The following is a 72,089-nucleotide window of genomic DNA, read 5'->3' as shown; positions in this document are numbered from 1 at the left end:
TAGCCCTTACTAACTCGAAATAAAATGTTGTTGGTACTTGTATTCTTCCTTGTTTTGTTTCAACATGCTTCTGCAATACCTGCTTTATCATAACTGAACACAGTGCTCAAGGGTACAGTTTTTCTGATCTTGCATCCATAGACTGACAGGGTGGAATGTATCTGTGTGTGTGTGTGTGTGTGTGTGTGTGTGTGCAGGCGCGCACACACACACACACACACACACACTCACAAATTCTCTCTCAGTACTATCCTAATAAACATACACCTGTGATCTCCAAAATTGGGAAGTTAAATCTGGGCTCTTTAACAAAAATATTCTGAAAAACTTTTTTTTCAATCAGGATTATTTATAGATATAAGACCCTATTATCTCTGTCACAGAAAAACTCTTCACAAACTGGTACAACACAGACATTTTGTAATGCTATTTTAAGGTCTCCCTCTGAAAAGAATTAGACCTCCTAATTAACTGTATAAACCATTTCTGATGAGATTTAATGGGTTTAGGATTTGTTCCAGTGATCTAACCTCCACAAGGACTCTGAGTAACTGTTAAGAAACATTATTTGCTCTATTCCAACAAAGAGTAGCCTACCATGCTCTTTTCTATAAATGTCCCTTACTGAAGATGAATCTTTGAGTTGGTCTTCCAGAGGTCTTCCCCTTGCACCCTGCTCAAATTTACATCCTCTGAAAGCTTTGTCATTTTCAGTATCTCAAGCCATCTATTACGTTAGCAAGTTGTAGTTTACAGACAGAGAATTTATCCAGAAAAGACAGAAAAAGGAAGTCAATAAGTACAGTGGTCTGTGGCAAGTGCCACTTAATAAGGATGCCCAGTGCCCCAAGAAGATGGAGGTAAAGGGTTGAAAGCACATAGGGCACAGGTTAACACAAAAGAAATTGAAATTGGAAGAAATCTTGTAATATTATAAAAAGTAGTATTTAAGAACTACTTTTCAATCAATGTTTTGTTTTAATTATTAGTTTTGACATAGCTACAATTTCCCATAGGTTTTTGCTCAAAAGCACACTTTTTTATCCACATGAAAGCTCAAATAAGCTTTCTATGGCATTGCCTGAGAATTTCATCATCATGGAAACATTGTTCCTGCAGGGAAAAAAAAATACTACAAATTCTAAACAAAGGATCACAGGTTCACATTTGAAACACAGTTCATTGCTAAACTGAGATTTCCTGCTAAATCTATATGGAAAATACAAAAGGATGAAAATATTCCTTTTGTATTTTCCAAGATCATTTTCACCAATCAACTTTCTGATTATCAAATTGGAGTCTCGGATATTTAGATAATAGAATTCCAACTGGTCAACACAATGACAACATTGTGTTAATATTAACTTTCTGTTACAAGGCAATCCATTGGCATTTTGCCATATGAATCTGTCTTTTTAAAGTTTTTATTAGGGCATTGTAATTACACATAATAGTGGGGTTCATTTTGACATGATCATACAGGCATGGAAAACAATTTGCTCCATTTCAGTTCCCAGTGCTTCCTCTTTCCCTCTCTGCCTCCCTCCCCCATTTCCTTTCTTCTACTCTATTGGTCTCCTTTATATTTATTTATTTATTAGTTGTATATGGACATAGTACCTTATTTTGTTTATTTTTATGTGGTACTAAGGATTGAAACGTGCCTTATGCATGCTAGGCAAGCACTCTGCCACTGAGCTACAGCCCCAGCCCTCTATTTATTTTTTTAATTGGTGATTTATAAATATATAGACAGGTAGAATTCATTGTGGCATATCTTATGTACATAGCATTTTTTTCCATTTCATTCCACAGTTCCTCTCTTTTCCTGCCCCTCTTCCCTCCCCCTCAATCCCCTTATACTACACTGTTGTCACCTCTGTTTTCATGAGATCCACCTTCTCCTCTTCCTCCTCCATATTTTTCTTATTCTTCTCTTCCTCTTCTTTCATCATCTTTTTCTTACTTTGCTGATATTCCACATATGAAAGAAAACATCTAACCCCTGACATTCTGAGTCTGGCTTATTTTAGTTAGCATGATGTTCTCCGTTTCATCCATTTACTGGCAAATGTCATAATTTCATCCTTCTTTATGGCTAGGTAAAACTCCATCATATATATATATATATATATATATATATATATATATATATATATATATATATCACATCTTATTTATCCATTCATCTGTTAACAGGCACCTGAACTGCTTACATGTCTTAGCAATTGTGAATAATGCTGTTATAAACATTGATGCAACTATATTACTATAGTATGCTGGTTTTACTTTATTTTGGATAAATGTCAAGGAATTGGATAGCTGAAACATAAGGTGTTTCACTCTTATTTAGTATTTTGAGAAATCTCTATACTGCTTTCCAGAGTGCTTGTGCTAATTTGCAGTTCCACCAATAATGTATGAATGTACTTTTCTCCCCACATACTCACCAACATTTATTATTGTTTGTATTATTGATGATTGCCATTCTAACTGGAATGAGATGAAATCTCAATGTAGTTTCTATCTGCATTTCCCTGATTGCTAGTGATGTTGTACATTTTCTTATATTTGTTGGTCATTTGTATATCTCCTTTTATTCTTATTTTTTTAAGTGTTGGCCGTTCTTCGATTTTTTTTTTTTAAAGAGAGAGTGGGAGAGAGAGAGAGAGAGAATTTTTTTTTAATATTTTTTTTTTTTTAGTTCTCCGCGGACACAACATCTTTGTTTGTATGTGGTGCTGAGGATCGAACCTGGGTCACACGCACACCAGTCGAGAGCGCTACCGCTTGAGCCACATCCCCAGCCCATGTATATCTCCTTTTAAATGTCTTATTTTTTTCCTTGTCTATTGATTGGGTGGTGGTTGCTATTATTTTGGCATTAATTTTTTTGAGTTTTTTAAATATATTCTGGTTATTAACCCCACATCAGAGGTGTAGCTGTCAATGATACTCTCCCATTCTATAAGCTTCATGCTATAAATCATTTACTTTCCTGTGTGTAAGCTTTTTAATATGATTTCATCACACTTATTGAATCTTGGTTTTATTTCTTGAGTTTTAGGGGTCTTGTTAAGGAAATTAATGCTTGTGATAATATATTGGAGTGTTGACTCTATGTTTTCTTTTAACAGTTGCAGAGTTTCTGGTCTAATTCCTAGGTCTTTGATCCACTTTGATTTGACTTTTGTTCAGGGTATAAGATAGGGATCTAGTTTCATTCTTCTATATATGGGTGTCAAGTATTTTCAGCATCATTTGTTTAAAAGGCTATCTTTTCTCCAACATGTATTTTTGGTGCATTTGTCAAGAATCAGATGACTGTAACTATGAGTTTGTCTCCATGTCTTCTATTCTATTCCATTGATCTTCATGTCTATTTTGATGCAAAAACCACACTGTCCTTGTTATTAAAGCTCTATAGTATAATTTGAGATCAGGTATTATGATTCCTCCAGTGTCACTTTTTTTTGCTTGGCTTTGCTTTGGCTATTCTATGTCTTTTATTCTTGCAAATGAATTTTAGGGATGTTTTTTTCTAGTTCTGTGAAGAATGCCATTGGTATTTTCAAGAGGATTGCACTGAACCTGTATGACACGTTGGTGAATGGCCATTTTGACAATAGTAGTTCTACCTATACAAGAACCTGGGAGGTGTTTCCATTTAAGGTCTTCTTCAATTTTTTTTTTCTCCCATGTTCTATAGTTTTCATTGCAGTGGTCTGTCACCTGCTTAATTATATTTATTTCCAAGCATTTTTTTAAAGTTATTGTGAACAGGATAGTTTTACTGATTTCTTTCTCAGCAGGTTCACTATTGGAGTATAGGAAAGCTATTGACTTATGAATGTTGATCTTGTATCCTGCTACTTTGATGAAGTTATCAGCTCAAGAAGTCTTCTGATGACATTTATTGGGACTTCTATATATAAGATCATGTCATCAGCAGACATAATTTGGCTTCTTCTTTTCCTGCTTTAATTCATTTAATTTCCTTCTCTTGCCTGATTGCTCTGACTAGTTTTGAGAACTATATTGAATAGGAGTGGTGAGTATGGACATTCTTGTCCTTTTCCTGATTTTAGAGGAAATGTTTTCAGTTTTTCTCCATTCAATATGTTGGCTTTGGACTGTATTATGTAGCCTTTATAATGTTTGGGTAAATTTCTTCTATCTCTAGTTTCTCCAGCATTTTTAACATGGGTGAGTTCTAGATTTTGTTAAAGGCTTTTTCTTTTTTCTTTTACATCTATTAAAATGATCATGTGAGTCTTGTCCTTAATTCTATTTGTGTAATGAATTACCTATAATGATTTGCATATATTGAACCAACCTTGTATCCCTGGGATGAAACCCCACTTGGCTATGAGCTGGTTTTGAACTTGTGATCCTCCTGCCTCAGCCTCCCAAGCTGCTGGGATTACAGGCATGCACCATTATGACTGGAAGTACTATCTTCTTAATGTATTTTTAAATGCATTTAATAATTTTATTAAGAGTTTTTACATTTGTGTTCATCAGAGATATTGGTCTGTAATTTTCCATCCATTATGTGTCTTTGTCTGGTTTTGGTAACAAGGTGATAATGGCTTCACAGAATTTGGGAGTGTTCTCTCCCTTTCTATTTCATGGAATAATTTGAGGAAGACTGGCATTAACACTTCTTCACAGGTATGGTAGAACTCACTTGAAAATCAATCTGGTCCTGGGATTTTCTTTGTTGAAATGCTTTTAATTTATGCTTCAATCTCATTTCTTGATATTGGTCTACTTGTGTTTTCTATATCTTCATGATTCAATTTAGGCAGGTCATCGTGTCTAGAAATTTCTTAATTTCTTCTAGATTTTCTAGTTTATTGGAAGATAACTTTTCAAAATAGTTTCTAATGAGCCTCTGGATTTCAGAAGTGCCAGTGATACTACCTCCTTTTTCAAATTATTTTGTTAATTTGGGTCTTCCCTCTTTTTATTTTGTAATTTGGCTAATGGTTTGTCAATCTTGTTTTTCTTTACAAAGAATCAACTTTTTTATTGATTCTTTCCGTTTTTTATTCTTAATTTCATTAATTCTGGCTATGATCTTAATTATTTCCCATCTTCTATTGATTTTGAAATTAGTTTTTTCTTCCTTTTCTAGGGCCTTGAGGCATAGCATTAGATTATTTATTTGGGATCTTTCTGTTTTTTATTTTGTTTTATTTTTTATTTTGTTTTTTATTTTGTCTTTTGTTTTCATTTTTGTAATGTAGGCTCTCAATGTTATAAACCTTCCACTTAGAACTGTCTTCATACTGCCTAGAAAATTTTAATGTTATATCACTGTTCTCATTTGTTTCTAAGAATTTATTATTTCTTCTTTCATGTGTTCTATGTCCCATTCCTCATTTAAAAGAGTATTATTCAATCTCCATGTGTTTATGTGCTTTCTATAAGTTATTTGATTTCTGATTTTATTCTATTATGATCTAATAAGATGCACATGATTATATCATTTCTTTTAATTGTTAAGACAGACATTGTGTATTTTGACATGGTGTATTTTGGAAAAGGTTCCATGAACTGCTGATAAGAAAGTGAATTCTGCTCTTTTGGGGTGAAATATTCTGTAGATGTCTATTAGATCCATTTGATTTATAGCATTATTTAGGTTGGAAGTATTTTTGTTGAATTTTTATCTGGATGACCTGTCTGTTGATGAAAGGGGTATGTTGAACCACTCAGTATTATTTTTAATATTTTATTGGGGTCTGTCTGAGAATTAATGTCAAGAATTATTTGTTTCATATGATTGGGCCACACACTGACATTTGGGGCATAAATATTTACTATCATTATATTTTGTTGGATTAATCCTTTTACTAGTACTTCATAACTTTATTTTTTTAATTCTGATTAATTTTTGCTTGAAATTGGCTTTGTCAGACTTGAGGATAGCCATTCTTGTTTGTTTTCAGACTCCATTTGCATGGAATCATTTGCATGAAATATTTTTTCCATCCTTTTACTTTCAGCCTGTGGATGCCTTTGCCTATGAGATGAGTTTCTTACAAACAACATATAGTTGTATCTTGTTATTTAATCCATTCTGACAACCTATTCTTTATTGAGAACATTTAAATTCAGTGTTATTGTGGGTAGATGTTTTGTTATTTCTTGCCATTTTGGTTTGTTTCCTGAATTTGCTTGGATCTTAATTTTCATTTACTTCATTGCTCTTCCAGAGAACCTCTTCAACTTGGGAGCTTTACAATATTTGGGGCGGGGAGGGAGGGGTTAAGGGAATTTTTAATATATGACAAGTAATTTCAAAAGTATAAGTACATATGGACAAAGCTTAATAATTTAGGATTTACTTTTGTAAAAGCATGACAAATATTAAGTTTTATATTTTCATCTTGAACACTGCAACATAAATATAAAAACAAAAAACATCCAAAGTTAACACTGATATACCACACCCAACTTGGATTTAGATACTGAGCATTTTATATTTCATAGAAAGAAATTTTCAGTTTTGTCAATGCTTATAGTATATACCATTATTCTTACCAAAATCTTCATGAAATTTAAAAGGTTGGTATTAAAAGTAATTATTTCTTTTCTTGAATATTCCAAAACATGCCAGTATGGATTAACCTTCAGATTTTCATGTCTGTCTGACCAATTCCTGGCCTTTCCCCAGCTGATTGTATAAGTGGCCAGAGATAAAGGGAATTTGAGAGCCTCATTATTTTCTGCCTGGATCACCCTGGGTTCAGTCCTCTCTCTATCTATTGCATACATGCTAGCCTAGTCACACTCTTGGACCCCATGACAGGCATCTTCTGGGACAAGCTGGCAAAGCCCTATATGAACTCCCAATCTCCCACCACTGCAAGCTGCCCTGTGACCACTTGCAAATGGTTCCCCATGAAACTCTCTGCTCACCCACTGAGAGACTATGAGCCTTTTTAGTCATCAGCTTGTCCCACTGTCTCTGAGTCAGTTAAGATCAGCCACCCTCATTGTCCCACAGGTTCTCTTGTGACAAATTTATCTGTAATGCTTTTCTCTCTTTCTGTACATATTAAAAATCCCCTCTGGAGTGAACTGGAAGTGCTGACACTACTGCCACCAGCAAAGGTGGTGGGTCTCAAATGTCTTTCTTGTTCCATGTTCAAAGATTCTGGATTTCTGTCTCTATGATTATTTGACTGCCCAGTACTGAATTCCAGTGGATTCCCTCAGCAAAATGCCTGCTGCTTGAATCTTGAGCTGTGAAGCAACTTGAAAGTACATACTTCTTCTAATATACCATTTTCTCTTCAAATTAGTCTTTTTAAGTTAGAGAATTGTACTTTAATGCTAAAGTTAAGTACACAGCTACATAGAACCAGAATTAGTCCAGCTACTTTTTTTTTCCAGCTATTTTTGATTCTGTCTCTGGTGCTATCTAATTATTATTCCTTTTCTTTGTGTGTGTGTGTGTGTGTGTGTGTGTGTGTTATGTCTTTTTTCCTTTGATTAAAAAAAAATTAGAAAATGGCAGTTACTAAAGCACAAACAAACGGAAAACAGACAATATAAAAATAAAAATGTCACTGGCTTCTTCAATTGGTTAAGAACATAAAATTAACAGGCTGGTCTGTTTTAAGCAAATTCAAAAGCTGTATTTTTGTTTTCTGGCTGTTGTTGTTGTTTTTTTCCCCCAAGTCAGGTATATGCACACCCACACAAAAAAATGGTGTGTGAAGGAAGCTGTATAATACACAAGAAGTTGTACCCAGAATTCTTCAGGGAAACAATTATTGAAATAGGAATTAACACAAAGTCAGCATTAGGTTAACAATTTTTCAAAGTTATTAAAGTTAATTTTTCAAGGTTATGGAAGGACTGAAGTCTTCAAATGCTTCATGGCACAAAGCTATACTATAGAAAGAACTACTAGGTACAGAAGAAAAAGGTCTTGTAATAGTTTAAAAAAAAAAAAAACGCTTTTAGCAAGAATGCTTTTCCAAAGCAAGTAACGCAACATAATTAGTAACACAACACAATCAGCAGACCAAGGAAACTACAGCTAGACCTAGGAGCTACAGATTCTCATATCTGTGCTAGAAAATCCTATTTTTCCAGAAAGGACTAAAATTTCAGGACAAAAAAGGAAGATTTTGGACATTTCTTACTCATTTTAAGTTCTTTTCTTTCCCCACCCATCCAGTAATTCAGCATGGTCCAGCAGAAAGAGGTCTGCTTTTAGACTTCGCTATTTTATTTTTCTTTCTGTGGCAAGACTGTCAAGGACCCTGGATATTTCAGGCTCATGTGCATCCAGAACCAGTGTCCCTCTGTGGTCAAAAAACTTGGTGATGGACTTGGTGAATTCAGCTTCCCGCTGCTGCTTTATTCTCCCATTGATGAAGGTCAACTTCAGGGTATATTTGTCATTAAGCCTTTTGAGACTGGAGGACAGTTGAAATATCATCAGGATCCATTCCAGTAGAATCCTTCCTGTGAGCCACAAGAAAGATGGTCTTCTCTTTTGGGGCAGAATCATCCAGAGAGTTTTCACAGCTGATCCATCCCATTTGTCAATTTTTACAGGCTTATTGTCAATTTCCCACTTATCTAAGAAGCTACTTCGGATGCTACCTGTCCTGCAGCTGGGGCCACAACCAGTCCCACTAATGCTTCTGCCACCACCATTTCTCCTGCTCTGTGCTGCAACCATCTTGTCTGCCTTGCTTATTGTTAATGACTCGGATAAAACTATAGCCAAAAAATTTTCAGATGACAATGCTGACAAAATCAAAACTAAAAAGCCATAAGCCAAGAAGATAAGCCAAATATGCATCAAGAAGAAGTTAACTAAATATAAATGTAAGAAAAAATTTACAAATACAGGGTCGGTGTGACTTGGCAGTGCCAGGTAAAATTCGAGGGGCTTTGATTGATAGTAAGCTTAAAAATAGGCTAACACAGAAAAAAAAATTAATATGAACACATCCTATCTTCACATGCAATTAATATTCAGTGAGTGATTACTTTGTACTGGTTTGGGTCTTCCTTCATCCTTAAAGGCTTAGGATGAGAAAAGGGATCAATTAATTCTATTCTGTGCAAGTTAGACCCCCATTTGGGAAACAGTGCTCTATTTAAAAACAAAAGAGAACAGTTTTGTTTGGGCTTGCAATTCTCCACAGAAAATGTTTAATAGGGTACTCATTATAACAATTGTTTAATAGAAAATTTCATGTTTACTGTTTTTTTTGAATACTAAAATGTGAAGTTATTGCTATAAACAAAAGTGCTTATATGGAACACAGTACAATGTTTTCCATCTGACAAATACTCTTGAAAAATTACCTCATCATTTCATGTCACTTCAGCCTGACAGCATAATAACTAGATCAACTATCTGTGATGTGAGCTAATAACTAGTTCTTGCTTGCACCATCTCTTTGTTGAAAAAACATTCATTGAATCCCATAAAGACAACATCTCAAAGTAAAATAGAATGAGAATCAGTTAATTAAACCAATGAGCAAATTGCAATCTTTATCAAAATAAATCTTGGTCTAGCAGCAAAGGTTTTGGTCCTTTAGGGAAAAGAACTTTCATTCTGTCCTAAATTTAGTACAAACTCTGAAAAACTGGAGTTCTATGAACTATTAATTTAACAGGTAAGAACTAACTCCCAGATGTTTCATACCATTTAAAGTGAAAGATTCATTTGCCTCTGAGCTACACTCAGAATACCTCACATAGTAAAAGCTTCCCTGGCATAAATGAACTAAGAAAATTACATGAAAGTCAATTTGCTTTCCTACTTTAAAACTTTTGACTACTGGGATGAAGAAAATTACTATAATTTCCTGTAAATTTATGGATTCAACTATATGAATGCAAGCACTAATAATATATCTTAATGGAAACATTGGGAGTTATGGCTGGCATCCTCTACCTCCCCATTAGAAAACCAAAAGATTGCTCATGCTATCCCATATTTCACAAAGCAAACTACTTGTTCCATGGCCTGTATTTGGAACAAGTGATGATAGTAATAAATGCAGTCTGGAGTGAGTTGTAAAACCACACAAGAAGTGCTATATTGCATGATTGAAAAGTGATATTGGCTTTTTGATCTCATCTTTGGGCTTCAGGCAGAGTTGTTTTATTCCCAAGAGATCCTGATAGCATTTGGAAATATCTGTAGGAAGCAGCAGAGACCACTGGCAATTCAAATTCCCAAAAGCTATTTAGGTATTAAACGATAGTCAAGCCTGTGGGTTATAGAGTCAGACAGACCTCAATTAAAAGAGGGACTCTTCAACTTACTAGGAGACACTTAAACCTCCCAAAGTCTCCTCATTTGTAAAATGATAAAATGATACTAATATCAGAATAAATAATATAGTATACATATACATAATATTGTATTTCACTCTAGAAACTAAATAGTATCCATTTCCACTTTTATTTACTACTTGAAATTTTAAGTTCCACCACTTTCTAGTGATCTCAGGTAAGTTATGAAGCTTCTTGGCTTTCAGTTTTCTTGTGTGTAAATGGGGATAATGATAGCATTTGCCTCATAAGGTTTTATATGGTAGTTAAATTAATACATAAAGAGTGCTTAGAATAGTGCCTAACACATAAAAAGTACTATGTTAATGTCAACTGAAACTATAAGCAGTAATATTAAGTTAGAAAAATTCTAGATCAAATGCAACTTAATCCACGTACCTCTGAATCAAACAAGGAAAACTATCAAAGTACCATTTTGGGGAATTCATGGCTTGAAAGTAACTCAAAGGCTATTAATCCCAGCTACATACTGTAGTGTAAGCCATGAGGATGGGAACAAATTAATGGTTGAAGAAAGGAGCCTTCCACCACCCTATCCCCAATTTCACAATCACCATTCCCTCCCCAAAACACAGTTTCAACAAGCTTCCCCCTCCATTACACTGATTTCACCCAGGAGTTGAACTATTCGTATCTTCCTTTTCTGTTGCAAGGGACACTAATCATCACAGCTGTCACCACATATCCAGGCAAGAACATGAACCTATAACAAACACCTCCTCCTACCCCCTCCCACAACTGTTAAGCTCTGTTTTGGATAAATGGGAAAGAATCAAGGTTTCTCCCTTTCCTGTTTCCAAATAAACTTAAATTAAATTTACCTCTTAAAATGATATTAAGAGAAATTAAATTATATGTAATTGCCCAAGTCAGTCAGGTCAGATGGAACAGAGCATGTGACTTTTCCAGGACCACGTGAATAAAAACTTAGAGGGTAACCTCAAATCCATCCATCCATTTGCACTGGGTACAATCTTTTCAGTTCTTACCCACCTCTGTCTATCAGTCAACTCTATTCCCTTTTCTCATCTCTGTTCTCTCCACCCTAGTACCAAACCCATCACTTAAAGACTTCTAGACCATAGCATTTCTCCCCACTGCAGCCCAAATGTCTAAATGTTCTAAAATGATAACATCAGCAACATGCTTGGCTTCCTTCAATGATTTCTCATTGCTTTTAAGATAAAGTCGAAAATCCTTGACATGTTTTACAAGACTTTTCATGTTTGGGTGGTAGGGAGAGAAACGAATGAGTCTGGTTAGAAGGGAATTTATCTAACATACACAATTCAAATGCAGAAGTAAATTTAGAAATCAGAAAACCTGAGATATACTATATTTTTAATAAAATATGCCTACCATTGCATTATTGTGGTCATTTTTATCATAACGTTAAAAAATTTAAAGTTTTCCTAATTTCTGCAAACTAAATGGTTGGTTTACACTGTATGCTGTTGTATAACAAAACCACCCTAAAGTACAGTAGTTGCATGAAAAAAAAAAAAAAGGTCTTAGGCTCATACTTTTTTGTATGAGACATTGGGTTAGGGAAAAGTGAGAATAACTCACATCTACTCCACCAAATCTGAGGCCTCATATGGAGTGGTATAAATGGTGGAAGATTAATGAGGTGGCTAGATTGGAGCCATGTCTCAGCGGTCTTCACTCTTTTTCATATGGTGAGTGTTGGGGTTTGACTATGCAAGATGACTTCTTACTCACCTGGTTCCTCAATTGGAATGGCTAGAATGTCCATGGGCTTGTCCACTTCACTCTCCCTCTACATGGTCTTAATACATAGCTAGCAAGAGCTTTATTACATAATGGCAACTTCAGAGAAATTCCAAATGACCCAATAGTATCCTCAAAAGTTTGTTATGATCTTCCTTGAAATTTCCAGAACATCACTTTCACTGCACTCTTGGCCAGCCCAAATTCAAGGCAAGGGTAGAAATAGACTTACCTCTTGATCATGCAATGGTATGCATATATATAGATATAGATATGGAGAAATATATATTTGGAGAAATATATATATATATTTGTAGAAATATATAGAGAAATTATATATATATATGAGAGGGAGAGAGAAATAAATATATACATATGTGGAGAAATTGAATAATGGCCATTCTTGTAGACAAACTACATGCAAACTACATTTCCTCACTCCTTCTCTGGCCCTAACAGTCTCTTCCCTTCTATCATCTAGATATAAGGTATTTATACATCCACATTTCCAATAACTGCACTTTTCAGCCACATTACCGAATCAATAGATATAATCGATTATATCTATTATAGTAGATATAATCAATATATATAGAGAGAGGAGAGAGAAATAGCCAATATTAACAGAGCAAGAATTATGTACCAGGCACTATCCTAAGCTCTTTAAATGCATGAATTTATTTTATTCTTTCACAATCTTATGATGTTTTTTATTATAGCCATTTTTAGAAAATAGAGGGAAAAATGAAGTACACAGAAGTTAATTATCCTCCTACACTATTAAGTCCAATGTTACAGCCAGGATTCAAATCTAGACAATGCTACTTCAAAACCAGCTCTTTAAATCCTATATTATAAAGATAGTGTTCTTTCATTATTCTTTCTGTATTTATTGAGTGCTTCCTACTGTTCTAGGCCCTGAGGATATAGTAGTATACACATTTGCTAATGTGTATACAGAGGAAGGGTGAGAACAGACACTAAACATATAAACACAATGTGTCAGATGGTAATATAGCTACCCTAATTTTTTAAGTAAGGAAAATAAGTAGTATCTAAGAGGAAATAAGTTATTTTATTAAACACAGTGGTTATAAAAGTCTCTTTGAAAAGATGACATTTGAGTAAGACCTCAAGAGGGTGAGTAGGTGGGTCTTGAAGATGTCAGGAGGAAAAGCATCCCAAACAGATGGAACCGCAAGCCCAGAGAGACTGAGAGGAACAGCAAGAAGGCAAATTAACTAAGACAGGGACGATATTTCTGATGCTCTAGATCATTGCCAGGCCTGGCAGGGTAAGAGAGCTTTGTTCCTGAGCCAGTCTTTTGTATGGTTTTCTCCTCCACCGCCCTCTGCATTCCACTTGATTCTTAGACCTATGATTGTGATTACAAAATGATAATTTTTTCAAGATCACTTTGTCTCAGACAAAAACTGGTATTCTTAAAATATGTGTATCATTTATAAGAGTGGAGAATTTTATCAAAGAAAAATTTATGTAAGTTACTATTTCTTACAGAAATGATTTTTTCACATTTAACCTTCCTTTGAAAAAGGGGAGTATGTCATAATCAGCCTATTTATTTTATCTCCTCTTCAAGACATGTTCCAGTGATGAATGTGACAACTTAAAATCAAATTCTCTTCAGTTGCAATCACCATATAGTTTTTTTTTTTAATATTTATTATTTAGTTCTTGGTGGACACAACATCTTTGTTTGTATGTGGTGCTGAGGATCGAACCCGGGCAGCACGCATGCCAGGTGAGCGCGCTACCGCTTGAGCCACATCCCCAGGCCCACCATATAGTTTTTTTTTTTTAATTTTTTAATATTTATTTTTTAGTTACCGGCAGACACAACATCTTTGTTTGTACGTGGTGCTGAGAATCGAACCTGGGCCGCACCCATGCCAGGCGAGCGCGCTACCACTTGAGCCACATCCCCAGCCCCCCCACCATATAGTTTTAAAGATAAAGCTTGTTGTGAGAATTCTCCAAAAGTTAGAAATAAATTATATAACTCATTAATTCTACATAAAAAGTTACATTAAAGACATAATGTGTTTTTAATTTTTATAATAACAAAATCTTTCTTAAAAGAAAAAAAAACAATAAACCAGGTAGTGACATTGTTGGTAGCCAAATAATTATTTGAAAGTATGCTTAGTAGTTTTAAATATAGTGGTTTTGGTAGATGTGTCCTGGCATTTTAAGGATCATATATTAGTTTGAATTCTATCAGAATCTTTAATATCTTAGTTTAAAATCTATACACACTGTTTATATAGAAAACCAAACATTGGATTACTTAGGAAATTTCTACTTTGGAATAAGTGTAGATCTCTGCCAGAGAGCTCATTCCCTCAGTCTCTCTGCTCCAACCATGCTAGCCTCCTTACTGTTGCTTGGTCCTTCCAGGGAAACTCCTATCTCAGAACCTTCACATATTCTCTTCTGTCTTCCAGACACCCCTCCCCCAAATGCCCTAACAAATCTTCACATAAACATCACCTTTTAAGAGAGGCCATCTTGACCCATTCAAAACTCACTACTCTGCTATTTTTCTCCATTTTACTTACACCTTCAAATGTACTACATATTTTATGTATTTACTGTAGCAAGTATTCAGTAAACATGTATTGCATTAATTAGTAAATTAAAGGTATCTTTACCTCTCAGTGACATCCACTTTGCTGGAATGGAGTTGGCAGGCACAGTGTGGCCTATAATGCTGGTCAGCTTTTTACCACAGTCCACAGTTAATGTAGCTAGAACCAAGAGTTTGGAAAAGTACCTTCCTAATTACTTAGCTCCATGAAGGTTGCAGAGGGAGACCTTCCTTTAGTGGGCCAGTTCTTAGTTGATAGCCTCAATGTTGGAAACACAGTCAAGAGCTAGCTTTCTCCATGATCAACCAATTTCTTCTCAGATTATTCAAAAGTTTCCTCTTATCTATAAGTGGGCCCTCAGCTCCTAAAACAAAATATCAGCAACAGTAAATGACAATGGTATAGCAAGCCCAAGTTTACATGACCCACTAAACAAAATGAACTGTAGGATACAGATGAATAATCAGATGGAAGCTATCCTGGGGGCAAGATATATGGGAAGGAGCTCAGAGTTCCAATGTCCTCTCTCGATTGCCACCCTCCAATAACTTCCACATGTTCAACAATCCAGAAGTCCTTCTCAACACTGTGCATTGGGAGGGGTTTATGGAGGCTTCATTACGCTGGCATAATCAGTCAGTGGTGACCAACTTAACCTCTTAGCCTCTCTTTTCTTTTCGGGTCTTAGGGGTAGGACTGAAAATTCTAACCCAGTAATCATGCCTTCCTCTTTCAGGTGACCAGTCCTTGTTCTGAAGCTATCTACTGGACCTCAGCCACCAGTCATCTCATTAGCACAAAAAACAAACAAACACACAAAAAAACCATCACTTGGGAGATTCCAAGAATTTTAGGAGCTCTGTCAGGAAATGGGGACAAAGACCAAATTTATATTTCAAAACATTGCAGAACAATTCTAGATTCATCTTCCAAAACCTCAGAGTAGTTAAATCCTACTCAATCAAAGAAATTCCCTTCTAGTCCCTCAGAAGCATGGATTTCTGAAACTAATTAATAAATATGCCCAGTCTTCTTTCTGGAATATTTGCACCTGTTACCAATGCTTGTTAAGGGTGCTCCCAAAAGACAAGAAAATGTTGCATTTAAGTAGCGAAGTGTTTTGCATAATGTATCATGAATGATATTTAAGGAATTTTTCAAGAAATGTTGCACTGGGAAACTCAAATTAAGTCACAAAAATTGACTGTTTGATTATAAAACATTCATTGTGGGTTTACCATACATACTAAACACAAATCTTTCAACCAAAAAATGGCTTGTTTTCCTTTTTCAGATTACTCAGTTGATCACTTGTGTGATTTGGGACAATCAGAAGTTAAGAATTTGGCTGTTGCTTTCTGTCTTTTTTACATTCTGTTGAAGTAGCTAATCTCTTTTTTTCATGTTTAGTTATTTTTTGTGGATTTGTAGATTTTGCTTTTGAAACTGAAAACATTTTTTAGAGAAACACCATCTCAGGAAAACATAGTGAGAAATCTTTTCCGTTATTTAAATAACATTAAATTATAGACAAGCCAAAAACAAGCTCTCCTCCTGAAGTACAAGAAATTCTACAATAGAGAAAGCCAATAAGTTCAGAGGTTTTAAAGGATGAAGGACCAGCATATTTTTTTCCAGGAATATTTGAAAGTTAGAGGTACTGAGTTACCAAATAAATGGATTAATTACATTGTACTTTCATCACAGTATATTTTTATAATTTATGAGTTATTCCATAAGTTTTTAGGAATTGGTCCAAAAAAGTATGGATAGCTCTTCCAAAGTTCTAAGTTTCTTAGAAATTATTAAAATAAAAGAAATTCTCTTTGCAATCAAAGTCAACATTAAATTTCTCACTTTTCAAATGAAACCCAAACTCTAACAACACAGAGATGTCACTTTAAAAAGGCAGTTTCACATTATTTAACATAATAGTTTACTACAATTAAGGGAAAGGCAGAGAGAAAAAGAATAAAATCTTTGCTACCATCCATAGAAATTATATCTTAAAAGGGATTTTAGAACAGAGAATTTTAGCAAAAAAATACACTGTTAAATAAAATGTTATCCTAAATATATTATATAATAAGCATAAATAAAGAGGATAATTCCCAGAATTACCAGGAAGATCAAAGCAGAATTTTGAGTGTATGGGGATTGGAGAAAGCCCCTGCTCTGTGCAGTAAGGCATGTTATAAGGTAGAAACTTTAAAAAGTCTAATATTTGGATCTGCAGGATTTGCTGAAGAGCCCAGATTATACATTATTATTCACTATTAAATTACATGATATGACTCATTGCCTACACTTATTGGTGGTTTGATTCCAACAATATCCGCTAAATACAGGTGCACATGTCAACTCCTTTCTTTCTTCTTCTTGTCTAAATGGTAAAATGATGCCTAGAATAAGAAGTACCATCTTCTAAACATGACAAGCCAACATTCTAAGGAAAACAGAACAGAAAGATGCAAAAGACGTATTTGAAGTTATTAACAAGCTGCTTCCTCCAGATGTTTGGGTACATGAGATTATTAAATGTCTTTATCCTTTATTTCTGAAACTGCTGTTATTTAGGCCATTTATTCCTTGAAGCAAAAAGCACTCTTAATTCACATACCTCTAAAAGAAGAATTTCTATTTTTTCAAGATCCTCAAAAATAGGCCATGTCTGGTTTGAAAGTTCCTCCTCCGCAGCACACTCAGACAAAACAAGCAAACCAAGCACCTGCTTCAGGCATCTTCATGTAATAGAACACTTATCCAGAGCAGGTGTATCCACTCATACTGGGCTACACAGCACCTACTTGTGGCGTTGTCCTTGGGTCTGCTCCAAGATATAACTTCCTATTATGGGAATTTGGGATACACACTTTATGATTTAGACATTAGGTATCCCCCAAAAGCTCATGCATGAGATAATGTAAGAACATTGAGAGGTGAAAGCCCTAACTCAGTGAATTAATTCCCTGTTAGGGATTAACTAAATGGTAACTGAGGGCAGGTAGGGTGTAGATGGAAGAGGTAGGTCACTGAGGCCTTGCCTTTGGGATATATATCTGGTGAGTGTAGTCTCTACTTTCTGATCATCATGTGAGCGGCTTCCCTCTGTTACACTCTTGTGCCATGATCTTCTGCCTCACCTGAGTACTGAGGAATGGAGTCGGCTGTCTACGGACTAAGATCTCTGAAACCATCAAACCCAAAATAAACTTTTTCTCCTTAAAATTATTATCAAATTTAAGGTCACAGCAGCAAAAAAGCAAATTTCTTCATTCAATCATTTATAAGCTTTTGTCATCAAAGAAAGCAACACCACTATCCTATATTGCATAAATAACCACTTCTGAATATTTTCTTAAAATATAATATTTTCTCTGGATTCTTCCCCCAAATAGTCACAAATGATCATTTGTGCCGGTTACCAATATTATTTGCTCTCAGTTCCAAATCCACTTTTATCTTGCCTTGTGAGGCCCAAACTGGACTATGTGAACATTAACCTTTTGTTGGCAAATGCAATGTTAGCTTTATTAGCAGTGGGTGAAGAGGGACATGTCAGGAGGAAGGGGCTTCTCTTCCTCATTTCTATGTGTCATTTTGCTCCCTCAGCTCTTGACAACAAGCAGCAAGTGGGACACCCAGGGGCATTCATGCTCCTGCAAGTTTTGCCAGCACCACTGCACAGTCTATGAGCACCTCAGACAGCAGCTTCCAGCAAGTTTTACCAGCATCCCAGAGGGTTGATTTCCAACTTTGTTCCTAGTGTCCCTACAAATTTCCAGCCATTTGGGACCTGTGGTGCCTCAGCAGATTTTTCTGAGTAGATCATGGCCACACCCTGTCCAAGGGTATTGTGATGTCAATGTTGGACCCCTTCTGAGTTTTTTTTTTTTCATTCATGACAACTTAGCCTCAGTTATAGAAATAGTAGGTGATCATTATATCTGCTCTTCTTGCATTCCACAGAGTTCTTAAGTAAATTCCTGTTATTAGTGAATTATTAATAACTATTTGTTCTTTAGTAGTTAATCCTTATTTTAGTTATTGATTAGCTTACTATAAAATGGTTTTTCATATTAAAATGTTCCGTTCAAATTACTGAGTAGTTCTGTCTCCTGAGTAGACCCTGACTGACAGTTTCTAGGTGGTTCACAGGAATTCTGCATGATTATTAACCTTTATTTACTTTTATTTGTGTTGCTAAGGATCAAACCCAAAGCCTTATTCATGCTAGCCAAAGCCTTATTCATTGAGCTATACCCCACCAGCCCATAACATTTATATTTGGTTCCAAGATAAGATTATAATGTCAATCTAAGAACTAAATTACACATCTAAAATTTCTATGTTTAGGGAAGTGTTCAAGGATTAGAAATGGACTCAGTGATTGCCTATAACTAAGGAATTTGGGATATTTTTTACTTCTACTAATAGTAAATTCATAGGAAAACTAGTTTTTTAAACTATACTTTCAACCCACCTAAATTAATATCAGAATATTTTAGATTTTTAAGATTCATGCTCTTCTTTCTCATGGTTATCTGCAAATAATATATTTGATAAGGGTCCAGGATGCAGAATACAGTAAGAACTCATACAATACAATAATAAAAAGAACTCAATTTAAACTGACCAAAGAGCTAGATGTGATGGTGTACATCTGTAATCCCAATGGCTTAGGAGGCTGAGGCAGAAGGATTCCAAGTTCAAATTAGGAACTTAGCAAGACCCTGTCTCAAAATTAAAATATAAAAAAGGGCTGAGAATGTGGCTCAATGGTTAAGCATTCCTGAAATCAATCCCTAGTACTAAAATAATAAAAAGAAAAAGAAAATAGCCGAAGGACTTCAATGGACATTTTTCCTATAAGTTTCTAGGAATTGATCCAAAAAAGTATACAAGGAATGAACAGCTCTTCCAAAATAGACAAATGGGCAAAAAAATATGAAAAAGATGCAAATTATTGTTTAGTCATTCAGAAAATGCAAATTAAAATCACAATATCATTTCATACCCACTAAGATGGATAGAATAAAAAAAACAGAAAAATAAAAAATGTCAGTAGGATTTGGAAAATTAGAACCATGATACATTGCTGGTGGGAATGTATAATGTTACAGCTGCAATGGATACAAGCTAGGCTGTTTCTCAGCAAGAATTACCAGATGACCCAAAAACTGCATTCCTAGGTATACATCTCAAACAACTAAAAACAAATATTCAAATAAAAACCTGCACACAAATGTTCATAGCAACACTATGCATAATAGCCAAAATGTGTAAACAACTGAATGAATAGCAACTAATGAATGGATAAACAAAATGTGGTAGATTGATACAAAGGAATATTAATTATAAAAAATGGAATAATACATAGGTATGTATTACAATATGGATGAACCTGAAAAATACTATGCTAAGTGAAAGAACCCAGACACAAAAAGCCACATATTACCTAGGTGCAGTGGCTCATGCCTGTAATCCCAGCAACTCGGGAGGCTAAGAGAGGAGGATCTCATCTTCAAGGCCAGACTGACTAGTAATTTAGTGAGACCCTAAGCAACTTAGTAAGATCCTGCCTCAAATTAAAAAAAAAAAAAAAAAGAGCTGGGGTAAAGCACCCTTGGGTTCAATTTCTAGTACCAAAAAAAAAAAGAGCCACATATTGTATGAATTCATATGAAATATACAAAATAGGAAAATCTATAGAGAAGGGGTTGTCCTGTGCAGCCAGAAGTGGGCAATAGGAAAGACTGTTAACAGGTAGAGGGTTTCCTTTGGGGATAATGAAAATGTTCTGGAACTAGACAATGGTGACTATTACATCATACAACATTATGTATTAAATGCTACTAAATAATGCAATTTTAAATTATGTGGTAAAATTGTCTTATGTTTACTACAATAACAAGATGTATCATAGGGGAGAAGAATTAAAGATGGAAATCATGAACAATTCTTTCAAGAAGCCAATTTTTTCAAGAGAAGTGGAGACATGGGGTAGTGGATGTGGAATGAAAGAAAAATTTTAAAATAATGAAAATGGTGCTATTGTCTAATAATTTTAAATAAATGCTTGAGAATAGATGTATAGATCCACAAGACATAAGAGTGTCTGAGTTCACCTCAGGATGAATAGATGAAGATTGCCACTGAATTGGTTACTTCTCTAACCAATAATAATATCATGATCCACCTCTTCCATTGACACTCATGTTCTTACTGTGACAAAGGATAAATGATGGCAAAGGACAGCAATATAAAATAGACTAGATAATACTAAGAAAAAGAAAAAACAGACTAGATAATACTAGCTTAAAAACTCAGATTTGTCTTCTTCTAGTGAGATAGTGCACCTCTTCCTCCTCTTGCTTCTTGGAGATTATTTTGAAGTAAATCCAGACAGTATACCATTTTACCTGCAAATAATTTAGTATGTGTCTCTAAGAGATAAGTCTATTCTTTACAGCTACAATATCATTTTCACATGAAAAATAAGTAATAATTCTTAAATATAATTCTATTTAAACTGATCTTCCACTATCAAATCTACAAAAAATTTGGCCAGTGTAAAATAATTTATTCTGCAACTTAAAATTTGATCAGTGATTGAAGTAAAATCCTAACATGACTTGAACCCAATTACTTCCAGACAAGAAGCACACAGTACACGAGAAAAGAATCTTATAGAAGACAAAACTTTGGCAATGAAGAGTAGGTTGATTTTGAATCATCCAAAGCAGCAACTCTATTACCTCTGCTCAACAGTATGCTAAAGAGAAAAAGGTAATCACTAGAAACAATTTTACTGGGCTGTGTAGAGACCTCCTTATATCAACTTGACATAACTAAAGAGACAAGCTATTTGGGATCAAAGGTAGTATCTTAGAGAAAAGCATAATACAGAGCCTTCCGGGACTCATAAAATCCATTAAATACTGTTACAGATGATGTGAAATGCTGCCTTCAAGGTAAGACTATAGACTATTATCAGGGAGACTGAAGTCTAGAATGGGGAACTGCAAATTTGGGGATTAAACTTGCAAATTTAATTCTTCACTGTGAATGTAGTGACTCTGGAAGTAAAAGAAACTGGATAAGTTGGCTATATAAGTATTGTTTTACAGGTCTTGATTTTCCCATTCTGGTTTAAAATGTTATATTTTTAAAGAATAAAAACTTGGAAGAATACATTTGGCAGGAGACTTACCAACATGACCAAAAATAGAGGGATCCTTGAAAGTGAAATTGATAGAAGAGAAAATCCCCCTAACTAAATTATAAAAACAGTACTCTATGGAAGACAACTGATAAAGATATGGATAATTGAACTACTTGAATCTAGAGATCAGCTGGGCTTGGTGACACAAGTAATCCCAGAAGCTTTGGAGGCTGAGGCAGGAGAATTGTGAGTTTGAAGCTAGCCTCAGCAACTTAGTGAGGCCCTAAGCCACTCAGTAAGACTCTGTCTCAAATTAAAATATACAAAAGGGCTGGGGAAGCTGCACGTGTTGGCTCATGCCTGTAATCCTAGAGGCTCAGGAGGCTGAGGCAAGAGGATCATAACTTCAAAGCTAGCCTCAGCAACAGCAAGGAGCTCAGCAACTCAATGAGACTCTGTTTCTACATACAAAATACAAAGTAGGGCTGGGGATGTGGCTCAATGGTTGAGTGTCCCTGGGTTCAATACCCAGTACCCCCAAACGGGGGAAGGGCCCTGGGGATGTGTTTCTCGGTGGTTACGCCCTCTGGGTTTAATCCTCAATACAAAAAAAATTAGAGATCGGACATTAATTTTTGTATCCCCTGTATCTTGTAAAGTACTTGCACCATTAAGTGCAACAAAAATAATATCAAGACAGGACTTTCTCATTTATTAAAAAATAAGTCTGAAAGTAAGCAATTGAAGGCTTAAATGACAACTGGACAAAGTTTTCATGGACTTAGGCGTATCCATCTGACTGCTTTTGTATCCATGGTTTAACCTTTATTTTGATTGTCCCAAGATAACTGCTGGAGAACAAGCTATCACATCTATGTTCCAAACAGGAAGAGAGAATGAGCTGCTCTTTTCATAAATCTTTTAGAAATGTGCAAATAAAATGTATCTGCTTGACCACACTTAGATGCACAGGAAGTTGAGCAACACCATCTTTAAGCCAGGTGCCACATGACAAACAAAAGAAAAAGGCAAAGATGTTTCAAGGCAATTCTCACCTTTTACCATAGAACTTAAGATAAAATTAAAAAAATGAAGGAAAATAAGTAGATGTCCAAACACCAATAACAGTAACCACGATAATATTAAAATAACAACTATTATTAACTGAGCTCAAACAATGTGCCACACACTAAGCTAGATGTTTTGTATACATTATCATATGTAATGAGCATTGCAGCACTAATAGGTAAAATTAGCCTGATTTTATAGATGAGAAAACACAGCAATTTGGACAACTTGCAAAAGGTCATGCAGCTAATAAATGGAAGAGCCAAAATGCAAACCGAGGTTTAGACGGTGCCAATTTTTTTTTTTTTTTTTTTTTTTTTTTTTTTTTTTTTTGGTGGTGGTGGTGGTGCTGGAGATTGAACTCAGGGTCTTGTGCATGAGAGGCAAGCAAGCACTCTACCAACTGAGTACTACCCCCAACCCCCTCAATGTCTATTTTCAAAAAATGTGGTCCACATGCCAGAAGCTTTAGAATTAATTACACAGAAGCTGCTTTAGAAAAGCAGATTCTCAGACCCCACCCAAATACTGGATTCAAACTCACTTAAAACAAGATCCTAACATAAGTAGAAAAAACCCATTAAAATTGGGAAAGTATCACTGTTTCAGACACCTGCCATGAATATATCAGACCGCACTGATAATATAGCAACTTTAGTCTTAGGGAAAGAATTTCAATCTGTTATGTTACAGTGAAAGTTTTTGTAATAATGCTAATTCCTCATACAGAATCAGGAAATAGAGGAATGATCTTCAAGTAACATAGAAATTACACTGATTCAAGTGTGATTTTTTTTTTCCACAGGATGTGAACTTTTTGCTTCCATCAAGCCACAGAACCAAGTACTGTACTGTGTGTGATGCTCGTTCACTTTTCAAGTCAGCTCCTGGCTCAGTTTAGCCCTCTTCTGTGTTTTTTGAAGTGCTCACTATAAAAATTTCTAGCACCTCTATATTTTTTTTTGTTTTTACAATTTGGCAGCTTCTACATTTCCTTACACCCCTACCATCAAACACCTCACTTTCTTTGTAATTAAAGTACTATATTTGCTATATTATTTCCTCGATTGGGGATTGTTTAAAACTTTTGTTAAACTTTGCAATGATTTTTGTTAGGATCATTAGTATTTTGTTAGTTGCACTGGTTGTAAGAGCTATACACCAACCCTATTTTCCCTCACTTTGCAAAATGAAAGGAATAATGTATATACTATATTAAAACAATAAAAAACCAGAATTCTGGAATAAATGCCTAGAGGGTTTCAGGGCAACACCATCCATTTGCTTTTATTAAGCACCCATTATTCTTAAAGGTTCAGTACTATTATATAAGAGTGATGGGCATGAAAATAGAGGAAATAATCAAAACAGTCACTGAAAAAAAAATGTCCAATAAAAGTGTTAAAAATGCTCCCAGTACTAAAATACTGTTAGCATAATGAAATTTTCTGAGAAAAATCCAAGTGATTAACATAAACTGTGATCCAGCTTCTGCATCAGGTTTTCCCTAGTCTCCATATCTCAGCCCTTGAAAAGCCCACATTCACAGCTGGCCCAGAAACCAGCCCTCAATCATTCCTGGGCCCTGGTAATTGTTCTTTGCTGATACCTACCTACCTGAATATACTCTTAGCCCAGCCTTTACAGATTGTGCAGCACCTCTCTGGAAACCACTCAGAACTCACAACTCTTGCCTGAAGCTGAAGACGTAACTGTGAATTAATTCTAGCACTTCTAAGGCTTACAACCCCTCCACAAGTGTGAGTATACACATTATCACTAACTTAATATCTAGTACATTAAAAATTAATATTTCAAATAACTTTTGTTCTCAATTCCTCTGCTTCTCCTATAATTTCTGTACCTGGTAAGAGTAATTTTACTATGAATTTCATCATAGAATACATTCCCTTTTTGATCTTTTAGGATAAACAAGATATTGAGTTTTTTTCCCCAGTCATTTTCAGAAAAATTTCTGAATTTTTCTTCAATCAACTTTAGAATTCTCAAACAAATATTTCATTCTTTTTTCTTCATTTAAATACAAAATTTTAAAGTTCTGGTACAACATATCTAATGCCCACTCATTACTAACATTGATGTGCTGAAATCTTTTTGCCTTATTCCTCTCTTAATCTAACCCCTTCTGCTATAATTTTTCAATATTATAATAGCAAATCCTGATTTAAAAGTTTTGTTAGTTCAGAGTAAAAGCCTACAAAGTTGTTTGTAATTCAACTCTGGTACTGAAAGACTTATCCTCTCTATAACAATTTTTATCTCACTTATAGTCTGTTTCCTATTATTTCTATGGCAGTCTTTATCTTACACACACAAAAAAATCTTGGCTGTGCATGTGTCATCATGGAAAATAGTAAGACATAGAACACAGCTATTTTCCTAGGCACACTCAAGACATTGGCAACATAGTTTCTCAGACAGTGATTATCCCAAACCATACGCGTCATCAACTGAGTCATCACAAAAGGAAAAAATCATTTTCGAATGAAGACTAAATCTGCAATTAAAATCTGCCCTCTCATGATTTCAAACAAATTTACAATTACTAAAATTGACAAATCCCCATTTGTCAATAATTATTTCTAGGCAGAGGAGATACTCTTCACAGCTAACTCCTGCAAAAAGAAATTTAACTTGACATTTTAGTTCAAGATGAATGTGTTAATACAGCGGCACCCTGAACAGAACAGAACCTTTACCTTGATCAAAACAATCAAACCCAGCAAGTTTAGGGGACTAGGGTTGTACAATATGTGAAGAAATTATGAAAATTCATGAAGGGGAAGGTGGGCTAGTGGTTGAGAGTTGAGTGTAAAATGAATACACCCTAAAATTGGAACAAAAGTAAATTATTCCTCCATCTGTATTTGTTCTTCATGATACAAAAAAGTATTTGTAAAAAGTTTAATAATAGTCCTCACTAGCTATACCACGGGCTTCACTTGGGCAGATAGATACTAGCTCGGAGGTTTTCGTTATTTTCATATCCCAGAGCCAAGCTAGCACTCTTTGACAAACCTATAAATGTAGGTTGAATGAATGAATGAGCCCTTATATTTTACAGAGCTAGTTCAAAATTTTCATGTTACCCTTGCTGCTATAAGACCATTAAAATATATTCTGGGGTAGGGCGCACACAAAACTGCACACCCTTTCTTTAAAACAAGCGCAAGAATCAACCTGATTTCAAACATTCAACTTACTGGGCAGCCCTGCGCGTGCGCAGTTTGCCAACTCAATGGCGACGCCGTCGCTAGAGAATCACCTTTGCGCCTGCTCAGTTCCGGGCTCCACAGCCAGGGGGCGGGTTCCAAAGAAAAGGAAATGGTTGCTGCGCCTGCGTCGCTCTTTCAGAGTCGCAGGCTGGTTGCGCAGGCGCACTGGGACCATTTTGACCGTAAACATCCTGCCGATTTGAACCGAGAATTTGGGCGGCAGGAAGAGCCGCGGTGTAACGGCAGCCATCTTGTTTGTTTGAGTGAATCGGAAAGGAGGCGGCGGCTGTGGCTGCGGGCGGGAGCTGCTCCGAAGCTACACCTCGCTAGGGCTCCCCCCTTCCCCCGCCCCCTCCCCCAACCCTTTTCCCCTCCCCAGGCCACCCAGACCGCCCAGCTCCCAGCGGAGAGCAAAGGTAAGAGGCTTGGCCGACTCTTGTCCTTCGGCTCCCTCCCCCCCACCCCTTCCCCTCGGTGCTGCCTTCGGGAGCGGGACTCGGGTGGGCGGGAGAGTTAGGCACCAGGCAGCGCCTGCGGTGCCCCTGCGTGCTGGCCCCGCCGTGCCCCCGACCCCCCGCCCGCCCAGGCATCTCAGCTCCGGGCTTGCTCTTGGCCGGGACCCGCACAGCCCCCGCCCGCATCATCGCCTGTTCGGTAACAAATGATTTGGTTCCATTCTGAAACTACAAAAGCCGTTATTCCGCGCGTCCCTGGTGGGGCCGGCCCCTCTCTTCTAGCTGAGTAGCAGAGGAAGCCTGGGCCGCGGAGGAAGGGCAGGAGGTTTGAACCAGCGCGCTCTCGGACCGGGCCGCCTACTCCTCGGTGAAAATGGCTGTCTGGGCAGACGCGGGATTGGGGCGTGAGCAGGCGTGGCAGGCCCGGGTCCAGGCTGCCAGCTCGGAGGGGCAACGCGGTCCGCCGAGCTGCGATGTGGATCGGGGACGTGCGGGCCCTGCCGTTGCTGCACGGTGGACTTCAGGGCGGTGGGGCCCTCGCCAGCCACTGCCTCCCCCTTTAGGTTTCCCCCCCGTCGGGGATGTTAAAAACTGGACCGACCAGTAGAAAGCGCGACGAAGGGAAGTTGCTTCCGATTGTTGGGACGTGAGCGTAATTGGTTTCCCCCTTAACTTTTCTGAACACTTTCTTAAAATGTTTGATTATATCGGGTGATTGGGAGACGCTTTGATGCCTTCTTCGTCTCGCTGAGAGGCTTTGCGAATGATCTGTGATGTTCTGGAGTGACACTCTCAGGTTGTACTGCCAGACTTAGGCGGCCTTCTTCAAATTTGTAAGAAGGAAACCCTGGAGGGTTTGTTTGGCCACTCTGATTTGTTAGGCTGTCTTAAGCGTTCTAAAGCACGTCGGTGTTTGAAGGGTTTCTGGTAAAGGTTTGCTCATCATCTCTCTACGAGCGAAAGTTAATGTTTGCTCTCATTAGATTGGGTAGAATTTGTTTTCAAAAGCATCCCAGTTTCTTAATATGAGAATAATTGCCAACTGTGTGAATCTAAAGAATTTTGGAAACCGACTGAGCTTTCATAAGTTGGATTCATTAAAAATACCACTAATATTGGAAACATCTAATTATTTTGGAGAAAGCATTGATGAGAACGTATGCCATATCCAATGATTAAATTAGTAAGAGCTTGCATAGTGAGGTGACAGCAATGCATAACTAATAGTGCGTTGTATATACAAGTCAGAATTTTAGTGGAGCATAACCTTTACCTTTCTGTGTTTATAAAGGCAGTACATTAGCATTCTCTAGAATTAAACTTTCCCTTTACAGTGGTGTATGATTACTCATACGGTTGAGAATATCTTTTCTCATGAATTCCTATTTAGCAGAACAGATTCTGATAAATCTTATAATTTAGTAAATTGGGAAATTTTCCAGTTTTTGAGGAGTAAAAATTATAATATTTTAATTGTCATAGTTAGGCATAATCATGCCAACTGGTTAATCTTTTGCTACAAGATGGTTTTTAAAAGTCACTCTTTGAATCTACTGTGGTGCGTTGTGTTAGGTATGCTGATGTGTAATGGTTTTGGTGAATATTATCCTCACCGTATAGTTGGGAAAACTAAAACTTACATGTTAAATAACTTTTTCGCTGTTTCAAAACAACTAAGTAAGAAGGGAGTTGAATTTGAATTTAGGACTATTAGTTGAATTTGAATTGAGGACTATTCTTACTGTAAAACCCTAGGTCAATGTTAGAATCAAAAGGGACAGAGCTCTAGTGTGCAAGGTTGGATGGAAATGCCTTCCTCCACCCTCCACTTCCCAAGGAGATAGTTGCATTCTTATAGTAACTAAACAGAGCTACATAGAGGTTAACTTAACTTACTGGTTAATGGCAAAGCTGGATTATGTCTGAACTCCCAGTGTGGTAGTTTCTACTTTAAATAGGCAATGTTTATGTATAAATAAGTTAATGCATATACGTGTGTATGTATGGACAAACACATATACAAAAGCATACGACTTTCCTTTCAAATCTTCTTTCCAGAGGTAACTGTTGTCACCAGTTTCATGTATATCCCACATACTTTTTGCTTACTCAGGTGCTTGGAAATGTATACAGTTGGCCTCTGCATCCTTGGATTCCACATAAATAGATTCTGTCAATCACAGGTCAAAGAGTTAGCCATACATCATTTTATTGCACTTCATAGTACTGCTTTTTTTTTTTTTTTTTTTAATCCTGTTGAAGATTTGTGACAACCCTGTGTTGAGCAGGTCAATAGGCACTATTTTCCAGAGCTCAGATTATCATTAGCATTTTTTAACAAAACATTTTTTAAATTAAGACACCTAATTGTTTTATTAGACTTTATGCTAGTGCACACTTAGTAGACTACAGTGTTTTGTAAACATAATATTCCTGTATACCTTGAAACCAAAAAACTTGTTGACTCTATTGCAGTAGTCTAGAATCAACCCCACAATATCTATATATGTGTGTTTAAATAAAAATTGGGAGGGCCCATCATTTTTTGATATCCAAAAGATTGGTTCCAGGCCCCACCTCCAGGATACTCAAATCTGTGGATGTTCAAGTCCTTTATTTAACAGTATGCTATTTGCATGTAATCTACTCACAACCTCCATATACAGTGTCATTTCTGGATTACTTGTGATACATAGTACAATGTAAATAATATGTAAAGAGTCATCCTGTGTTGTTAAGGGAATAATGACAAGGGGGGAAAAGTTTGTATATGTTCAATACAGTCATTTTTATGCATTTATTAGTATGTTATACATATGTATGTTATGCATAATAGTTGGTTCCATTTGTATATGATTATACTGTATGAAATTTAATTTGCTCCGTTTCAGTTCCCAGTGACCCCTTTTCCCCTCCCAATCTACTGGACAGACACATTTTGTTAAAAAATATTTTTGATCTGCAGTTGGTTGAATCTGAGGATGTGGATCTGAAAATATAAATGGTTATAAACACACATGCGCACACACATAAACACACACATCACAGAGTTCTCTTGCCCCCTCCACCAAGTATCCTGAGCTTATTTTGGAGATTTTCCTTGTTAATACAAATTATATATTATTGCTTAAAGTTGCACTGTATTCTGTTATATAGTTGTATTAATTTTCAAGATACTTATTGATGGCTAGGTAGGTTACTTCTATTACTATGTTATTGAAAGTTATGCTGCAAGGTAATAGTGTTGTAGTTAGATGTGTGGACTCTGAAGTTCAGATTCCACTTACATGAAATACTAGTGACATTTATTCTCTTCCCTTTGCTCTATTTTCTCATATGTAAAATGGGCTAATATTGCATATTAGTTATTAGAAGTTGGTTACATAAAATACCTGGGGCATAGTAATTTTTTAAATGTGTTTTTGTGTGTGTGGTTGATAGTATACGTTTCTAGATACATCTTTTACCTAGATTACTGGAGGTGTTGTCAAATTGTCCTTAAAAGGCGTGGTACTGTTTACACTGCCACTATCCTAATAGATGAGTGAAGTGTTGGTGATCACTGACAGAAGAATCATGAGCTTCAGATATAAGTTGGTAGCAGCTCTACCACTGTTCCTTTTGCTTCCTTTAGTTAATAGGGTGATTTCCTCTTGCTAATTGTTTTCCAGATTAATTTTAGTATGGCTCCTCCCCTGTCCCATGCCAAGAAGGCATCTATTTAGGAATCACTGCCTCTGCATAGCTGGGATAGTTTAGAGATGGTGCTCTGACCAGCAGCTGAAATGTTGGCTATAAACTACTGACACCTGTTGAAAAGTGCCAGTAGTTCTAATTTCTAAAAGCTCCATGACTTTTATATATGACAACTATGAGATCACTTGGTGTACCTCATTTACTTATTCATTAAATATGTATTTAGTAATTGTCACATGTCAAGACAGCATTTTAGAAGTTTTTTGTTCTTGTTGTTACACAGTGTTTTGCTTCCATAGTGGAACTTGGGGCTTCATGACAGTGACTACATTTCTAAAAACATTGCTGCCATATTGGATACTATAAATTTCTCTAGGTTTTATTTATAATAGTTGTATGGAAGGCTTACGTTTTACTCTGAGAAACGTTTTAGAGCATTTGCTCTGAATTCTTCCTGATATAGTATTCCTTAGTTCTTAACTTCAAATTTGAGAGAAAGAGATTACACTATTAGGAATTGATAAAGCCTGTTTATTTCCTTTAGAGAAAATTTGCCTACAGTGATTAATGATCCTCTGGGAGCATTAGGCTCAGAGAATGAGAATTTCAGGACTCTTTGTTATTAAAGATAGAAAATGGGAGATGAGGTAAAACTGACTATGTTACTCTTTGACCACCATGCCCAATCCTCTCAGGTATTTTTGACATATGTGAAATCTCTTCCTGTGATGTGTTTCACTGTAAGATTTTCTTTATAAGGAAAGAATGGGCACATTTTTAATTCAAAAATATAATAAGTTACTTTTCATTTTAAAATTTATAAGGTCTTCTCTGAATCCTTTTTTTTTTTTTTTTAAGGCAGCATAAGAGAGATCCTGCTGCTTCTTTGCACTCTCCCAACATTCAGAGTTAACTTCTGTTTTTTATTTTAGCTTAAGTGTATGATGCTAACTCACTGGGCTCTAATTTGCATTTGCCTAATGGCTAGTAATATTTTCATGTTTTTATATCCTTTTCTGTGAATTTTTTCATTTCTTTTGTTCTTTTTGATTGGTTTTTCTTTTTGTTCTTGAGCTTTGAGAACTCTACATGATCCAAGTTCTAGTCAAATACAGTCTGTAGCTTGTCTTTGCATACCCTTATATGGAGTCTTTTGTAGAGCAAAAGTTTATAACTTGATGAAAAACAGTTTATTGAATACTTTTCCATCATGGATTTTGATATGCTTTTTATCTAAAATATTCTTGCCAGGCTTTAGGTACCAGAGGTAGTTTTGTTTTGTTTCCCCCTAAATGTTTCCTAATTTTAAGTCTGTGATCTAATTCAAATTAATTTTGATGATATTTGAGGTTTGGGTGTTTGTGTTTGTTTTACTATAGATGACATTCAGTCATTTCAACACCATTTGTTGAATCTATCCTTTGTTCCTTTGAGTTGCTTTTGTATCTTTGTAAAATATCAGGCTTATTTTACAAAGATAAAAACTTTGTTTCTGAGTTCGATATTCTGTTCCATTGATCTGTGAGTTTGTTTCTACCAGCATCACAATGTTGACTGTTGTAGCGATAAATCTTAAAATCATGTGGACTAATTTTTTCCATTTTATTCTTCATCTTTGAAATAGTTTTATCTTTCTAGTTTCTTTGTCTCGTGATATAAATTTTAGAATAATATTGTCTATAGTTGTAAGAAGAAAATATCACAATAACTTTGGTAGTTGCATTAAAATTTCACTAAAACTAAACATATACTTGTCATAGTCCCTAGCTCTTATATTTTAGGACATTTATTGTAGAGAAAACTTAGGGTCTACACACAATATTTATTGTAGCTTTATGAGTAATAGCCCACAACTAAATAGCTAATAGCCTCCTTCAGGAGGGTGAACAGCTAAGAAAGTTGTATATTATTTATCCCACAGAATGATACTCAGCAATAAAAGGAAATATACTATTGGTAAATGCAACAAGTAACATATTCAAAATGACAGAAATGTAGAGAACAGTATAGTTGTAGGGCTTAGGAATGGTGGGGAGCAAGGGATGGGTGTGAAGAGTTTTGTGGTGATGGAATGATCCTGTATCTTATTTACAGTGGTGATTGCACAAATCTGCATGTGGTACATGGCATAGAGCTACACATAACACTTTGAACCAATATCATTGTCTTGGTTTTGATACTGTATTATAGTTATATGAGATAGTGCCACTGGGGGCACATAGGATAAAGGGTATTGGGTCATCTCTACTATTTTTATAACTATCTGTGAATCTATATTTCAAAATTAAAGTTAAAATTGGTAAGTACTTTTTATGTATTATTGGTGTGCTTGCCATTATGGAAAAAGGAAGGCATCTAATCATGAATATTTGGACATTTTAGACCAAGACAGATTTTTTTGGGTCAAAATAGATTTTTTTTTTTTTTGGTAATCTATGAAAGAGGGAAAATAAATAAGGGAAATATCACTTTGCACAGTACTCCACCAGACCCAAGTTTGGGGGCTGCTTTTCTTATATATTAATACATTAGCTTGCTGAAGAAAATTATCAATGACATGCTTTTAGTTTTGAGCGGACAAGTATTTTTCAAAGTCCTGAATTAAGAAAACTATATAAATAATACTTTTTTGAGCCTCAATTTTTCTAAAATACCCACCTATAAAATGAGAGCACCCACCTACTTAGTTTTGCTTGGCCGACTATGGAAATTCAAAAGGCACAATGCTGTGTGATGAAGTAATAATGATTACACAGAACATTTGCTGAGAATCTCAAGTTTTTAATGGGGTTCTAAAAATGGACATTTCCACATTAGTATCTGTGCCTGAATATCTCTTAGACATTTTTTTTTTTTTTTTTTTTTTTTGCCATGAAAAATAAAGTTTGTAGTTTTGGTGCAATAAGCACACTATTGCCACTGTTAATAATCAAGTTAGAAATTGATAGAACTTTTGAAAAGAGTTTTCTGGTGACCATTTTTAAGATAACAAAGTATAAAAGCAATTTGATTCATTTGTCCCTTTTCATTTTAGCTCTTAATATTTTGGGATCTTTTTTACCTTCTGAATTAAAACAATAAGATGTTTTGTGAAATGCATGTTATGCTTTCAAACCTTTTGTATCTCATATTAAAAATAAGAAACTTGGATGGGGTGGTTTTTTATTATTAAATATTTCAATTCTTTTATGGTACTTACATTAAATTTTTTTCTTCTCAGATTTTCTCGCAGTTCATAGGCAACCAGAACAATGTTCTACGCACATTTTGTTCTCAGTAAAAGAGGGCCTCTGGCCAAAATTTGGCTAGCGGCCCATTGGGATAAGAAGCTAACCAAAGCCCATGTGTTTGAGTGTAATTTAGAGAGCAGCGTGGAGAGTATCATCTCACCGAAGGTATGTTTGATGTTGATATTTTTATCCACTTTGTTTATTGATATGTGAAATAGAACTTTAAAAAGAACTTATTAGGTAATCATCTATGTATATCAGAGACAAGGAAATTCCATAGATTTTCCAGTATTCCTTTATCATTTTGTCTTTTATCTGATTTAGTATGATCACAGTTCAATATTGTCTTTAAAAGTTTTGTAAGTACAGTGATATTTCATTTGCTTATTCTACTGATATATAAGCATAAGATGAAGGCATTATCCAAATATTTTATATTTAACTTTCTAGATATATAAATAAGTATGTAAATGTTCCTGATTTTTATCTACCCAGTAAATACTGTATACACAACTTACTTTACCTCAGCCTCACAGACCTACTTGGTGTTTCTTAAAGATACTAACTAAGCTTTTTCTTCATCATAGGATATTTATACCTGCTGTGCCCTTTTCAAGTGACACAATTCCATGAACTATTTGCTCTCTTCCTTAATTACTTTCTGTCTCTCACTAGGATGGAAGCCTTGTGAATGTTCTTTACTTTCTTTGTCTTGTTTATTGATCTGTTCCTTGAGGAGCTCTTATTAACATCCTCTAAAAGTGCCTGAAGCAGTAATACCCACATTTCTATTTCACAAACAGTACAACTTAAAGTAATATGGAATTGGTACTATATCAAGAAAGGAACTTTAAAGCACAAGAGGTGCACTTACCATCACCTATCATAATTATTTCAATGAAGAACAGATATGTGGACTTAAAAAACATCAAGAGTTCTAAGTAATTTTTGTATAATATATCTATTTATATTTGTGTGTTAGAGGTCCTGTTTTGTACCTCATATTTATATGTACATATGGACAAAATGTATGCACCAACTTTCCTGTGTAGTAAAAACCTTCTGTATCATAGCAGTATAGACAAGCATTCTGAAATATTGTTTTTAGGAATGACAGTTGAGACAGTGTTGGCATAATGTATTAAGTAAAGAGTAGTTCTTTATTGCCAGAAGAGCAAATCTTAGGAAAAAAAGCCAAGGGTGTAGCAGAGACTTACTCTGAAAAGTTGTGAAAAATGCATATTTTTATTTTTTTAACTTTCATACATTAACTACTTATTTCTGGTATGAGAATACAGAATGCCAGAAACTGTAAACTCCTCAGAAAGGAGAGGACACAGCTCCATTCTCAAGTTGTTCATGGTCTGGTGAGGGAAACTAATCTTTATTGTTGTCCTTTATAGTTATATATGAGAGTAGATTGTCATATATAATTGAATGAATATGTAAATGTCATGTCATACACACATGGAGTATAACTTTCCATTTTTGAGGTTATACATGATATGTAGACTTATACTGGTCACATATTTATATTTCTATTTCCATCCCTCCCTCCTTTCCCCCCACTACCCACCCTTCAATTCCATGAACCTTCCTCTGCTAACCCAATGTGAGTTAGAATCCATATATCCAAGAAAAACAGTCGACCTTTGGGTTTTGGGGATTGGCTTATTTCACTTAACATGATAGTAACATCCATATACTAGCAAATACCATAATTTCATTCTTTATGGCTGAGTATATGTACCACATTTTCTTTATCCGTTCATCTGTTGAAGGGTACCTAGGTTGGTTCCATAACTTAACTATTGTGCATTGAGCTGCTACAAACATTGATATGGCTGTGTCACTATTGTATGCTGATACTCCTGTGGATATAGACGAAGGAGTGGGGTAACTGGATCAAATGGTAGTTCCAATTCAAGTTTTCTTAGAAATCTATTACTCTCCAGAGTGGTTACACCATTTTTCAGTCCCACCAACAATATATGAGTATACCTTTTCCCCACATTCTTCCCAACATTTATAGTTACTTGTATTTTTGGTAATTGCCATTCTAACTGAAGTGAGGTGAAATCTCATTGTAGTTTTAATTTTTCATTTCTCTAATTGCTAGGGTGCTAGACATGTTGAACATCTTTTCTATATATTTGTTGACTGATCATATTTCTTCTGTGAAGTGTCTCTTCAGTTCCTTTGCTCATTTATTGATTGGGTTATTTGGGTTTTTTGTTTTTGTTTTGATTTTTGGTGTTTTTTTTATTTCTTTATATATCTTAGAGATAAAGGCTGTATCTGAGGTGTAGGTTGCAAAGAAAAAAATACATATTTTTAGGTGGGAGAAGTGAAAGTTTGCGCTTAGAATTAAAGTGTCTGTATATGGACTTACTCTGAAAAGTTGTGAAAAATACATATTTTTTGTATATGGAATTTTATCTGGCTTTAAAGTTGTAGCTGTGGGATTTATTAGTGTTAAAGACATTCCTATGTTTCAAGACAGTATTAATTTGAAAATTTTAGTGAAATGAAAACCTTACAAACAAACTGAATCATGTTGTTTTGTATTGTTCTGTAATTATACTGCATTCAGGAACAGATATGTTCATAGTTCTACCTCATTTAATGCTTGTGATTTATAGTGTCTTAGTCTTACATCCAAAGAACTTAAATGCAGAATTTGAAACAGACTTGTTTCAAAGGTGAAGTAACTTAAGTATTTATAAGTTCACTGTAGAAAGAACTACTATTTGTGATCATGGGGGCTGTTCTAGACCCTCCTGGGAATTTTGTAATAATGGCATATATACTGTATTGCCTTTAATATTCTGAATCCTAAAACACACTTGGCCCCTGGGGCTTTAGATAAGGAATTATGGACCCATAAATTATTATTTTGTTTGTACATGATTTATTTAACCTTTTTTCTTTTTGTTTTGGGTAGTTTACATTATTTTTAATTTTTGAAATTTATTTCTGGTCCTATGCAGTGCAACCATTAAAGAATGAAATGGTGAAGAAAAAAGTTTTTTCAAAGAATAGGAACAACTGAGCATCAACATGCAAAAGAAATGAACCTAGACATAGGGCCTTACTCCTTTCCCCCAAAAAAAGCTCAAAGTGGGGCATAGACTTAAATGTAAAATACTAAATATAATACTCCTAGAAATGAACATAGTAGAAAATCTAAATGATCTTGAATTTGATGATAGCTTTTAAGATACAGCACTGAAGGCATGATCCATCAAAGAAAGAATTTATTCTACACTTCATTAACATTCAAATTTCTGGGATCTGGGTGTGAAGCTCAGATAAAGCATTGTGCTTATCTATGTGAGTTGCTGGGTCCAATTCCTAACCAAAAAAAAACCTGCTGTTTTCAAAGACACTGTCAAGAGAATGAAATCCTGATAGAGAATCTTTGTAAAGCCAGCTGGGTGGTTCACACCTGTAATCCCAGTGACCCAGGAGACTGAGGCAGGAGGATCAAGACCAGCCACAGCAATTTAGTGAGGCCCTAAGGACTTAGTCAGACCCTGTCTCAAAATAAAAAGGGTTGGGGCTATGGCTCATTGGTTAAGTGCCTTGGGTTCAGTTCCTTGAACAAAAAAAAAAAAAAAAAAGAAGAAGAAGAAGAAAGAAAGAAAGAAAGAAAGAAAGAAAGAAAGAAAATCTTTGTAAAAATATATGTTAAAGGACTATTATTCAAAATGTACAAAGAACTCCTAAAATTCAACAATAGGGGAAAAAAATATTTCAGAAAGGGTTGAAAACTTTTAACAGCTTACCAAAGAAAATGCACAGAAAACCAGTATATTTGCCATATCATGTTATCAAGAAAATGCACATTAAAACAAGATACCACTATTAGAATAGCCAAATTCAAAACCCTGATAGGAGCAACAAAAAAATCTCATTCATTTTCCTTGGGATTTGATGTTGTACAGATGCTTAGAAAGACAGTTTGATAGCTAGGGCACATTTGTAATCCCAGCAGCTCTAGCGGTTGAGGCAGCCTCAGTAACTTAGCAAGGCTCTAAGCAACTTAGCAAGATGCTGTCTCTAAATAAAATATAAAAAATGGGACTGGAGATGTGGTTCAGTGATTAAGTGCCCCTGGTTTCAGTCCCCCGTACCAGTAAGATAAAATAAGACAGTTTGATAGTTTCATATGAAACTGTACAACAGTCAGGCTTCTTGGTATTTAAGCAGTCCAAAACTTGCATTTGTACAAAAACTTATGAATAGGTTTCTAGCAGCTCTATTCGTAATTGCCAAAACTGTGCTAATGACATAGTCTGTGGAATGATATGGTTTCTGTTTCATAACTATCTTCATGTCTATGTTAAATTATAAATTACTACTATTCATCTGTCTAATCTAACTTTGGGGTACATTGAAGAAATTTATAGGTCAAGACAATAAAAAATAAAATCGGGTGATTTTGAGGCAACTTTAAATGATAAAAGGTATAAAGAGAAAGTAAAAATTCCCTTAACAAAGTACAAACTTCAAAGCATAGTTATCTCTAAAACTATAGAATTAACTATAAATTAGATTAATAGTAATGTTTCATTTGAAGGTGAAGATGGCACTGCGAACATCGGGACATCTCTTGCTGGGAGTAGTTCGAATCTATCACAGGAAAGCCAAATATCTGCTTGCAGACTGTAATGAAGCATTCATTAAGATAAAGATGGCTTTTCGGCCAGGTATTATTGCTTTTTTTAAACTTTGGAATTTACCATGTTTTGTGCAGAAAACTGCTAAACATTCTAGGTCAGCATGTTTTATTTTTATTGCAATACAGGAACCTTTCAAAGATAGCACAAGGTTCGGGGAGGCACTGCTTCAAAGGAAACTTATTTTATTTCATCTGTCTTGTCTGTAGAGTAATTCTTTTATCCTTTTTTTCAACAGTATACATAAAACTGTCATCAGAGGTTGAAATTTGAAAATTAATTATTATGTGATGCTTTGCTTCTTAAAGATAACTGAGAAAAGATAATTTTAAGGTTTAAAATTTTTCCCAAATAATCTTAATACATAATTACCATGGTATTTCTGTGAATAAATAATTCTGTAACATTTTGAGCATTGATGAAATTTTTATTCTATTTGAAATAATCCAAATGTAAAAAACAGGTGATTTATACAATAGTTTCTACTGAGGTTATATTCTAGTATATCATTTTACTACATTAACAATAAATGTTTGAGATTTTAGATTTTATTTAAAGTATTTAAGCAAATACTGTGATGCTTGAGTTTCTAACATGTGGCCACTGTATGCATTTTGTTGAAACAACATGTTTTTTAGTTTTGTCTTTCGTTTGTTTGTTTTTGGTGCTGGGCTTGAACCCAGGGATGTCTAACCACTGAGCACCCCCCAACACCCGCATGTTGTTGTTTTGTTTTGTTTTGTTTGTCTTGTTTTTAATTTTGAGACAGGGTCTCACTAAATTGCTGAGGCTGGCTTTGAACTTGCAATCCTCCTGCCTCAGCCTCCCAAGCCACTGGGATTACAAGTGTGTGCCACTATGCCCAGCAGTTTTGTTTTTCTTTTAAAGTAGTGTGTGTTTATTGTAGGTAACTTTTGTTTTTTTCTCTGCTTATGCCTGTCATTTTATTTGAATTTTTTTATCATGAAAATTTTTAAGCATAGCTAAAATTATTTATTCTTATTGTCCCAAAAAGAACCAAAACTCCTTTTAAACGTTTATTGTATTCTTTTGTAATCATTTCTGTAGGCCTATCAGCTTAATGTATAATTGGTGCTTTAACCTTTTTTTGTAATAGTACTATGTTTATGATAATATAAAAACTTACTTGTTCTTCAAATTGCTTTGCATGTTATCAACCTTTTCGGAATATAACCTCAGGAAATTATTTCCACTTTCTTTAATCCATACTCTGTGATATAGCTAGGCCTTGAAACTTAGTATTTCTTTTCTAGGTGTTGTTGACCTGCCTGAAGAAAATCGGGAGGCAGCCTATAATGCCATTACTTTACCTGAAGAATTTCATGACTTTGATCAACCGCTGCCAGACTTAGAGTATGTACTACCCCCTGTTTTTCTTTTTCTTTCCTTTTTTTTTTTTTTAATTGTTAGCTTGGCCTATAAGAAGCATGCTAATGGCTTCCACATGCATAGTTTTCCTTGGAATATTTCAGCATTGAGTTAACATCTAGGTAAAATGAATATGCTTCATTTAGGATTGTGTATACATATGAAATATATAAACTAGAAAGTGCTTCTTCTATGAGAATTTCGTGGACATGAACTTTTACACAACCAAGACATGAGAATTCTGATGTACTTGTACAAGGCCAAAACTTGTTTAAACAGTTGTCCAGGGGTGTACTTTTATAAAATGATATCAATTTTTTCAGAGGTATAAAAGTCACCTACTGATCATCTTCTTGGCCAAACTATTCTCAGATCCACTTTTTTTAAAAAATAAACATAATTTTCTATGAAGAGCAAAAAAATTGCTCTTACACACTTAACAGGAAAGTTACATAGAGGTGGCTGTTATAGCAGAGGCCTGTGGTATAATGTTTCCCTTTTCTCAAGTCCTTAAAATGCAGTTATTTTACCTTGGAGTATGTGACTGGTTTTCTAATCAAGAAACCCCTCCATACCACTTATTTTATAACAGATTTATCTGGTGTTTGAAATGATCTGTGACTCCTAATTTGAGTACATTTTTTTATCTGTTTTCATTTTGTATGTGTGTTTGTTATGCTGAACACTTATTCTGCCTCCCCCCACTCCTTATACCTTTATTTTAAAAAAAAAATTATCTTTGTGCAATTTTTTGAACAACTAAGAAATTACTATTACATACCTCATGTATAGCTTCTTTATCAATATTTTGCCAGTTTTATTTTTTTCATCTATATTTTTCAAGTTCACCTCCCACTCCCACTAGATTATTTTAAATTAAATAAGATAATCTAGCTTCATTGCTAATATTTCAATATTTCTCAGTTTAAAGATAAGGGATGTTTAAAACATACCTGTGACTTCACACCTCATAAACACTAGTAATTCTGAAATGAACTATCCAGTCAGAATTTAATGTCCTCAGTTGACACATAGACTTTTTCTTATCCTTCTCCTCTTTGGGTGTGTTTGTTTATTTTTCTTTTCAGTTTGAGACTACACAAAGTCTACAGACTGCATTTGGTTAATATGTCCCATAAGTCTTAAGATTCTAAGGAATTTTGCATCCTTTTTATGTTTGCATCCTGTTTATTTACTAAGCAAACAGTCATTTGTGTAAAGTGTTTATGATCTAGATTTGGCCAGAACTATCTCAGATTGGTGAACATTACATACTTTCATATTTTTGAACTACATGAGGTGGTTTTTTTTGATAGAGAAATTGAGTCTCAGAAAAGCCAAAGAACTTCAAAGTAAGTTGTGGGGCCTTGATGAAAACCCATCCTATGTAGCCCATCGTTTCTAATTTTCTTATCTAAGAGTATATGCATATTGCCTTAGATAGTGATTTCAGCATATTTTGCTTCCTGGTCATCAGTAATTTAAAATCTTTAAATACAACTTAGATCTCGTCATGCATGAATTATTTTGAAATAATACTGAGTTTTAAATATCAGGCTTCTAAAATAGTTTGTATTTATAGGGAGAATTGGGGTATGTATTTCCCTTATAAATACATTATTATGAGACTTGAATCTAACATGTATTTGAACTTCTTTTAAAGTGACATTGATGTAGCCCAGCAGTTCAGCCTGAACCAGAGTAGAGTGGAAGAGATAACCATGAGAGAAGAAGTTGGGAACATCAGTATACTACAAGAAAATGATTTTGGTAAAAGAAAAAAATTGCTATTAGTTATAATATTATAATTATGTTGTGATACTGCTAGCAATTTTAAAAATGTACTTAATATTACATTCATGCTGACAAAGACTTGAAGTTTCATCTAATTCATTTTCATCAAGAAAAGAATTTGCCTTCCTGTTGGCATATTAAGCTTCATTCCATTAACGCATCAGTTTATTAAAGAGTTCACTCTTTGCCTGCTCCTGCTCCGCATACACAAAAGAAGCTATGTTTTGATTTGTGTGAAAAGACCCAGTGTTGAACTAATGCTCACTTTTAAACTAATCATTTTGGAACAATTAATTGTATTTGTAACCACTGTCCAAAACTTAGGCGTCCAAAACTTAGGTATTCAAAACTGATAACAAGCCACATTTTCTTGATGAAAAAACATTGTAAAGTTTAAGTCTGAATGTTAATGAACCCTAACATATAATATATATTTGGTTTTACCTGACATATTTAGGGTAACCTAAATTTGGATGTAAGTCTGATTTTGTTATAGTCATGTCCCCTAGGGTTAGTTTCTTAAAAAAGAAAAATTATGTTTTAATATTCAAAGATTTCAGTAAGCAAGTGTAACATAATTCTAATAAATCAGTTGTTGTCTTTTTAACAGTGGTGTTTCCAACCTTTCTCATTTAATGCTTTACCAAAATTTGTTTAGGTGACTTTGGAATGGATGATCGTGAGATAATGAGAGAAGGCAGTGCATTTGAGGATGATGACATGTTAGTAAGCACGAGTGCTTCCAACCTACTCCTAGAACCTGAACAGAGCACCAGCAATCTGAATGAGAAAATTAACCATTTAGAATATGAAGACCAATATAAAGATGATAATTTTGGAGAAGGAAATGATGGTGGAATATTAGGTAGGTCACTGAAAGTTGGCTATTCTAATTTCTGTATTCACTGATGTTTTGAAGCAGTTGAAAATTCTGCTTGAGCAGCTAGGTACATATGTTAATTTGATCAATGGATTCAGTAAAAGTTCTGTACAATGAGCCTAAAATGTTAAAAATAACTCAACTTTAAAAGATGTTTATCTAAAAATTCTAAATTTCGCTATTTCTTTAAACTGCTCTATTTATATTGATACATATGTTAAGTGAACATTTTTAAATACTTAATTTAAAAAATAAATGACAAATTCTTGGTATACTGAACATTGTATATGCTTACAAAGAACCTTGAGAAACACATATAAATTTATTTCAGGTTTAATACCCCAAATTTCATCTACTTTAACATAATTTTTATTTTTCCAGTGATTGACTATTCTTGTAGCATTTCCTTTTCAAATTTTAGCTAAATTACATTCCCTATTTCAGATGACAAACTTATTAGTAATAATGATGGCGGTATCTTTGATGATCCCCCCGCCCTCTCTGAGGCAGGGGTGATGTTGCCAGAGCAGCCTGCACACGATGATATGGATGAAGACGATAATGTATCAAGTAAGCATTTCATGTTCAGCGGTGATTCTTGGGGTGATTATATGACATCCAAAAGATAATTTAACATAGAAGACCACACCAAAAGATTTAGTTTTCAGTGAACCATAAATGTCTTTGAATATAGTACTTATGGTTGATGACTAGTTCTAATTCTCATGTGTTTAACCCTGTGTCCCTCCCCTTTGTTGTCCACTGCAGTTCAGCTCTGGAGGAACTGCCTCATAAATGAAAAAGTATTTTAGTACTAGTGGGGTTTCTTTTAGTTTCAAAGAGACATTTCTTTTTCTGTTTGTAGGGATATATATTATTATACCCAAGCCTATTGTAACCATATTTGTTTTTGTAGTGGGTGGGCCTGACAGTCCTGATTCAGTGGATCCTGTTGAACCAATGCCAACTATGACTGATCAGACAACACTTGTTCCAAATGAGGAAGAAGCATTTGCTTTGGAACCCATTGATATAACTGGTGAGCAAACCTTCAGATATTTACGGTCATGTAGAATGTGTAAGATCTTATTTCTGGCTCTTGTCTGCCTGCTGATCATCTGCTGCCTGTGTTGAAGATAACTAAGCTTCTTTCTTCTTTGGCATAGTCAGTATCACAGTCTTTATTCTGTCCAATTATAGTTTGAGTATTTTGTAGAATTACCTATACAGGTTACCGGAAGTATGAAAATATAGATCAAGGTTTCGGCTATTGTGTATATTTTGGTGTCATAGAATTCCCAAGATATTAGCTTTCTAATTGTGTGTAACAATTAGAAAACATTGCAGGACATTTTGCAATAAAATACAAGATGGACGATTTATCTTTCAAAGTTCTAGATTCTGTACATTTGGGCTACGATCTAGAACAACCTGAAAGTACTCTTTAAAAAAATAGTGAAAATAACAGCTACTCTGTAAAATCAGAGTTTTCTAAATTTAGTGCTCATTGAGAAACATTGGGCAACAATATTTTCTTGGAGAACCGCTCCTGAGTAACAGAGGCAATTTGAGATGCATAGTTCGGATGTGAAACTTATTGATGACTTATGGAGATGGTAGGGCAAGTATACTTAAAATCATTTCCAGATCTTTTAGGACATTTCACTTAGTTCTATTTAAGAACTAAGGCTATAAAGGTGAAAAATCTTTATTTTCATGGGACTCTAATGCTAATTAGGGAAACATGGATAATTATAAGATCTTGAACTTTTACTTTTAAGAAGGGGAATTCAGTACCTGAAGGACAGGTAACAGACTATCACTTATATTTACATTTTTTTATTTGAACCTCATAAATGTTCTGTATATAAAAAGTTATGGAGTATAATATCTGGCAGGGTAAAATCTTGAGAAATTTAATCCCACGAGCTTCTTAAGTATAGATAATTTTGCCTGTTTTGCATAGTTGTAAGAAATAGACACACAAGAAAAAGTATTTAAGATGGAGTTTCAGGTCCATGTCACTTGGCTTGGACTTGGTTCACTTTATCAAGCAGCTTATACAATTGCCATGTATATAAATTAGAACTTTTCCAATAAAAATAATATTTATAACCATTTGTGCAATACTATTTTACAACTTCTGTAAATGGTTGGCCTTATTTCGGATTTTTAGAAAAAGAAGACAACTTAAGCAAGCTGAAGTTAATCATTTTTCCAGGTTCAGAAACTAAGAAATTTCAGAACTTAAGACTTGAGCCCAACTTTGAATCCAGTGTAATACATTCAGTGTTTATAGCATAAAGCTATATGGGTTAAAGTGTATTATCCCTTGCATTATTTTACTGTTTATGCTAAAACTTAGTACATATTATTTTCATTCAGCAGGATTTTATTGAACACCTAGTATATGCCATCCTTTGTTCTAAATAGTGCTTAGAGAATCTTAGTTAAAACATTTGCCTTCATGAGACTTAACTTTCCTACGAGGGCCCTGTGCATAGAAAAGAAGGATATAGTCATGCCAAGTCTAGTTGCGGTGTATTCTATCCTTGCCTCTGAAGAAAATGACTATATTTTATTTTATTTTATTCTAGTCAAAGAAACAAAAGCCAAGAGGAAGAGGAAGCTAATTGTTGACAGTGTCAAAGAGTTGGATAGCAAGACAATTAGAGCCCAACTTAGTGATTATTCTGATATTGTTACTACTTTGGATCTGGCACCACCTACCAAGAAATTGATGATGTGGAAAGAAACAGGAGGAGTGGAAAAACTTTTCTCTTTACCTGCTCAGCCTTTATGGAATAACAGACTACTGAAGGTAATATGGAATTTTTAATATATATATATATATATATATATATATATTTTTTTTTTTTTTTTTTTCTGCTGGGGTTTGGTTTTTTTTGGGGGGGGGGAATATTTTAGAGCTAGGGATGTGGCTCAAGTGGTAGCGTGCTTGCCTAGCATGCGTGAGGCACTGGGTTTGAATTTGATTCTCAGCACCACATAAAAATAAAATAAAGTTATTGTGTCCACCTAAAACTAGAAAATAAATATTTTTTTAAAAATGTTTTAAACCTCTGAATCATTTTTGATCAAATATTTTTCAACAACATGGCATCTTTCTTGATTTTCATCCATAAATCACAATATACTGACCATGACCTCATCTGAAATAGTGATGAGTGACACCAGCATTTCTAAAAGATAGATATAGAATGTTTCTGATATGAAAAAGCCACTGACATTTTTAATAATAGTTCTTTTTTCAGCTTCCTAAAAGAAACTGTTAGCTATAATGCCTTAATTTGTATTGTGCTTAAGTCTGCATTCTTTATTTTCTGAGTAAACCGTGAGATAGTTCTAATTTTTGCTACAGTAGAAAGTTTTGACTTTAAGAGAATTTTTTTTTTTTTCCTAACCAATAGAACATTCTCTGCCTCTGCTGATTTCAAGCTCTTTCCAAAATAAAGTTTTTGTTTTTTAATGATTCTGGGCCTTGAACCCAGAGGTGCTTTACCACTGAGCTATATCCATAGTCCTTAGATTGCTGTTCTTACCAAGTTTCTGAGACTGACCTTGAACTTGTGATCCTACTGCTTCAGTTTCCCAAGTCACTGGGATTGAGTCTATAAAATACTTCAGTGTAGGAAATTTATGGTAAAACCTTTTTTGGTACCAGGAACTGAACCCCAGGGGTGCTTAATCATTGAACCACATCCCCAGCCCTTATTTATATTTTATTTAGAGACAGGTTCTCACTGAGTTACTTAAGGCCTTGCTAAGTTGCTGAGGCTGGCTTTGAACTTGGAATTCTCCTGCCTCAGCCTCCCAGTCTGCTGGGATTATAGGTGTTCTTCAACCTAAAATATTAATACAGTAAATATGAAATAGTATTCTTCAGGTAGAAACATCCTCTCTCACACAAACACAGGAATATTATAACCATAAAAATAGTTAAATGATAATTAAGATTATTCTATATGTTAAGTGAAAAGCATAATGGAAAACTATTATGGTAAAAGTTGGATTGAATTTTCAGTTTATGAATGTAAAAATAAACTATAGACAAATATTTAAATTTAAAACCTCAAGGGTTGGGAGCGGATAAATTTCTTTTAGTTTTTCTGAAGATTGCTTTAGTTGACAATTTGAGAACTGACATTGGAGTCATTTTAAGGTGGACTAGAGTGTGAATATAATGCTAGGTAAAAAAAATGGTATGGTATACTGATTACAACTATTAAAGCATTAATGAATATTAGAAATGTCAGTCTGTTTTCATTGGTGTGATTTATTTTATATTTACTTTTTCTTTCTTTTATAGCTCTTTACACGCTGTCTTACACCACTTGTACCGGAAGATCTTAGAAAAAGGAGGAAAGGAGGAGAGGCAGATAATTTGGATGAGTTCCTCAAAGAATTTGAAAATCCAGAGGTTCCTAGAGACGACCAGCAACAGCAGCATCAACAACGAGATGTTATTGGTCTGTTCTTTTGGGATAGTTCTCAGAAATTTAAATGCCAGAATTTACCTTAATTTTTTGAACAGGAAGTGCATTGGATCTCATTTACCTTATTAAATATGAAGCTTTGGGTTCAGAAAGGTGTAAGGGTTATGACTTGTCTGAATTGGCTTGATTGTCTGCTAAAGGATTGTCCTCAGGATTGAGATTTGGATTTTTAAGACCTTTTCCCCACTTACATATATGTTATAAACTAAGTAGTCTTAAGCAGAGAAAAGTTTACCTCTGCTGTCTTAATTTGAGAGTAACTATGCCTGTGCCTAAGTGTACCAATTTTGAAAGTAAATTACTCAGAATGCTATTCAGAACTATATGGCTTAAGTCTTTTCATATGATTAATTGCAGATGAGCCTATTTTGGAGGAGCCCAGCCGCCTCCAAGAGTCAGTGATGGAGGCCAGCAGAACAAACCTGGATGAGTCGGCCATGCCCCCACCACCACCTCAGGGGGTTAAGCGAAAAGCTGGACAAGTTGATCCAGAGCCTGTTATACCTGTAAGTAAGCACATCATTAGAAGATGTTCATAGTCCATAGCAAGTGGTATTTAAGGAATCCTTTTGAATTATCTTGGGTTAGGCAGAAAATGGAAAGGGATGGGAGCTGAAGATGTGAATGTAGTCTACTTAAGTGGGAGAAGATGTTCTGGGAGTCTACAAAATCTGCCTGACTCCTTTTGAATAGGCTTGCTTCAAAGAGATCCAAAGTGAGCAAAACCTTGGCCAGTGTAGAATCCTTGACTCTGAACTTTGATTCTGGTTTATTCTTCAGCAAACATTTCCTGGCAGTCTCCAATACTGGGCAGTTACTACTTTGTTAGTAACATATAGTTTTCCAAAAAAAGTAAAGCAACTGGCAACTTCATTCATACTTAACTACCATTAAGTTCAGTTAGGACAGGAAAACAAAGTATAGAGGGAATAGTAGGGTCTGATTTAGGCTTCTCAAGTTATAGGATAAATTGAGTAAAAGAGTCCTTTTTTGGTAACCTTGGATTTCTAGTTCAGCCTCCATTAAGAGGTATTGGTAGTAGAAACTGCCAGTTTTATGAGCTCAGAATTGGAAGAGAGGTAGTGGGTTTGTGACTCTAGTATCACTGTCCTTCTGATAGTTCTTTGGTTTCTTAAAGACTTTGTTTTCAATGTTTCTTAGCTTTTACAGTAAGCCTAAAGGGAAGGAAATACAAGAAACAGACCCAGAAAAGGTCTTCTTATTGCTGTCTGCTACCATTAAGGATTTCATGCAGTAACCTTTGATAGTACTGGGATAATTAACATTTTTATTTTGCCATGGAGTTCATATGTGGTTTTTTAGAAAATGGGTTTTGCTTTATTTCATTGTTAACGCCTATGATTTTAAATTTCTCATATAGACTTTTTAATCATGACTCCTAAAAAGTACAAAAAACAAACACTTGCATTTTAGGGTAATGGCTAATTTCTTTTTAAAGCTAATTTAATGTTGTCACTTTGTAATTTTAAAAAAGCAGATCAATTTTTGATGATAGTCGGAAAGTGGGGAGATATAATCTTTCCATCTGGAAAACCTTAACTATATTTGCATGTTTTAAAATGTGTATCTTAAAATGCCTTAATTTTTATTGCTTTAAGCCACAGCAGGTAGAACAGATGGAAATACCACCTGTAGAGCTGCCCCCAGAAGAACCTCCAAATATCTGTCAGCTAATACCAGAGTTAGAACTTCTGCCAGAAAAAGAAAAGGAGAAAGAGAAGGAGAAAGAGGATGATGAAGAGGAAGAGGTAAGAAAATGATAGAAGAGATATCTGATGAATAAATTCCCATTCGTTCCAGATTTAGCAAAAGTCTTTACCTTCTTGTATATTTTGTCTTCAATTCATATAATGGGCATCAAAGTGATGAAAAATAGAGTCAGAATTCAACTAACAAATTCTTAGTGGCATAGATTTATCATTAGGTGTATCAAATGATCTGTTGTGCTATAATTCATGGGCTCCCTCATGGGCTTTTGAAGGACATGGACTGTCCCTACACTGACTTCTTGCTTGACTTCGAAATTGCTTGTCAGTTGCTTTTCATTTTCTTGTGATCAGTGGTCAATTCTTTCTTCTATTATCATCTGCCTCTGGTATAACCTCTTCTCTGTCTGTGGCCTAGAAATTAAATAACCAAACATCTTGCATTTGGCTGTGTTTTTATTTTGTTTTAAATAGATCAGGGCAGGAAATGACTCAGCTAAAGTAGTCTGAATAAAGATTTTAGGGAACTTTTATGTTTTAAAAAACAGGTACTTTAGAATTTAATTTCCTTAAATGTTTAAGACATTTTCAGGTAGCATTGAAACTATTCAAAAAATTTCTTCCAAGACAAATGGTTTATGGATTGAATATGGCTTTACTGGTATTTATTTATATTTATAATTTATCATTATGTCAGTCATAGCAGTTATGCTTATCTTTAATATAAATACATTATTTTAAAGCCAAAACTTAGTTTCATAGCTACTCCAGCCTATGTGCTAAAGTACCCTGAGAATATCACAAAGAATTCAAGAAGTTGAATTTTTAACTGAAGACTGAACCCAAGGGTGTTCAACCACTAAAACTACATCTCCATCCCTTTGTAATTTTTTTTTTTATTTTGAGACAGGGTCTTGCTGAGTTGCTGAGGCTGGGCTTGAACTTGCAATCCTTCTACCTCAGCCTCCAACTTGCTAAGATTATAGTTGTATACCATCACGCCTGGCTAGACATCAGTCCTAAAGTAAAACATAATAAGGATTGTAGATCATTTTTTAATACACCATATAGATCAATACTAATTACTCAGCAGTCTGCAGGTCCTTTGGTATTGGTCCATGATAGTATGATGGTAAAATGCCAGAATATAAATCACCTAGAATTATGCTACCAAATACACACACACACATTTCACACGTTTAGTTGAAATAAATGTCCTAGTTAATGCCATAGTTGATTTATATCATTGCCAAAGTTCCTTGACAGGAGTACCAATAATCAAAAACAAATGACCTGCAGCAGTCTATGGACCACACTGCAGTACACCACATCCTCATGAGCAATATAAAACCTTATATTCAGCTAAATGTTTGCCTGCACATACAGAGGGCTTTCTTTTGTAACTTAAGTAGACAAACTTCAAAGTTGATACTAGTGCCAGGTGATTTTTTTTTTTTTTTTAAGCACCTAGTAGAGTTTTCTGTTAGATTACATGGTCCAAGTTAACTTAAGATCATCCAGGAGCTATGGAAATAATTCCTTTTTCAGCAGAGCAGTGTTGTTAGCTTTTTGGGTGGTTATTTTCATTCAGGATGAAGATGCTTCAGGGGGTGATCAGGATCAAGAAGAAAGGAGATGGAACAAAAGGACTCAGCAGATGCTTCATGGTCTTCAGGTATGCCAATGTCATTTTAGAAGAAAATTCTGTATCAAATACTTTTAGCATTGTTCCTTCAAAAATAAAGTTTCATGTTATAACCAGAAACTTAGTTTTGTGAACCTTTTTTGAGAACCTCATTATTTAAAATATTTTAGTTAAAAACAAACTGTTGGGCCAAGAGTAAACCTGGAATATTTTCCCATTTTGTGGCATCAGATGTCACAATGTCAATTGCCATTGGGACTTAAATGTACCAGGTACAGATAAGACGTTTTGAGCATCTATGAAATACCATGTGTGTTGCTTATAATTTCCTAGAGTAGATTTTTTTTTAAAGGCTGACATTTAAAACTGTTTTCTCACTTTTTAAGTACTAGATTTTACTGTTATTGCCATATTAGATGTCCAAATAAAAACATTATTTTAATAATATATACTGGGCCAACTTTGTTCCTTGGGCTTTTGAGTTCAACAGTACTATATGTTTTCGCCCTTTACTTTCCAGCTTAACATGAGAATCACTCACACACCTTTCCAGCCCTAGCCCCCAAAAGAACAACACTTTTTCCAGTACCAAAATTGGCATCCTTTTTAAATGACTACTATATAGTGTGTGTTACTTTAATTTATTTTTGTTGTTTTATTTCAGCGAGCTCTTGCCAAAACTGGAGCTGAATCCATCAGTTTGCTTGAATTATGTCGAAACACAAACAGAAAACAGGCTGCAGCAAAGTTCTACAGCTTCTTGGTTCTCAAAAAGCAGCAAGCTATTGAGCTGACACAGGAAGAACCATACAGTGACATCATTGCAACACCTGGACCAAGGTTCCATATTATTTGAAGAGCTAGAAGCATTATAGCTAGTGTTCATTCACTAGTACATACAAATTGCCCCCATGTGTAGGGCACACAAAAAAACCCTTTAAGAAAAATTTTAGGTTCTTGTCTATCCAAAATCTCTACCTTTTTTTTTCTTCATTTTTTTCCCCAGTATTTTAAATATGTCCATTTCATCTTTAAGGGAAACTGCTTATATGGGTTGTATTTGTGTTCTGATGGAGAAAAGAGCACCCCCAAGGACCCAGAAGATTATTTTAACAGTTCAGAACAGATGTGTGCAATATTGGTGCATGTAATAATGTTGAATAACTGTCGACAAGTCATAATTTTTATCTTAGTTCTCCATCACTGTGTTGAAAAGGAAAACCTGTCTAGGAAAATGCCTGACAGTTTAATTAAGAACTATGGTATGTGTCTCTGACAGGAAAGAAAATGTCTTCTCATCAGTAAAACTGGCAATCTGGTTAAACACTGTACTTAGCAGTGGTACCTGCAACAGAGATCATCTTCTTGAAAGCATAATTCCATAATGAGCAAATGTATGTGAATTTGTGTTGTGACTGATCCCCGTCAGCTACAACAAGAGGACTGGCTTGGTTTAAAGCAGTCTACTTTGTAAATCATTCCATCTGAGTCTTTATGGAGAACTTTGCTGTCCTGAGTTCTGTTGTTTTAGTGCAGCTCCAAAATGAACAGAAATAGACTTATTAAAATGGAATGACTATTAAAACATTTGTGACTTCCAGGAGCTATAAATCAGAGTTTTAAAATGTGGTTGGATATATTTGAGTGTTCAGATCATGAAAATAGAAATTCCCCTCCCTACTAAAAGGGCAGACTGATGGGAAATTATACACCAGATTGACTTAACCTTTAAGCAGACAATGCTGTAAAAACTAATGGCTTCTCTGATATTTATTATAAATGTTAGTACTGATCTCTTTTTCCAATGCTGCACACTCCTGTGTTGGAACTTTTAATAGCTTTGCAACTGAAATCCTATATCCGGTTTCCTATAATTTAAATGAAGAAAAGCATTCAAATAAAGGCTTTAATATTAACAGACCAGATAGTACCAGAAATTATGTGACTATTATGATTATCAAAACTTGTCTTAACTTTTTAGGGAAAAATTACACTGAAAGTTCTAGTTTAAGTGTTAGCACTTTTGTGGGAAAAAAAGACTCACTTTCGAAACTCAGACTTCAGTGTATACCCAGTAATTTAAAATTATGTGAAATGTTTTAAATTTGTAAACTCGTAATTACTGTTTTAATGATTCAGTTTCTTGAGAATGGTAATTGTATAAAATTGCTATTGCCGTTTTATTTTCAATATAATGTGCCTGTAAACCATGGATTTTTTCCCCCTCTGTAAAAAGACATTGTAGATAATTGAATGTTTGATTATAGAAAGGTCATTAGTTTCTTGTTACACATTTTGTTAGTCTGGTTTTTGTTGCTTATCGGGTTTAATATTGTTCTTGAAAATAGTTGATGCTATGTTATGTATAACTTTTCTAATAAAAGTTGTGTCATAAGCTGTAAATTGGAGTATTCAGTTATTTAGTTCATTTTGTTTCCCAGGAAAACATTGTCTAAAAAAGTTAACATGACCAAATGCCATATTGTTCATCTTATCTAGAATAATTTCTCATGCAAATTAAGTGGGTTTTGAAAGGTCAGTAGCTACACATGATTGACTACTGGCTACTATATCAGACCACACAGCTCTCCTGTGGCATTAAAAGTGTATACAGTCTTATGGCAATCCTAAATCTTGGCAGGGTATTTAGAGTCCATAAATACACAAGGTTCTCTGCCTTCCAAGAGTTTACATCCTGGCATGGAGATAAATAACAACTTAAGTTAGAAATCTAGAATATTAGAATAGTGTTCAGTATTACTAGGATGATCAGGAAAGGCTACTTAGCAAAGGTGAGGTTCTAAGTAAAGACTTGAAGAATGGTTAGACAAGGAATCTCCATATCGCTTTCCATATTGGCTGCACCAATTTGCAGTCCCACTAGCAATGTATGAGTGTACCTTTTTCCCCACATCCTTGCCAACATTTATTGTCTTTATAATAGCTGCCGTTCTGACTGGAGTGAGATGAAATCTTAAAAGAGTTTTTTTGATTTGTGTTTCTCTAATTGCTAGTGATGATGAGCATTTTTTCATATATTTGTTGATTGATTGTATATCACCTTCTGAGAAGTGGCAATGGAACCACCATTTGACCCAGTTATCCCTCTCCTTGGTCTACACCCAGCGGACTTAAAAACAGCATACTACAGGGACACAGCCACATCTATGTTTATAGCAGCACAATTCACAATAGCTGTGGAACCAATGTAGATGCCCTTCAGTAGATGAATGGATTAAAAAAAGTGACATATATACACAATAGAATATTATTCAGCAATAAAAGAATAAAAACATGGCATTTGCAGGTAAATGGATGGAGTTAAGGAAGATAATACTGTTAGCCAATCCCAATAAAACAAATGCAGAATGTTTTCTCTGATACAGAAAGGCTGATTCATAGTGGGGTAGGAGGGGGGAGCATGGGAGGAATAGATAGGGCAGAGGGGAAGGGAGGGGGCATGGGGTTAGAAATGATTGTGGAATGTGATGGACATCATTATCCAAAGTACATATATGAGACACCAATTGGTGTGAATATACTTTGTATACAACCAGATACGAAAAATTTGTGCCCTATATGTGTAATATGTAATATGAATTGTAATGCATTCTGCTGTCATAAATTTTTCAGAATTAAAAAAATAAAAAAAAGAATGGTTAGACAAATGGATGTATATAGGGCCCAGATGTTTCAGAGGGGCCTGGCCTGCTAGAGGAAAGCTATGCTCGGCTTGTTGATAAAGCAAAACCAGTGTGACTGGTCAAGGCAATGGTAATAGGAGATGCAGTGAGAGATATTACAAGCCAGATCAGGTCCCAATGGATTCTCAGCATTGCTGCCTATGCAGCCAACCCAGGGAGCTTTAAAAGATACTTATGTCTGGGCCCCACACCCTGTGAAATGTCCCTATGGCTTATTGTGTGCCTTATAACCACAATGGTTAAATGGAGGGAAGGAATTACAAAGATCACAGTTCCCCTGCCACAACCTTTGAGTAACGTTGATACTAATAAATTATGTATACTATGTGATGATGAAAAATCCCTGGCATAATGCCACCATTACCTGAATTTGACAAGGACAGGTCAACTGGAAAGAGGTCTAGTATTTGTAGTTAAATGGACCAGCATTTGAAGCTTCACTCTTACCATTAATGTGGCCTTGGGTCTCAGTTTTCCCCGTTTTGCTGAACCCTGTGAAGACTGCTCGAAATGAAGGGTGCATGTTAAATGCCTAAAAAAGCGGGCACTTAATGGTGGCTATTGTATGGATGTTTAAAGCGAGAGATTCATAATGAAAAAGTGGGGTTTTCAAAATAGGAACTTAGAGTGAGATGATAGAGAAGAGATTAAATTTATGAATACTGGGGAATCTCAATGAAGTGCCAGAAGAAGCCTAAGGAATCATCTCCCTCTAGAGAGTATCTCCCTTTCAGGACAAGTATGTTCCCTGTTCATAGAGCCCTTTGCTCACCTCCTACTCAGCCAAGTCCTACTTAACCTTTTTAGGTTACAGATGAAGTATAAATTCCTCAAGGAAAATTCTGCTGGTCAACACTTCATTCCACACTGGAGTCAGGTTTTCTGATTAAATGTTCTTAGAGCTCCCTCATATAAATAATAAATGGCTTAAGAGGTAATTGTCAATACTTTCACACCATCTTAGGAAAGAATTTCTGATTGGAAACATCTTTTAAAAATTAATAGTGCAAAGTAAATGGAAAATTGTCACAAATTCTTAGAAGGGGTCCCTCAGTAGCTACCTATGAGAAGATCCTAGCCCAAAGGCAGGTAGAACATCTGTACTACTGGAAAACGCCCTGTTCAATGATATATTAGTTAAATACAATTGTGGCATTTTATAGATGTATTTTATTATATATATACATCTATATCATCTTCATAATGAGCTTCTTGAAATCATGTTTGTTTTTTTTAAATAGGATATCAAATTAGATCTTCTCTTAAAAAAGGTCACTGATGTTATACCAGGCACACTTTGAGTTAAAACTCACTTTTATTACATCTCTGGTGTGTCCTAATCAGACCTCTTCTCTTCTTCCCTGTTTCCTATCCATAAAATTGAATAAATAGCAAGACCAACATTGTGGGAGGATTGTATTAAATCTGTGTGAAAACAACAGGATGATGGAGTGAGTGGGCTCTAAAAAGATGCTGGGGAATTGGTAGCTGCATCCCTTAGCTTGCTTCTTTTTTCATTATAGTCACAATATCTAAACAAGTAATATCTAAATCCTATAAGGATATTTGTTACAACTCATCTTTTCTAAAATCTGGAATCTAGGTGTCATATATGGGGAAGCTTCCATGTTCTCTAAGGACAAGCAGCAATCCTGAGCAGTCTCCCAAATAGAGCTGGGTGCCACTGCATTTGTGGCACTTCTTTCAAAAAAAAAGGAGCCACTTTTGACTTCCTTTTCCTGTCTCAGTCCTGCCTTCAGACTCCAAGCATTCTTAACTTCATAGTCAAATGACAAGTTGGCAAAGGGAATTCTAAATGGGTGGGAAGTCAGGAAGGTTTTTTGTTATTAGTTAACACATAGTGCTTCCTATTTATGGATACAGTGCTATTATGAGTTTTTGTATGCATACATATATGTGTATATGAATATACATATATACACACTGAATAATTATCAAGTCAGAGATTTTAATATATCCTTCACATACATTTAACACTTTGTGGTGAAAATATTGAAAATCCTTGTCTTCCTAGCCATTTTGAAATATTCAATACAATATAACAATATTGTATAGTCATTCTGCTGTGCAATAGAAATCCAGTGTGTTCTTCCCATTTACCTATAATTTAATTAATTACTTTCCAACCCCCACTCTTAGTCTCTTCTCTGGTAACTACTATTCTACTGTCTCCTGTAAGATCAGCTTCTTTAGATTCCATATACAAGTGGAATCATGGGTAATTTGTCTTTCTGCACCTGGCTTATTTCACTTAATGTCTTATAGCTTCATTTATGCTGCCACAAATGACAATTTCATCCTTCTTTATGGCTAAATATTAGTCCATTGTGTATACACACACCGTATTTTCTTCATCCATCTAAGTATTGATGAACATTTAGGTCAATTCAAAGTCTTGGCTATTGGGAATAGGAAGGTTATTTCAAGAAGATGCTCCCATCTTGTATTCTTCCTCCTGCCTTTTCAGTTGTGCTTCAGTTTAGAAGTCAAATGTGTAGGCAGACTGTTAGGCAGACAGTTAGGCAAACTGGTACAGCATTATTTCTAGAAGGCATCATGCCAAAGGGGTTCTCGGGTCCTGTTCTAAAGAAGGTAATGGAAATAAGTGGCCAGGTGTACAAGAGGAAAGGGTGAACTGGATAGAAGGGTGAAGAGCAAGCACCAGCATCTGCTAAAATTTCAACTGCTGTTTAGAAAAGGAGATCACACACTGCCACATTTTAGAGTTTGTCAAGAGATGCCAGGTGAGGATACAGAGGAAAAAAAAAGAATTCTCTATGGGTGAGAACAGAAATTAGTACAACCATTGTGGAAAATAGTAAGGAAGATCCTCAAAAATCTAAAAATAGATCTACCATATGACCCAAATATCCCACCAATGGGCGTATGTCCAAAGGAAATGAAATCAGGGTTGAAGAGACATCTGCACTGCCATGTTTTATTGTAGCACACTATTCACAGTATGTGGAATCAGCCTAGATGTCCCTTGAGGAACAAATGGATAGAGAAAAAGTGTTATAAATACACAATGGAATATTAGCCATACAAGGATGAAATCCTATTATTTGTAGCAACTTAGAACTTGGAGGATATTAAGTGAAATAAAGCACAGAAAGTCACATATTTCATGTTATCATTCTCATGTGGAAGCTAAAAGGTTGATCTCAAAGTAAGTACAGAACAGAATAATCATTACCAGATCCTGAGAAGGGTGTAGAAGAGGGATGAATGGAAAAAGAATAGCTAATGGGTGCAGGAATGCAGGAGTAACTTTAATGTCATATGAAAAAGGATAACTAGCAATGACAATAATTAATTGAATATTTCACAATAGCTAGTGGAGAGGATCTTGAATACTTCCAATAAAAGAAATGATAAATATTGGAGGTGACAGATATGCCAATTACTTTGAACTGATCACTGGACATTGTATACATGTATTGAAATAATGTATTAAAACAATGTGCCCTGTAAATATGGATGATTACTATGTCAATTAAAAATTAAAAATTGTTTAAAGATAAAATAAGACAATTTAAAACTAATTGGTTTTGCTATTGAACTGAATATGTTTAGTGAACATATTCAGCAGAGTTTCTTTTTGACAAATAAAGAACATAAAATAGAGAAGAGAGAAAAACAGAGACTTCGGGGATTCTGATTTTTATGTAAACACTCATGATTTCCTGATTTTTAAATGTGTTGTGTGATTCAAAAATTGTTTTCAACACCACACAGGCCACACCCATCTGCAGACAGGTCCAACATTCCTCATGTTTGTGGCTTCTGTTGAGTCGACTATGAGGACTATAAGGAAAGCAATTAATGACACTGAAGCAAGGCTACCTGGGTCCTTTCCTCAGTCACTGCGTCAAAGGCCACAGGCTGACTGCTTCCTCTTTAAGAACACCATCCAAATTTCTTCCAAGGCTTTTATTTGATTCTCCAGACCCCTGAAAGAATGCTTACCTGATTTCATTTATGCCCTGCTAAAACTTTGTGTGATAACTGTTGAATAAGCATTCTGGACCCACTGAGAAACAGAGAAAGATTAACCTAGAGACCAAAGTCTCCTCAAATCTCCAGAGCCAAATAATGCAGGGATTCTCAGATGTCAGTGACCACAAGAGGCAAGTGGGAGACTGAGGTTGGCCCAGGAATCCGCGCTGCCCACAAACACTTTTATACTACTGAGGCAGCCAATTCTGACAGGGCATGTTCACACGCTGGAATTGAGCCGTATCCTCCAAGTGGTCGTTTGAAATACGGGGCCCGCATCTGGAGCCCCAGCTGGTGGGAGGAAGTGCCCTCTGTGATAAGCTATTACTTATGCTCTAGGATTAATTAGTTCTCAATTGGCCGACAGCTGTTCAGGGGGAAATTCTCATACTATTCAAGGATGGCATGAAGCTTTCCAGGTTAGGCAAACTGGTACAGCATTATTTCTAGAAGGCATCATGCCAAAGGGGTTCTCATGTCCTGTTCTAATGATCCCAGAGGCTGACAGTTTCTTTATGCTATGAAAATGAGTAAGGGCACCAACAAATGGACAAGAGCTGTACAACCACAGTGGACATCAGAACAGCCTGTGCATAGCCTCTCTTCATCCAGTGGGCTTGGCCTTGTGTTTGAGAACGTGGGGCTGGAATAAGAGGGAGGTGAGTTCACTGTCAGCTCTGCCTCTAACTAGAAACCAGTCTTGTTCTCCCTGGAGGAAGCTTCCAAGGTTCCTCTGTGGAAGGCCCAGGTGCAAAGGAAGCACTCAAGCACAGTGTGTGGCCGTGGTAGAGACTTTATGCCCTTTAGCTGTTCTTCAGGCCTTAAATCGTTGCTTTGTTTTTTTACATTCCACACTCTTTTTTAAAAAAAAAAATTTGTTCTGATTTGTTCTACATGACAGCAGAATGCATTTCAGTTCATAGTACACAAATGGAACACAATTTTTCATTTCTCTGGTTGTACACAAAGTAGAGTCTCACAATTCATGTCATAATACATGTACCTAGGGTGATGATGTCCATCTCATTCCACAATCTTTCCTACTTCCATGCTTCCTCTCTACCCCTTCCTCCCCTTTGCCCTATGCAAATTTCCTCCATTCCTCCATGCTTCCTCCACCCCCATTATGAATCAGCATCCACAAATCAGAGAAAACACTCAGCCTTTGGTTTTTGGAGATTGGCTTACTTCACTTAGCATTATATTCTCCAATCCCATCCATTTACCTGCAAATGCCATGATTTTATTCTCTTTTATTGCTGAGTAATATTTCCATTCTGTATGTATACCACTGTTTCTTTATCCATTCATCTATTGAAGGGCATCTATGTTGGTTCCACAATTTAGCTATTGTGAATTGTGCTGCTATAAACATTGATATGGCTGCCTCACTGTAGTATGCAGTTTTTAAGTCCTATTAGTATAAACCAAGGAGTGGGATAGCTAGATCAAATGGTGGTTCCATTCCAAGTGTTCCAAGGAATCTCCATACTGCGTTTTAGATTAGTTGCACCAATTTGCAGTCCCACCAACAATGTAAGACTGCTTTTTTCCCCACATCCTCGCCAACACTTCAACCTCAGCAGCACTTCAGATCGTCCCCTGCTTTACCAACCTTGTTATCATGCTTCCTTCTGAACAAGGCCATGTGTGTTCATGGGCTTTGCAACCTGGGAAGCTCCCCATGTAGTTCCAACAGCAGTAGCTTAGATTTCCCCTGGAAGAAGTCACTTAGATGGCGAGGATGGCAGGCCTGACTTGAAAGTCAATTTCAGCAAGGTAAGAGGATGCAATTTATTTAAGGTTGAGTTTTGGGAACTATTTCAAGAAATATGAGGTTAAAAGTTTCAGAAAATTTCAGCACTTAAGACTTCTTGAAGGGACCCAGGAGGGCAGAAGCAACTTTCCACAAAATTTTGTCACGGTTGACAATCTCCATAAACATACCCAAAAGAATAAAATCAATAAAGGAAACAGGGATTTCCACTCAATATTTACTGAGCACCGACACGATGCTGGGTGCCAACAGCCTACGAAGACTTAATTTTGCAATCAGATCTTGGAAGACCATGAGGAAGCAGTGAGTGACATTTAAGCTAGAGCCTGAAGAATGAGCAAGATCTCACTCAGCAGGTGGACTAGAGGAGAGGGAGGGTAGAGCGATCCTGGAGAAAGAACATAGGCAAAGGAATGGACGTGGTGAGGAATAGGGGGATTTGTAAACTCTGCTTCTGAGGGAGAAAAGCCAAGGGGCCAGAGAGAGGACGGAACCAGCTCTCAGGCTTCAGCACTCTCTTTGGATTCTCTACCAATCTTACACTCAAAGGCCACCTAGCTCCTCCTTAAGCATAATCTGTTGTACATTTTCATGTCCACCAACAAATATGGCCTCTCCTCCATCATTATTTTCTGCTTTCTGCTCTTCATCAGGTTACATGGGGTCTTTATTATCTCAACAAACCAAACAGAGAATAGAAAGCTAAAAAAAAAAAACACTTCCAGAAAAGTCTGCTGTTTGAGCAGGACCATTTTTATAAACGCTCTGGTTACTTACTGCCAATAAAACTGGGCTCCCCAACATGGTCTCAAGACCACAGCAGGGTCTCATGCTCTAATAGCCTGGGAGCATGGGAAGAACACTGGGCCCTGAAAAAACATTCAGAAGAATGAGCTGGAGGCTTCTAATGTCCTCAGACTCTTTGCTGAGTTGCTTCAGAGGCACCTTTGGCCAGGAGTACCTGCAAAATGGGTAAACCAAGAGGGTGAGGGAAGAGCAGCTGGCTTAACAATTAGTTTTCCTGGAATTCTTTGTCAATGGCCCTGGAGCTGAAGCTTTTAGCAGAATGCCTTTGGAATGACCCAAATGCTTAAGAGATTCATATTCACGATAACCTAAATGTCCAAGAACAGATGAATGAATAAAGAAAATGTGATGTATATACACAACAGAATAATATTCAACCATAAAAAAAAGGCCAAAGTTCTTTCATTTGTGACAACATGTTGGACCTGGAGGACATTACAGTGGAAGTGAAGTAAATCAGATAAAGACACATACTATATGATATCACTTATATGTGGAAAGTTGTCCACACAGAAGTAGAGAGCAGAGAGGTGATTACCAGGGAACTGGGAAGGGGAGGGAGAAGAAGAGGAGGGAGAAAGATTGGTCAATGGGTATAAAGTTACAAGTCCATAGGAATAAGTCCTAGTGTTCTAATCTCATAAGAAGGTAACTATCATCAACAATAATATATTGCATATTCCAAAATAGCTAGAAGTTTTTGAATGGTCTCATTGCCAAAAAAAAAAAAAAAAAAAAAAGATAAATGGATGAGGTGATGAATATGCCAATTACCCTGATTTGTTCATTACATCATGTATATACACATCCAATCATCACAATGTACCTCATAAATATGTACAGTTATTATGTGTCACTAAAAATGAATTTTAAAAAGCTTAGCCCCAGTTTTTGTGCTCCTAGGAGAATCACATAATGATAACACTGTAATCTGTTGCCCACTTAATATATTTGTCATGGCTAAAATCTGTGATACACTTTCTATAGACCAGGCTTTAAAATTAAGCATGTCATATACATTATCTCATTTAATCCTCCCAACATCTCTATGAGGTAACTTTTATTATTATTATTATTATTATTATTATTATTATTATTATTAGCATCAGCAGCAGTAACTTTATTAATGTGGAAATTTCATATGACCTAGAGTATAATTGTCATTGAAGATGACAATTTGTTCCTCTACATCTCACCAATGGACTATAATTAGATGAGGCCATGAAGCACAGTTCTTCTGAATCAAGGTAGTGAAAAGCCCAGGTGTAAGTCAGTCTCTCTCTCTCTCTCTCTCTCTCTCTCTCTCTCTCTCTTTCTCTCTCTCTCTCTCCTACAGTAATAAAGGATGATAGGGGTGCCATAGAAACTACCAGATAGCACAACCTCCATCAGGCTGGGTCCCTGAGTGACTGCCAGGAGTAGAGCCTTCTCACAGGCCTGGGGTAGCTACACCAGCACCAAGAGATTGTGTACTGTGCACTGTGTTAAGCCCTAAGATTTCAGTGTGAATTTTTATGACTTCTGTGTTACCTATCCTACCCTGATAACATATAGAAGCCTTGAGAAGTTTAATAATTTGCTCCAAGTTATAGATTCAGTTAAGTGACCTGGACCAAGAACAAAATTCTCCAGTTCCTAGGCAAGTCTTCTTTATGCTACACAAATTCAATTCTGGGACAAAGACCATAGTTTCTACTGCACCATCTACGATGGTGAATCCATGAAAGACCAATCCAAGAGGGGATGACTCTTAAGGTAGCTGATGGATTAGCTCTAACAAGGCAGGCTGGTTACAGGCAGATGTACAGACTGTATTCCCACTCAGACTCTGCATGTGACAAAGCCTAAATGTCACTAAAACCAGAGCACAGAGTAGTTGCCAAACAGCTTCACGAGGTGACATGAATTAACTTTGGTCCAGGTGCTCAGGCTTGGCCAATTTGGTCAGCAAGCCCAAAGCAGATTTATTTCTCTGGGTCTAGCCCACAGAAGACTTAAATTACAAATCTTATTTATTAATTTATAATAATAACTATGATTGTCACATGGCCCATAATGATTTTATTGTCCTAATTGGCATATTTTTGGTTAATACAACTGACCTCTTATTCATCTTTGAAACCAATTCTTAATGTGGCATCTGGAGCAGATCTTGGTCTTACTCTCTGATGTTTATTTTTCCTACCTTACCAGAAACTCATTCCCAAGATACCCTCTGTGAATCCTCTTCCTCTCCTACTTTTTAATATTAGTACGCCTCTGAGGCTTGTCCATGAACTTTCCCTTTTCTATTTCTACATTCCATGATAAGGTCTTCTGGTCTCATGACTTTGAATACCATCTACATGTTGACGACTCTCAACATTATGTCTCCCTCCAGCTGTGGTTTTCTCTTGAACCCCTGGCTGCCAGTTTGTCTGTTAGACTGGGATGTCTAATAGCTTTGACTAGAGCTCACCCACAAATGGGTCCTTCAGCTTCACTGTCAGAGTGAGACTCCATCCTACTAGTTGCTCAGACTCACAAACACCAAATCATTCTTGACTCATCAATTTCTCTCACACAGAGCGTTTCATACTTTTGAACATATCCTGGTGCTTGCCTCCAAAATATAGTCAGAATTCAGCCACTTTTACCACCTTTATTTGCTACTATCCAAGTTCAAGTCGCCATCTCTCCATATCTTTCTTTAGATCACTGCAATAATTCCCAACTGGTCTCCCTTTCCACCAGCCCACTCCTCCCCATTTAACTTGTCCCAATATGGAAGCCAGAGTGATCGTGTTAAAACCTTCATCAGATCACATCACTCCTCTGTTCAAAACCTTCCAGTTGCTTCCCACCTCACTCACAGTAAACCACAGTCATGACCAAGGCCTGTAAAGTCCCAGGCTACCCATTCCACCCTTTCCCACCATTACCACTCTGAACACATTTCCTCCTTCCCCCGCTCTTGCTCACTCCGGCCTCTTTGTCATGCTTGGAATGAGCCAAGGCCATTCTACTTCCAGAATATTCTATGAGCTACTTCCTTTGCCTGCAATGGTCTTCTCTCAGATAATCATAAATTTCACTCCTTTACCTGCTTCAAATCTTCACTTACGCCAACTTTCTCAAAGATGCTTTGCCTGACCACCATAAGAAAAAAATCAAAAGAGTCTCAGCACTCCCTCCCTCTTCCGCTTTATTTTTCTCCATAGCCATAACTGAAGTAACCATAGAGGACTGGGGATTGTTTCATTAATTCATGTCTGTATCTCTAAGACCTAAACAAAAAAAAAAAAAAAACAACCTAAACCAAAGTAAATAATTGGTTTTTATCCTGAATGAATGAATTGAATGAATGTTCTACAACTACTATATATATTGTGTGTGTATATATATATACACACACACACACACACACATGGTATAGGTGTATATATATGAGGTATATATGTATACATATATAAACTGTGTTTATATATTATATATGGTATATATATATATATATATATATATATATATATATACATACACACACACACACACACATATATATATATACACAATATATACTTACATATACAAACTGTGTTCAGAAAGGTGTTGAGTGTTCATGGATTGGAGCAAGGGAAAAATGAATATTTGATTAAATGTTGTAATGACGTCATTTGTAATGAGAATGTACCTCTCATAGAGTCTAGACTGTGGCTACTGATTCTCCACTGCCAATGTTAGTTTTCCCCACTTCTGTGGCTAATGAAGTAATTCTCCTGACAACTTGATCTGCTTTTTCTTCAAATACATTATCATCATCAACTGGTGATAGCTAAAGCTTGCTTTGGTTTAGGAAACCATTCCACCCGCTCTGTAGAGTTATCCATTTGTAATTGTGTAATTTGACTGTCAACGAACAACTCCATTTGAAATCCCCTCTATCAGGTTCTTGAGAGGGCAGGCGCTCTGTGCCAAGGTCATGCTCAAGGCCTTCACCTAGGTTCCATGCAGTTGAACTAACCTCTTCCTTATCACATCTGGCAAGCACTCTTTTGTACCATCTTCATATCTTCAGGTCAAATAGCTATTTGTACAAATATCAACCAACAGGGTGTCCTACAGTTTCATTCTCCCCTCTTCCTCTTCACTTTCCTGAGAGAGGAGATAAACATTTATGATCAGTGACGATGAGAAACACACCCCCTCATTGCCACACACAGAGAATTGGTTTCTACCTTCAGCACTAGTCCAAACCACTATTGGTCAATCCCTTGACTAGTCCTTGTACTTTCTATGCCTAATGTTACATACTTTCCCCCAGATCCTCCAATCACACCACACTCCAAGGCTCCTTGAACTTAGCAACAATGTGCCACCTATGTTTATATGATAACAGTTAAGCCCTCACTTGTGTTTGTGGTCAGCTGTCAGCTGCTGGCCTCACTAACATGCCTGGTTTGGGGTGGCTATTGTCAAGGACAATGGATATAACCAGACAACAAGCCACTTAAAATCTAGCAGTCTAACACAGGTGTGCCCAGGTTGTCAAGAGCAGCAGGAGAGAACAAGATCCAATGCACAAGCACGTTTCACAACTGTTTTGCATCGTATTTGTCCCAATGGCCAAAGCAAATTCAATTTCCAAGCCCAGAGAAAATATGAAAGGCAACTACTTAAGCAGTAGTTATAACGGATTCATGGAAGGGGATAATAGTGGACATTTAAAAAAGAATCTGATACAATGTTATGGTTTAAAAAAGATATTTGGGAACCCCCTATATTATAATTTTCCTCAAAGTAATTTTTCACTATAATTCAGTGTAACACCTGAGAAAGAGACTTCTTCCTGTGTACTTTTGGGGAAAAAAATATATTTTTAAAAAATTCTGCAGTACTTACACATTGTTTTTGTCTCTAGCATCCTTTCCTAGGGAAAGCCACTCTAATCAATGGCTCCAGTGGGATTGTCAGACATGGTGCCATGTCTTAATCCTTTCCATTCCAATTCATGATTCAGGTCTGGCTAAGACACAGAAGAGAACATATGACCATGACTGGCAAAACCAATCAGATGCCCTTCCTCGGAGTAATCTACAGAGTGGGGTGTGGGAAGGCCTTTGCCTTCTAGAGGCTCTGAATCTGGAGCTGAAAGTCCATGGCCATAAGCTTGAAAAGAATCAGAAGAAAATTGGAGAAAAGTGAGGCAGTGACCTGGTAGCACTGAATCTTGGTTCAGTTTCTGAGGTCCTATTTTCTACCTTCAGTTCTGCTTTATCCCAATGTCCTTTTCTGGTGAGCAACCAATGTGTTCTCCTTTCCTTAAGCTCACTTGAGTCCCCACCATTGGCAACCAAGAGCACTGACAGACTTGAAACCCTGGAATAGTTATTGAGTCAACTCACTTTTGCTTTCTAGTCTAATTACCACCTTCAGCTGTCAACTTTTGAATGCTTTAAAACTTTACAAGAGAAAGTGCTGTCATAAGGGGGTATAGAGGAAGAAGGAAAAGGAGGTCGAAGGAAATGAGTGGACCATTGGGATAAGGAAAGAGACAAGATGAAAAATTACCTCTCAGAATGGTCTGACAGAAGAGGAAAGAGACAGATAAATGGGAGACTTTCGGCAGCCAAGAAAGTAAATGAAAGCATAAGAAAGATGACATAGAATACTAAGGACGGCATCACCTGAAACACTTGCAGGGCAAGAGATCAGCTAGTGACTTTTGAGTTGCCAGTGACTGTTTTATGTTTTTGAGTTTTGTTTGTTTGTTTGTTGTTGGTTTGGGGGGTTTGTTTTTGGAAAAATGCACTTAAGATGAACATGAAAAAGAAAAGAGTGATAAGCAAGCCACCATATTGCACATTAAAATGAAAAACGGATTGGAAAGAGAATTACTTCTTCTAGAAGAACAGCCATGACACTTCTAAGCTTGGTATTCTATCAAAAATTCATTAAAATGATTCAGGTTTATCCACATCTACAGAAGCTATATTACATGAATTTTTCCCAAAAGATCATATTGTGAAATATAATCTGGGTGATTATTTTCCAATATCCTGTTCCTTTGGCATATAAATAAATCCCTTTTCAACTATTTTCTTTCCAACATCACTGAAATTTTTTGCTCCAACTATTTTTTTACATTTGTTTAGCAATGTCTCCCATAATTTCAGTGCCTTTCCATTCTTACACCAACTAGTGACAGCCCAAATTTGTATTTTTAAGTTCAACACTCCTTTTTTATTGGTGCATTATGGTTGTACATAATGGTGGGATTTGTTGTTACATATTTGTATATGCAAACTTATAACAGTACAATTTGGCCAATATCATCCCCCAGTATTTCTCATTCCTGCCCCTTCCTCCCTCTCCCTGGTCCCTTTATTTTTTTTACTCTCCTGATCTCCCTTCAATTTTCATGAGATCACTCCCTTTCTTTTCCTTTTTTTCTCTCTATCTTCCACATGAGAGAAAACATATGACCCTTGACCTTCTGAGTTGGTTCATTTCACTGAACACAATGGTGTCAAGTTCCATCTATTTTCCTGCAATGACATAATTTCATTTTTCTTTATAGCTGAATAAAACTTTATTGTGTAAGCCAATCTCAAAAAAAACAGGGGCCAAAATTTTTCTCTGATTAGTGGATACTAATCCATATGGGGGGTGGGTGCATGGGATAAATGAAGAAACTTTGGATGAGGCAAAGGGGAAGAGTGAGGAAAGCAGGTAGAAAAGACAGTGGAATGAGATGGACATCATTACTCTAGGTACATGTATGATTGCACGAATGGTGTGACTCTACTTCACGTACAACCAGAGAAGTAAAAAATTTTGCTCCATTTGTGTGCAATAGATTGAACAACTTTCTACTGTCATGTATAACTGATTAGAACTAATTAATTAATTAATTCAAAATTCAAAATAGAAGAAAAGAAAAACTTAATTGTGTATACATGACTTTTTAAATCCATTCATCTATTGATGAACAACGGAGGCTGGTTCCATAATTCGTCTATTGTCAAATACAACACTCTTGTTCCCACCCAGAAACCATTTCTACTATGATGAATACATAATTTAAGTATTCTACTCAACTGGTTTTAGGAATTGTGCTGGTATGGACATGGTTTATTTGTCTTGCTTACTCAGAGATAACACAATTCTTGGGCAATAAGGGGAACATAGCTTTGGTAGTTACCGATGTGATGTGACTGACTTTGTAAGTACAGACTCTGCTTATGCTACTGGATTTATCTGAGCATGCAATAAAATCACATATGTGAAAATGCTTCGAAAAGTAACTCCAAAATATAATGAAAATACTAATTATAGATTAATGTTTACCTTTATTTTTTCACTCATTATAGTTTGTTTCCAAGTAACGGAAGTATTTCTTGTCTAGTGACCTGCTAGATTTATAGCATCATGGTCCCACCTGACTGTTCTCAAGAGGTAAATGCAGATAGTGTGAAGACATCTCGGGGGCACTGGCTCCAGCACAGCAGCCTCCCTTTGACTGCTCCTGGCAAGTGTTCTCAGGTCACATCCTCTTCCAATTCACCCCACCACACACACTGGTTCCAACCTCAGGAGACCTGACCTAGGTGGAATATATACAGTATTGAATCAGAGAAATTAATATGAAGAAAATAAATGTTATGAGAACCAAAATTGAAATAAAGAACAATTTGGGGCCCAGTGAAAAGATGGGGAAATGCCCTGAAAAACAAAGTTTCCGTGGGTTTGCAAATCAGAATATGAGATTCAAACGACGAGGTGGCTACGGCATGATAGCTGCCCAATGAATAGTAATAAATAGCAAACAAACTGACTTTATTTTCAGAGCTTCCATTCTAACTTCTCATAAGTAAATTATGGGAGTAAAGACTTACTGCAGAAGGCATTATAAATATTATATAAGGTAATATCTAGAAAGTGAATAAGAGTGCCTGGTACAGAATTAATGCTCAATAAAGCATATCCACGACTACTAACACCAATTTTATTTCCCTAAAAAAAGCTGAAAGAAAGAATATCTCTGATTCCCTTGAACAGTTGGCCCAGATAACAAAATATTTAACATTATAGCAAATTCATCTTTAACATAAAAAAGTGGTAGCAAGTAAATTACAAGAAAGAACCACTTTTTATTTTTTGCTTTGAGGCGAATCACACAGAAACACACACACACACACACACACACACACACACACACACCTAAGCCATGATCTTGTTTAAAAAAAAAATATCAGAGAAAAAAGGTTAGTTCTATGAGATTAAATCCATACTGGAAGAATAATGTCTAGGGCTTAGGAAAACACTGTTCAAGTCCTGACTTTGTTTAACTGTTTCTATCTCTTCCTACACTTCAGTTTTTCAGATGAAGAAGCTAAAGGCAGTAAGTAGAAGTAATATTTCAAAGTGCAGAATGCTTTTTTAGGTCCCTGTCTTAATCCACTGTGGGATGCTACAACAGAATACTATATAGATTGAGTAATTCACAAAGAATAGAAATTTTATTTTTCACATTTCTGATTGCTGGGATGTCTAAGATTAAGATACTGGCAAGTTTGGTCTCTGGCTCCAAGATGGTGCCTTGTACCTTTGTCTTCTGAATGGGAGGAAGTCTGTGCCCTCAGATGGCACAAGGCAGGAGGGGCAAACCTACTCCTGCAAGCCCTCACCACGCCTGGCCTGAAAACCCTTTTTACAGTAGCTTTAATCCTTGCTGAGGGCGTGACCTAAACACCTCTCTTTATGCCCCACCTCCCTTTATGCTGCATCATGGGTTAATTTTCCACCCTTATGAATTTTGGAGGGCACCATCAAGCCATAGCCCTTTCTGCATGCTTCTGTAAGTAAGCATCTTCCTTAAAGAGATTCAGAACTGATATGATCTCCTGATGTCTTTTTTCTTAGCAACCTAAGAGGCAAATCAGTGAAGCAACTGAGGTTCTACCCATTACAAACTCCAGATGGGCTGTTTCCACCAGATCGTCTCCATCCGTCAGTCAATTTCTGCTTACTTGGGTTTTCTACCCCAGAGTTGTTGAAGGAGGCTCAGGGGAAAGTTAAATCTGCTTTCCATAAGAGATATCCCAAAGAAGAAGCCAAGAAAGTTAAATCAATGGTTGTCTGATCAGAATAAATTGGGGAGTTTTTCAAATTACAGATTACTAGGGCCCACTTCTGAAAAGTATCACTCAATGGGTCTGTGTAACAACCCAGAGACTTGTATTTTTCCAAGTTTCCCAAATAGTAACAGTGAACATCCAGATTAGAGAACAATTGCTTCTGTAAGAAACGACAAATTCAGATTGCTACAGGTCTCTGGAAAATCAGGCTAAAAATAATAAACACAAAGTTCTCTAGGTCTGAATTAGTCATAGGGTTCTCCAGGGAGATAGAACCAATCAAATATGTATCCAGATGTAGGAGGGGAGATTTATTAGAGACATTGGTTTATAGAATTATGGCATCTGAGAAGTCCACAAAAGATCATCTGCAGGTTGGAGACCCTGGAATGCCAGTAGCATGGCTCAGTCCCAGTCTAAATAGGCTACAAAACCAGGAAAACTAATGGCATAACTCAATTTGAGGCCAAAACTCCAAGCACCTGGGAGAGTAGGATGGCGCTGGTATAAAACTAAGAGTCCAAAGGCCAGTAAGCCTGGAGTTCTCCTTTCCAAGGCAAGACATGTGAATGCCCTGCTCTCGGGGGAGGTACTGATTTACTTTCTGTATTTATTCTGTTGCCTGGCCAACTGGATGGTGCCCACCCACTTTGAGGGAGAATCTTTCTCTCCTACTTCACTGAGACTCTTGTTCTAATCTCCTCTGGCAACACCTTCACAGACACACCCAAAGTAATGCTTTTCCAGGTTTCTAAAGATTTCTCAATCAAGTCAAGTAGACACCTAAGATTAAGCATCATGAAGTTTAAATATTTTCCCACTTTGAAGATGGAAATATGTTCCATGTTTTTATTTTTTCCTCTTTTAACTTTGCTACAAGAAAAACAACAGAACAGAGACAATAACAAATGATAACTAACACTCAGCCTCAACATGGGGAGCAATAAAGAATGGTGGGGACTACAGAGTCAGAAAATCACACTCCATCTAAAAGGAGAACCAACCCTCAGCACGAGCGAATGGCTGCTTTGTGGTCATGGATGCCTCTTCATCTGAAGGGGGAGAAAAACCAGACATCTAGATTTTGCAAAAACTTTCAAATATTTAAACCCTGAGAACTTATACAAATTATTTAAAAACACTGTTTGAAAGAAACAAAACTTACATGCAGAACACAAAAAGCATATAAGCCACCAGACTGAGTGTTGACCTATTTACCTCTTCTTATAGGGAAGTAGAACTAACACAGGGCAGTAGAACTAACATTGCTCCTGGAGGCAGGGGTCCCAGGTTAGCTCTGAGTTCTAGAACATTTATGGAATTAGCCTTGAACCTTTCTGGGCCTAGATAGACATCTTATTTTTCAAACAAGAAAACTTGAGGTACACAATTGCTCTGATTATTAAATGAATTCATAACTTAAAAAAAGCACTTCACAAACTGTGAAACGTTAGTTCTCCTAACTATGGTTAAACAGAAAACAGAGATGCATGCGATAAAATGTTTTCAGATAACAGAGACAAAAAAAAAGAAGAAGTTTTGTCTTTGGTTAGTCTTAGAAAAAGAGCATTCTGGGTCAGAGAATTTTGTGCTCAAAGAATGACAAGATCAGAGGCTCCAACTCTGCACGCCCTTTGCTTTGGGCTTGATTTTGTTACCATTCTCTTTTTGTCAAAGAGTGGAAGCTGACAGCTTGTCTCAGCAGGGTCTTGCAGGGCTGGGATGCTGGAAGCCTCCAGTCTCCTGGCATCATCACCTGCCTCAGCTGGAAAGAATATGGACTGAGGAGGAGGAGGAGGAACTCGAGGGCAGAGGTGGAGATGGAGACCAGGGAGATGATACAGGCCCTGTGTCCTAAGCGTGATGGATTCCAAGACTGGAGATGGAATTGGTGCTGATTAAATGGAAAAGAGGCCCCAGGCCAGAATGTCAGATTTAAAGCTATTTCATTGATGTGGAAAGTCATCTAGACAGCAGCTCATCAGGAGAGATGGGAGGCAATTCTGTCATCAGCTAAACCTTGCAGAGAAGTCTCAGCCCCCAGACCTAGAGAGCCCTGCTCCTGATGGAAACGATCACATCAGATAGGCAAACTGCTGAGCTCCTGCAGTTCACTGGGCCTGAAATGAGTGCGGAAGGTCAAATTCTCTCAGAGTCAGGTTACATCCTCAAATCATCCAGCTGAGGAGGAGCTGCAAATGAAAAGCTAGGGACTGCCTTATTGCTACCTCTTCTCTTCTTGAGGTGACTCCAGCCAGGAATTTTATTACATGTAACTAAAATATGGACTCCTCATCTATTTTACCCTCAGCCCATCTATAAAAGTCTACGGGCTTCTAGTCAGAATGATGTTTAGACACAAAATAAAACACATGATTACAAAGAAAATGAATTATATTAAAATAGTTACCCAAATATTTTAAAACATATTCATAAGGTAATAATAGTGCTTCGTTTTAAATAACAAGATATAGCACCAAATCTAAAACTACGT

General features: G+C 36.0%; 1 protein-coding gene across 1 annotated transcript; it reads left to right on the top strand.

Annotated features, from left to right (window-relative positions):
- The first annotated feature begins 26,352 nt into the window (after positions 1-26,352).
- Positions 26,353-52,574, top strand: Rad21 (RAD21 cohesin complex component). The gene is made up of 14 exons (XM_076835970.1): positions 26,353-26,572; positions 33,528-33,702; positions 38,120-38,249; positions 39,494-39,593; positions 41,272-41,378; positions 42,061-42,267; positions 42,727-42,852; positions 43,199-43,321; positions 44,880-45,103; positions 46,613-46,772; positions 47,157-47,305; positions 48,419-48,568; positions 50,118-50,201; positions 50,836-52,574. The coding sequence occupies exons 2-14, from the start codon at positions 33,559-33,561 to the stop codon at positions 51,025-51,027; spliced, it is 1,896 nt and encodes a 631-aa protein (XP_076692085.1). The 5' UTR covers positions 26,353-26,572; positions 33,528-33,558; the 3' UTR covers positions 51,028-52,574.
- Positions 52,575-72,089: the final 19,515 nt, after the last annotated feature.

The sequence above is a fragment of the Callospermophilus lateralis genome, chromosome 16 (genome assembly GCF_048772815.1).
Source record: "Callospermophilus lateralis isolate mCalLat2 chromosome 16, mCalLat2.hap1, whole genome shotgun sequence".
Taxonomy (NCBI): Eukaryota; Metazoa; Chordata; class Mammalia; order Rodentia; family Sciuridae; genus Callospermophilus; species Callospermophilus lateralis.
Note: the sequence above shows the minus strand (reverse complement) of the source record. Positions and strands in the feature narration are given on the sequence as shown.

Excerpts from the sequence above, each read along its gene's own strand:
- Rad21 (XM_076835970.1), top strand. The coding sequence starts at position 33,559 with ATGTTCTACGCACATTTTGTTCTCAGTAAAAGAGGGCCTCTGGCCAAA. Across the intron at positions 42,853-43,198 it reads TGAAGACGATAATGTATCAA|TGGGTGGGCCTGACAGTCCT; the intron begins GTAAGCATTTCA and ends TTGTTTTTGTAG. Across the intron at positions 48,569-50,117 it reads AGGATGATGAAGAGGAAGAG|GATGAAGATGCTTCAGGGGG; the intron begins GTAAGAAAATGA and ends ATTTTCATTCAG.